The 72089-nt window shown below is 32.8% G+C and overlaps 5 protein-coding genes, 1 long non-coding RNA gene and 1 pseudogene across 7 annotated transcripts; 4 read left to right on the forward strand and 3 right to left on the reverse strand.

Annotated features, from left to right (window-relative positions):
* Positions 1–6311: 6311 nt before the first annotated feature.
* Positions 6312–8545, reverse strand: LOC132035359 (uncharacterized). The gene is made up of 6 exons (XR_009409225.1): positions 8461–8545; positions 7420–7482; positions 7206–7340; positions 6982–7086; positions 6749–6853; positions 6312–6665 (listed from the first exon to the last, which is right to left on the reverse strand). It is a non-coding gene; the product is annotated as an uncharacterized LOC132035359 (long non-coding RNA).
* A 5946-nt stretch (positions 8546–14491) lies between these two features.
* LOC132035360 (senescence-specific cysteine protease SAG39-like) lies at positions 14492–16127 on the forward strand. The gene is made up of 2 exons (XM_059425614.1): positions 14492–15273; positions 15366–16127. Exons 1-2 carry the CDS (start codon positions 14844–14846, stop codon positions 15953–15955), a joined length of 1020 nt encoding a protein of 339 aa, XP_059281597.1. The 5' UTR covers positions 14492–14843; the 3' UTR covers positions 15956–16127.
* Positions 16128–20134: 4007 nt separating this feature from the next.
* Positions 20135–27705, forward strand: LOC132033569 (phosphoglycerate mutase-like protein 1). 2 transcript variants are annotated; one of them, XM_059423577.1, is made up of 11 exons: positions 20135–20176; positions 21197–21242; positions 22371–22432; positions 22572–22679; positions 23039–23118; positions 23639–23801; positions 25471–25545; positions 25672–25760; positions 26325–26444; positions 27180–27224; positions 27298–27705. In XM_059423577.1, the coding sequence occupies exons 3-11, from the start codon at positions 22373–22375 to the stop codon at positions 27407–27409; spliced, it is 852 nt and encodes a 283-aa protein (XP_059279560.1). In that variant the 5' UTR covers positions 20135–20176; positions 21197–21242; positions 22371–22372; the 3' UTR covers positions 27410–27705. The 2 variants fall into 2 exon arrangements, with proteins under 2 accessions (XP_059279560.1, XP_059279559.1); XM_059423576.1 differs by lacking the exon at positions 20135–20176 and adding an exon at positions 20209–20335.
* A 2350-nt stretch (positions 27706–30055) lies between these two features.
* Positions 30056–32241, reverse strand: LOC132033571 (senescence-specific cysteine protease SAG39-like; annotated as a pseudogene).
* A 3239-nt stretch (positions 32242–35480) lies between these two features.
* LOC132033572 (uncharacterized) lies at positions 35481–37765 on the forward strand. Its single transcript, XM_059423578.1, has 2 exons — positions 35481–36362; positions 36969–37765. The coding sequence occupies exons 1-2, from the start codon at positions 35595–35597 to the stop codon at positions 37605–37607; spliced, it is 1407 nt and encodes a 468-aa protein (XP_059279561.1). The 5' UTR covers positions 35481–35594; the 3' UTR covers positions 37608–37765.
* Positions 37766–59914: 22149 nt separating this feature from the next.
* Positions 59915–65434, forward strand: LOC132033573 (CBL-interacting serine/threonine-protein kinase 8-like). Its single transcript, XM_059423580.1, has 14 exons — positions 59915–60356; positions 60942–61004; positions 61138–61209; positions 61310–61417; positions 61506–61580; positions 61682–61735; positions 61839–61964; positions 62130–62219; positions 63569–63691; positions 64215–64334; positions 64552–64671; positions 64770–64826; positions 64910–64984; positions 65076–65434. The coding sequence occupies exons 1-14, from the start codon at positions 60198–60200 to the stop codon at positions 65178–65180; spliced, it is 1347 nt and encodes a 448-aa protein (XP_059279563.1). The 5' UTR covers positions 59915–60197; the 3' UTR covers positions 65181–65434.
* A 923-nt stretch (positions 65435–66357) lies between these two features.
* LOC132033574 (putative pentatricopeptide repeat-containing protein At5g52630) lies at positions 66358–69679 on the reverse strand. The gene is made up of 3 exons (XM_059423581.1): positions 69470–69679; positions 68169–69102; positions 66358–67794 (listed from the first exon to the last, which is right to left on the reverse strand). Exons 1-3 carry the CDS (start codon positions 69560–69562, stop codon positions 66554–66556), a joined length of 2268 nt encoding a protein of 755 aa, XP_059279564.1. The 5' UTR covers positions 69563–69679; the 3' UTR covers positions 66358–66553.
* Positions 69680–72089: the final 2410 nt, after the last annotated feature.

Raw genomic sequence — 72089 nt, forward strand, 5'->3', positions numbered from 1 at the left:
CACATGAATTTCGTTCCTAAGAAGTTAGCCTTAAGTCTCAAGAGTCAAATCCGAAAATTCGAAATATCCAAACCGAACTTAAAATATCCAATCCAATCCGAACTTATTTGGATTGGATTTGGATTGTAATTTCTTCAATTCGAAAACCGAATATCCAAACCGAAAATTTCATATTCAATCCGATGGCGCGAACGCCTACCCCTAACTGCAAATTATCATTTGCACCATGTCCATGGTTCTATAACCACATTAGCATCATTTATTGTTTATCTAAATAAGAATTTTTCACTTTTTTCCGGAAAACCTTTTCACTTTTTTTGAAAATCAGTGTTTTGTCGGTCATGAAAATTCCAAATACAACTTGAAGTTGTATTTGGAATTTGGAAAACACTAAAAACCTTGTTTTCACTTTCATTACATTCAAACAACCAAATATTCTTTGCAAAAACTATAACCAAACACAACTCCATCTTCAACTCCAACTTCAAAATTCCAAATAAAGTGAATAATTTTTTGTTTTCATGGCCAAACGCCTACTCAATTACATTTATAATTGATTCCAATTTTTTCAATTATGAGACAACTAAAAATCATTACTAAATGATTTATGTTAGCAACAATAATCCAATGAAATGTTAAAGCGCCGCGTGGTGAAGCCACATCCCAAGTTTATCCAAAAATACCCTGCATGACCATAATAAATAGTAATTACGTATTACTCCACTTATCATGCATTGTTGATAGGATTAAAAAAATTATAGAACTGAATTAATCTGAATAAGATATTTTGTCATTTCCCCACAATTAATTATTGTAAAGGACCATATCACGATAAAGTAGTGTTGCAGTTGCATATTCCAGGTAGTTTCCTTTTTGAGGTTAATAGTCCAGCTATGTTTCAAAGATGATCTCTTAAAAAATGATAAAATGATCTTCTTCTTAAATTGTTTACTAGTATACGTACCCGCGCGATGCGCGGATAGTTTAAAGAAAAAATGAACGCAGAGATAATAGAAACAAATGTGTATGAACCATGTGTGATATATTGCAGATTTTATATTCTCATTTTTGTGGATCGACTAATATTTTTTATGATATATGTAGCTGCTACCGCTTTATTGGCGTTTAATTTTTGCCTATGCTATTAAGAGGATTCAAGTCTAGATAAATGTGTGTGTTGATGCTACTGTCGACTCAAAAGTTGTTACTTTGCCATCTTCCCGTCACCTTGAAGGATAAATGTCAATGTGTTAATTGAGAGCCATAATGTTCATCTAATTAGTACTCCCTCCATTTCAATATAATTGAATTTTTGGGGTGTGATAGACCCCTTAAAAAATCTAATTAATACCGTTAATGAAATGGTCATTTGGCTAAATTACCCTATGTGTTTCCCTAAATTTTTCGTAAAGATTGAAATAGTAAGTGTTGGGATATGAAAAAACTATTGAAAATAAGGATAACTTTGGAAATATTTAATTAATAACCTCTTAGATTTTGAACAATTCACTTATCTTGGACCAAATAAAAAGTTTTAAAAGTTCACTTAATTTGAAATGGAGAGAATAGTTGCAAAAATATTAGCTTGGTTATCATTTTTGGAAATGCAACTAAAGGTACAAGTACGAAAAAGTTGAAGATCAAAGAGTCAAAAAAAAATAGAGAAACATTACCAATATAGAGAAGTCTAAGATTCCCTTCTCTGTTCTTAAGTACATATAAACAGATTAAACATATATGAGCAAAGGGGGGATACAGAAGCTACTTAACTACTTGAAAGGTTACTTGATCATGTTTGCTCTAATCTCTTCTATATATGTAACTCAATCCATTTATACGACATTCAATGGAAATGTCCCGCGTAATGCGCGGAGAACAACAAAAGAGCATAAATGTTTAACCAACTATATTATGAAATGTTCGAAGCCTAACTCGATTTTAGACAAATATACAAATCAATGACAAGTGTTAACATATTTTACTCACAATCGGATGCATTCATTGCATTGGATGAAATGTGGCATTATTACAATGCTTTAACTTTATCATGTGGCTTTTTTCTAACACATCACTTGACTTAATAAGTTAATATCCGAGCTTACTAAGAGAAGATAAAAGAGGTTAAGAAATTTATTCCAACTCAATATCAAAATAGTATCAGTTTATGAACTGTTAGGAAACATAATTTTTTTAATTAGAAAAATAATGTATAGGATTTTAAGATCCAATTTATTCTTATCCTTCAAAGATAAGATTTTCTAGATAAGCCCTGCAAAAAATTGAATGGTATTATCATGAACAATTAACTTTTACAACTCTTAATACTTCCGAGGGTCAACGGAAATAACATCTCTACCTCCCAAGGTAGGGATAAGGTTTGTGTACACTCCACGTACCCTCTCCAGACCCCACTTTGTGGGATTTTATTGGGTACTTTGTTGTTCTTGTTATCAAGTTGCATTGAGTATGTTGACAAAAGGATAATTGTATATTAAAAGATTCATGTCTACTTCATGATTAAATATCTCATTTGTAGTACTCATGCTTTATCCTTCAACTGGGTTTATTGTTAGTGCATTATGTGTGCTCCTTCAATAATGATATGAATTTTCATGAAATTTACCAATTCCTGACCTTATATCCTTTGTCTCCCCCGGCAATTCTCTTTGAAACGCAAGTCTTGATGCTAATTCTTGCTATGACATGTTATTTTGTCTAACAATATACAATATAATTTTAGCATTTGAGCAAATGATAGGTTTATGGCCAAATAATATCTCCTGCATTGAAAAGAAAATATGCATAAGAGCCATGATCCAAATACAATCTCCAAAACATTTTTGGAGGGCATGATTTAGTTACTAAAGTGGAAGCAACTACGGTCCATATACTAATATATTTGTATGAATTATGTTTGCCATCCTTTTTTAATTTTGCTTTATTTCATTATTAAGTTTCGCAGAAATGTTTTAAGGATAAAATGATCAAATAGTTTCTCAACGACATATATATAATCTAGTGATAAGTGATTCTTAGTATTATTGAACATACGTAGTCTTAATAATATGCATCATTAATTTGGATCAACTATTTGTATAAATATTTGACCAATTACATAAAAAGATTCAAGAATTGTAACGGTGGATGCTGATACACCAGGTCACCCATGAACTTTATCTGTCCTATAAAAAAATAGGTGACCAAAAAAATTGAAGAAAACAATATAGTCATAAAGATCACAGCGACTCACCGAATTGAAAATTACTTCAAGAAACTCTTTGATTCTTTCAATGCAAGATTTCCTTTCAAGGCCTGTTATATAGAGAGCAAAGAGGAGAATTAAAAACATAAAAAATTTGAAGACCATCAATATGAACATTAAAACCCGACAAAAAAAATTCTATAGCTTTGTCAGGAAGTGAAAAATCCGTTCCTTACCTCAGAATTAGCCGACGATGACACTATGAAGCAGTTTTTTGCAGCCTTCAGCGATTGTTCCCCTTGATAAGTTTTCTCTAATATGCAGAGGACGAATACAAAAAACAAACCAAGGAAGAAAACTACAGGCCTACAAACAACAGAAAGTAAACCAATTGATCCAAATTCTTACCTTGTGATCCATAAAAATAATCCATAAAAATCGTACATTGCTTGTTATATCCTTTAAATGATGTTCCTTTAAATATAGTACTTAATTACGGTTGTAACTATCCTAGCACGTTCCATTTAAATATGATTTCGTGATCTTCCCATGAAATTTAAAGTATATTTTTTTCACATATATTTCTAAAATTTAAAATAAATCCTAATTTCTAATTATTAGGATCAACTGCTGAGATGTACTCAATTTAAATGGACAACAATCATTTTTTAATTATAAGGATACATGCCTTAAATTCCCCACAAGTAGGGTAAAAACCTTAAACAATTTAAAAGAAAACTGTAAAAAATTTAAGTAACTGTCAAAATTTAAGGGAAAAAACAGTCTTCTCTTTTTTTCTTTTCTTTTTCCCCTTCAGATTTTCATTTTCCTAAGTAGAATTTAAAAGAAAATGAATTGCAAATTTTTATTGTTTAACTTAAATTAAAATACATCAGTTTATTTAAAATTTATTTTTTAGTTTAAATAGTTCATGTAAAAAGTATGATAACTTCACAAAAAAAAGAGTCCTAAACGTACCTTAGATTATGGTGCATGATTTTAGGACTCAATATTTATCTTTTGACTTAAATTCAAATACATCAGTTTAATTAAAATTTATTTTTTAGTTTAAATAGTTAATGTAAAAAAGTTGATAACTTCTAAAAAAGAAAAAGAGTCCGAACAGTTTTAGGACTCCATCGTGATTCATGGAACAGTAGTTTCAACCGCACAGATGTTTCCTTGACAAAATATTTTAATTTAATTAATTTTAATTAACAATAACTACTAACTAATTAACCACTTTTTGTCCTAAAACTATCCTCTTTTTAATAATATATAGAAAAATCTTAATTTCTAATTATTAGGATCAACTGCTGAGATGTACTCAATTTAAATGGACAACAATCATTTTTTAATTATAAGGATACATGCCTTAAATTCCCCACAAGTAGGGTAAAAACCTTAAACAATTTAAAAGAAAACTGTAAAAAATTTAAGTAACTGTCAAAATTTAAGGGAAAAAACAGTCTTCTCTTTTTTCTTTTCTTTTTCCCCTTCAGATTTTCATTTTCCTAAGTAGAATTTAAAAGAAAATGAATTGCAAATTTTTATTGTTTAACTTAAATTAAAATACATCAGTTTATTTAAAATTTATTTTTTAGTTTAAATAGTTCATGTAAAAAGTATGATAACTTCACAAAAAAAAAAAGAGTCCTAAACGTACCTTAGATTATGGTGCATGATTTTAGGACTCAATATTTATCTTTTAACTTAAATTCAAATACATCAGTTTAATTAAAATTTATTTTTTAGTTTAAATAGCTAATGTAAAAAAGTTGATAACTTCTAAAAAAGAAAAAGAGTCCGAACAGTTTTAGGACTCCATTGTGATTCATGGAACAGTAGTTTCAACCGCACAGATGTTTCCTTGACAAAATATTTTAATTTAATTAATTTTAATTAACAATAACTACTAACTAATTAACCACTTTTTGTCCTAAAACTATCCTCTTTTTAATACTAAGATATCGTCTTGCTGCCGTTCTTGCATGATCGATATTAAAAGAATTAATTATTTATAATTGTTATCTTGTTTGTTTGAGAACATTAACCTAATTATTTTAATAAAATTAGAATTATAATTTTGCTTCGTATGCGATGATAGTAAAAATTAACCACATTGTTGTTTATATAAAACTAATAAAACTATTCATATGTCTTTATATACATTGTTATTATCATCAAAATATTAATTAATTACAATTTCCTCCTTAATTTATAACTTAACAAAAGTAAATTAGTATGATTTAATGTAAACACCGAGAATGAATAAACTTTTATTATTAAAGACCACTTAACAACCACATTAAATTATACATACTGCTGGAATTTCTTTAATCACCATAAAAAATTACTTGTCAACTGATTACTTTTTTGAGATCATATTATTAGTTCTAATTTTAGAGTACACTCGATCATAATATTTTAACAAAATATTGTTTTTTTGGTTTGAAGAAAATAAACATATCATACGGTACTTCAGTAATTTTGTTTAATTTGTTCCCTATTTTTCTTATTCCATGTTTCACTTCTTAATATCATTAATAATTATATTGTCAAACTGACTTTATATTAGCTTGTCACTTAACTTAAAATTTTTGTCCATTCCATTCTTTTTAATGTTGACTTTTTATTAGTTTCCAAATTGACTTATGGCTTTATTTGGCCAAACTTTGGGCCGGGATGCCAAAAACGCTTTTGAAAAAAATGGCCAAACACAATCTTTTTTTAATACTAACAAAATGATTCTCAAATATTTGGCCAAACACAAAAATGATAAACTCCAAAGTATCTTGTAGAATAAAATAAATTTATGCCTGTAGCCTGTGGGAGAATCTAACAATTTTACATTTCTCTAAAAACAAAAACAAAAAAAATTGCTTTAACTGCTATTTAAAAGCACTTTTTTTTTTTTTAATCAAAGCCCTCTATTTTCTGTTTAAATTTTTTCTTTCTTAAATGGAGAAAAGTAAAGTTACTTGATATCATTGTAATTTTGGAAGAAAATGCTGAAAGAAACTTAAGTATTCAGAATTTTAGAGCATATAAGGAATTGTATCCAATTTACTCTTTTTTCTTATGATTTATTAAATTAGGCTACGTGTACCAAAACAAAGGATACAACTTTGAAAATGCTAATATATATAAGGGAAAAGAGAGACATGTAATCGTAACAATCATGAAAGTTAGTATTTCAGAGAAAGAAAAATAGAAGCAAACAGAATAGCATAACACAAAATAAGCTTTATTTGTACAGTGCTCTTAAGATAGTGAATAATGCCGAAAAAATTCTTATACATTCGTAATACATTTAGTCATTCCTTGCCCAACTGATTTGGCAGAACTCTTATATACATTTAAGTTATCTGTCATACTTGTTCATTTTAGAAATATTCATTTCGCATTTGTGAGCTACTTGTATACATAATATCTATGGAAACTTTAGATTCCTTAATTACATCTGTGACAAAAGATAAATGTGTAATGTTAATTGTAAACAAAAACAAATAATAATAATAATAATAATAAAGCATGAAAATATACCTTGACAATTTTGTAAAACTCCTTTATATATTTCAGTCCTCCATTGTGCTTGTTTATTTTTCAAATATCCATTTCGCATTTGTGATATATTTGTATACATCATATCTATGGAAACATCAGATTCCTTAGTTACACATACGTGACAAAAGATAAACGTGTAATGTTAATTATAAACAAAAACAAAATAATAATAATAATAATAATAATAAAGTTAAATTATGTATGAAATATACCTTGACAATTTGGTAAAACTCCTTTGTATATTTCGGTCCTCCAATGTGCTTGTTTATTTTTCAAATATCCATTTCGCATTTGTGATATATTTGTATACATCATATCTATGGAAACATCAGATTCCTTAGTTACACATACGTGACAAAAGATAAACGTGTAATGTTAATTGTAAACAAAAACAAAATAATAATAATAATAAAGTTAAATTATGTATGAAATATACCTTGACAATTTGGCAAAACTCCTTTGTATATTTCTAAGCTCCATTGTGCTTGTTTATTTTTCAATTATCCATTTCGTATTTGTGAGATATTTGTATATATCATATCTATGGAACCTTCGTAATCCTTGGTTACATCTGTAACAAAAGATAAATGTAAAGTTAATTGTAAGTAAATAAATAATATAATAAAATTAAATCAAGCATAAAAATATACCTTGACAACTATCCAGAGAAATTTAATATGCATAACCTATAATATTTTATCCATTGTAGAAATCTGTATGACAAAAAAATTATATATTAAGATATAAGCGTACAAAAACTCTAAACAAATACTCATAAACATGTACGAAAGAGGACTTATTTTGATGTTATTAGCTTTTCACTTGACTTATCTTATTGCTCTTTATTTTCTGTTTATCAAAATTACAATGTAGATAAATATTATTATTTCTTACTCTTGAAATTTTATTTATTTGTAAACCTTTATTTTTTTCCGGAATTCTATTATTTAAAATTTTTAATGATAATAATTTTGATATTTTTTCTTTATTTTGTCTTTTAGATTAAGTCAGTTTTTTTCTCTAATTCTCCTATGTCTATATTTTTCTCTAATTCTCCTACGTCTATATTTTTTTCCACTACAATATTTTAATTAGGTTTCCCAGTAATTGTTTCACCTATGATCCAAAAAATGTTACGTATTATTGTGATTCCAAATTTGTTCAAAGTATAAATAGAGAAGCTTTTTTTTATTTTTATTTTATCATAAAATCTTTTAGTAATATTTTTAGTTAATTTTAGTTTAGTATTGTATGCAATAAGCAATTGTTTTGAATTTCCTATTTGTGAAACTTAATTATATTTTATAATTTTGTTTCGTTGGTTGACAATTTCTTATTTTTAATCTTTTATTTGTTTTCTACTTTATCTATTAAAAGTTCAGTTAAATGATCTTATTCATAGGATAACTTTTCTCGTGCCAATTTAAAATACTTTCTCAATTCAAGTTCAAATAAGTGTTATCCAAATATATGTATACAAAAAAATATTGATATATTTTTCATTTTTACCTAATTAAAGAGGGAAAGACATATTTAGGTTATCATGTTATGGAATATGTGATACACAGACCACAAACACTTTAATCTTCCATTGAAGCAAAAAGAGCAGCATAAGACCATCTAAACTTACTTTTGCTTTGCAAAATAATATTTCAATACTTAAGAAACGTAAGGCAAAGAAAAATTACTACCAAACTTTAATGGCAACATAGGCCATCTCTCTCACACCAACTGCAGGACTTAAAACTGCTTTGCAAAACTTAGTCTATACACCTTTTTTATTGTTTCCTAGATCAAACAAAAATTTGTAGGAGAACGTCAATAATTAAATAACAGGAAAAGTAAGAATTAAAGAGTTTTATGCCTCAAATCCTTACCTATATTTAGCCGTAAAGGAATATTTGAACATGCTTCAGAGATTGACTCAACAAAGCCAGCAAATAATCAACATCAACCTTGCAGTTTGTTGTTAAAAATAGAATGTGAGAATAATATCCCAAATAAAGAAGAAAAGAAGAAACTGAAATGTGAACTATGATTAAATAAACAGAGAATTCTGAGCAGGATTCATTTTTTTTTTTAAATCCTTCAGTGAATATGCTTTGTTCTCTCTGTGTATTGTGTTCATGTGTATCGTACATAAATGTTTTTGTGCACGTGATGGCTTATAGTTATTTGTGTGAGCATGGTGCAGATTAAGGGGGAAATGGGGAAGTGGGAGTTGGACGTGGGTTCATGGTGGGTTAGGATTAATTGTCTTTTTTGTTATTTCCCTAAAGTAAAGCTCGATATGAATTTTTTATAAAAAGTGTAAAAACAATAACTAATTATCCTGATTTGGTGGAACCAAATTGTTCTTGCGTTTCTCTTTTTCGCATTATTAACTTTACCACTCGGTAACTTCTCAATTTTTTTAAATTCAAATTCAAAACAATAATTAAAATAATTCAAAACAGTAAATAAAGTAATTCAAATTCAAAACAATAACTAAAGTAACTAATTAACTAACTTTTGTCCTAAGACTATCCTCTTTTTAATAATATATACATATAGATATAGAGCATTATTTACGGAAGAGCATTCATAACATTATTTAAACGAGAATTTAGGACTCCATTGTGATTCATGGAACAGTAGTTTCAACCGCACAGATGTTTCCTTGACAAAATATTTTAATTTAATTAATTTTAATTAACAATAACTACTAACTAATTATTAACTAATTAACCACTTTTTGTCCTAAAACTATCCTCTTTTTAATAATATATACATATAGATATAGAGCATTATTTACGGAAGAGCATTCATAACAGATTATTTAAACAGAATTTAGGACTCCATTGTGATTCATGGAACAGTAGTTTCAACCGCACAGATGTTTCCTTGACAAAATATTTTAATTTAATTAATTTTAATTAACAATAACTACTAACTAATTATTAACTAATTAACCACTTTTTGTCCTAAAACTATCCTCTTTTTAATAATATATAGATTACACTATTTCTTTTCCTAAGATTCGGGAGAGAAGTAAATGATTGATGCATCGTCAAGTAGTATCAATTGATAATTATTAGCACAATCATTCTGCATGACCCTAATGCAAAAGTAATTTACGTTTGTTACTAAGTACGGACGTACCTAATAAGGATATTGCTGGGCTATTTCCTAATTAAGCTAGCGTAATCAACTTTAGTTTTCAAATATATATATATTTTTTAAATAAATGCTGGAACTACACTGGGAATTAGATTAATACGTTAACCAGCCATTCTTTTTGGGTTAAAAATTGGTTGTATATATGTACAACTTAAAGGAAAAAAATTACATGAACGTGTGGCAAATTCGTTCCCAAAAACACAAAATGAAAAATTGCGAAAGAGAAAGGTCTAAAACTGTACTAACTAAGAAGTTGGTGGTATGGTTTTTGATCCCGGCAATTTGCAGGATTGCCCTTCGCTAGGGGTGGTCTTTAATTTTTTACCCCTCAAAATGACGGTCTTTAAATTTTGTCCTTCCTACAGTAAATTACTACATTTTTTTATTTTTTTTTTATTTTTTTTAATGAAATTTATGCTCAACCTACAACCTTGGATTATTAGGCGAAGGGCAAAACTTAAAGACCACTAATTTGAACGACAAAAATTAAAGACCACCCCAAATGAGGGACAATCTCCGCAAAAAAAAAGTTTTGATCCGATAGGTACTAGTTTTATAACTTAAATAGCAGTACAACACTTTCGAGATTGAAGCCCATCAAATAAAAGGGAAGTTACACATTTTTTCGCTCAACTAAAAAATATTACATTCACTAGTCAATATACATTATTATATACTAGTTATATATATATATATATATATATATATATATATATATATATATATATTATAAATTTGTCAGCTATTTTCTGAATAGATGGCTATTTAAGTTTAATTTTTCTTGTGAAAATGGCACCAAAACATGTAATGAAGGGACTATATTAATAGTTCAGGCTCTTCAATCCAAAGTCCATTATATTTCATTGGGCCCAAAATATGAGATTAACTCTAAAAACAAAGTTTCCGGGCCTCCTTTGTCGTTGGGCTCTCCATTTAGGGACATGTGACCGATGGCTGATATACGCGAATGTTCCTTTCCTCTATTTAGATTTTGTCCGTATTTTTAAAGACCGTGCAAATATAATTTTGGGGAATTGCAAATTTCAGACAACCTTAGGCTCGGGTTTAATGCTTGTTCATATATTTCTCAATCTTACAGATAAAAATATTTGATTTTCGTCTAACTTACAAAATTTTAGACTGTGATCAAACGTTTTCTCATAGGATTTTCAGTTTATTAAAAGAGATCTTTGATACAAAAGGTCCACAAGTTTCAAGAAAAAATAACATTTACTAAACAACAGTCTCAAAATGTGAAAACTAGTGAAAATTATTTACTACACCAAGAAAATGATTTATACTTGGTGAGAAGCAGACAGTAAGCAGAGATTGTGCGGAAGTATCAACGCACAGATTTACTATTTTGGCACGGTTTTCTTGTTATAATTCGTTTCATTTCTCTGACATATTAGAACAGACATAAGATATAACATTGGGAATTTTTTTTTCTTTCTGTAGCTTAAGGGGCAAACTGTTTATATCGTATTTTAAAAAAAGGCTAAACCTATCGATAGACACCTGTGGTCGTCCACTTCTTTCACTTGAACACCTCAAGTGTCCCTTGTTCCATTTAGACACTTGAGGTAGGGCTAGACTGTATTATTTAGACACTTTTTGTACAATTAGTCAAATATATAGAGTGAGTGTAACACACTCGCTAATGACGTGTATAAATGGCGAATTAAATGAAAACATGTGGCATATATACCAAAAATAATTATTAAAAAATAAAATATGAGTAGAAAAATTATTTTAAAACAGCCCCTCTCACCCACCCACCCTCTTTCTTCTTCTTCTTCTTCCCGATAAATTCCCACCCCAGCCCCTTCGACTCTTCCTCATCTCCATTGTTGAATCGAATTTGGCTAATATGTTCTCCATCTCCTTCCTTGAATAACTTTTCCCTAAAAATGGTGGGAGTAAATAACGAGATTGGTGAAAAGTTGGCCAAAATTAGTAGATATACACAAGAATCTTATGTTCTTTGTTCTCTTGTTAATGGAGATTTCAAAGATTCAAGTAAAGGGGAAAAGTTTTGGAGAAGGGCGAGACAAAGTGTAACACCCAAAGACCTTTAACCTATGCTTTGACCATGATCCTAGACTTAGAAAACCAGATAAAGAATGTGGGAATTTAAAATTTCCTCTTCAGTTGTAAGATGTTGGTTTACGTCCATGAGCCTATATTTCAAGTCGTAAATGGCGGTGCCAAAGATTTCTGAGCATTCTGGAATTTGACACTTAGAGGTTACATCATTAAATACGGACCGTATTTCAAAATACGGCCTGTATTTCAAAATTTATTTGGAATTTGGTAAAACTTCTTTGATGAAAGTTGTAGAGCTTTGAAATAACTTTCCAACGGTATATTATGGGGTCAAACGGACATCCGTAAAAGAGTTATGGCCATTTTATCAAGAGACACGGTGCAGAAGTCCCATACAGAATACGGACCGTATTTCAAAATACGGCCAGTATTTAACTGAGTGTAAAATTTAATTTTTTCAGAACAGTATATATTCGTCCATATCAGTTCAAATCATTATTTTTCATTCCTTCAAGCCCTAGAACGACCTCCTACCCTCTTCCATCATCAAGAACACCAAGGTAAGCCTACTCTAATTATTCCAACTCAAATCTAACATGTAATTTAATAATCTAATCAAGAAATCATTGTTCCTAATCTAGGGTTTTCAAGAAAACTCATCTCAAGGTTCAAGAATCAAGATTTAGGAAATCTTCTCCAAAACTCTAAGTCTTTAATTCAAGTTTTGGAGCAATTAAGGTATGTAGAACTTCCATCCACATGTGGGAATCTCTACGTTCTTCCCCATGCTGCGTTTCTTGATATCCATGAAGCTCAAATCCTAGGGCATTAAACCCAACATATTAGTGGCCCGTATTTATGTACATGAATTTTGTATCTATATTCGTTATTGTATTCCTAATATTCCATTACGGTTATTAGGAACCCTAGCTTAATCCATGAATCATGAATTCTTCCTCACGCGTGTTCTCAAGATGTTTATATGAAACTTTATGATTTTATCTAGCAAGTTACAAGCATGTTTTCAAGTCAATTATATATATATAATTATGAACTATTGTTATTACTCATGAATCAAGAACATGTTTGCAAGACTATGACAAGTTATCTTATGAAACCATATTACAAGATATTTCATGAAACCATGTTACAAGTTATTTCGTGAAATCATGAATACAAGTTATTTACAAGTTATTTCACGATAATCATGGGCTTCTTAGACAACTATATCATGTTCATGTTTTTGGGATTTGCTTAGTTAACCTAAGGCTCGATAGCTCCGAAACTACGTAGCCACCGTAGGATAAGGGTTGTCGAAGGAAGCAACACCTTCATTATGCAGTTTGATCCTTACATGCTTATTATTACTTAAATCTCATATCCCTAGCAAGGTGTGAGTGTTCTCTGGTAGGACGCAAGTACCGATCATGTTGTCGGTTATATACTATAGCATTCCCCACGTTACAAGCGATTTTATATACATGTATTTCCATTGATTTTTGTTTTCGACTTTACCCACGTTTCATGCTCATGTTCAAGTTACATTCGATTTCGACATGTCCTATACCTATCTTGTGCCATGTTCTTCATTTCAAAGTTTTACATACTAGTACTATTCACCATGTACTAACGTCCCTTTTGTTCGGGGCCCGCACTTCGACGGTGCGGATATTTGTTTCGAGCATACACACAACGATGGCAGATCGGCTGGGCGATTATCACTTTATTGGTGAGCCCCACTCCTCTCGGGGTTCACATGGAGTTTGCATTAGTATTCGCTATGGTAGTCCGTGGCCATGTCGCGGTAGTTAGTATTCGAGACATGTTTTAGAGGTTTCATAGATGTATGTTGGTTCACGAGTCGCTTGTGTTTTCGTAGCTTGCGTACTATTACGTTTTCATGATTTTTTCACGCTATGAGATAATTTCAAGACTTTATTCCGCAAATTACATTTTCGTGATTCATTTAAATTGCATCATATAGAGTATATTGTTTTGATGCCCATGTTGACAATCAAGCCATGAGGTTCGCTCGGACACATGCAAGCAAGACCCGAGTGCCGTGTTACGCCCAGGCCATGGTTCGGGGCGTGACACAAAGCGGGTCCCAAAAAACTAAAAAAATAACAGGATCATAGAATCTTAAGTTCTTCTTTTTCTTGTTAATGGAGATTTCTTCTAGAAGGTAGTGGTTTAAGGTGGAGGAAAGGTTGGAAGGAGAGAGAAGGAAGAATAAAAGATTAAAAATTGTAAAATTTAAGGTCTTCGCGCGCCTGTTTGCTGTGCAATTCACCCAAGTTGCCAGGTTAACAAGAAGTGTCTAAATGACACAGCCTAACCCTACCCCCACTGCCTAAATGGAACGAGGAAACTTGAGGTGTTCCAAGTGAAAGAAGTGGACGACGCGGTGCCGGTGATGGGGGTTTTGCCTTAAAAAGAAATATATATTTGGGTTATCCTTTCCCCTCACATTACAGACCAAGAGAGTAGTAATTTGAAATAGGATAGGCTAATGATCAATTACTCAATTTCTAAATCATAAAACCGTGCCATGCTAAGTTAATTATGCAGCTTTCTTGGTGCCTATAGTTCCAAGACAGTAAAAGAAAATGTTTATTAGAAAGTTTTATTGGATTATATCATTGGCAGATAGCAAAGCGACGTGCATCTTCATTGTATTTGTCACAATCATTGTTAAATTGCCGAGATTTCCTAGGAGTTCAATTGAGAATTAGAACTTTGTGTTACCATAACAGAACAAGACTTCACTACTATAAATTCATTGCTCCCTCTAAGTAATATTTCATCCACAACATTCAAATACAAATATATTAGAATCAATAAAAAGATATATATCAGGTCGTGAAAAATGGCATTGACATTCAATTGGAAGCTTGGGTTTGCAGTTCTACTAGTGTTGTCAATGTGTGCTTCTCAAGCCACATCTCGAGACTTGTACGAAGCCTCGATGGTCCAGAAACACGAGCAATGGATGGATAGCGTTGGACGGGTGTACAAAGATGATGCAGAGAAGGCAAAAAGATTCAAAATATTCAAGGACAATGTTGAGTACATTGAATTTGTCAACAAGGCTGGGACTCGACCTTACAAATTAGGCATTAACGAATTTGCTGATTTAACAAATAAAGAATTTACAGCCAGTCGCAATGGATACAAAATGTCTTCTCATCAATCGTTGTCAATCACATCATTTAAGTACGAAAATGTGACTGCTCCAGCTACCATGGATTGGAGTACAAAAGGTGCGGTTACTGGAATTAAAGACCAAGGGGATTGTGGTAAGCTAAAACAAATTAGACATGTTTATAAATCATAATCTTATTTTAATGAATTTGCAACGCTATAATGTTATCGTCTAACAATAATGCAGCATGTTGCTGGGCATTTTCCGCGGTTGCTGCTACAGAAGGAATCAATAAAATTAAGACCGGTAATTTGATCTCTTTATCAGAACAAGAACTGGTGGATTGTGACACAGGTTCGGATATGGGATGTGACGGAGGTTATATTTATGATGCTTTTGAGTTCATTATCAAGAACCAGGGGCTTACTACTGAATCCAATTACCCATACGAGGGAATCGATGGTACTTGCAAAATAAGCAAAGAGTCCGATCATGCAGCCAAGATCACAGGTTATGAAGACGTTCCATATAACAGTGAATCAGCTTTGCTAAAAGCAGTTGCAAATCAACCAGTATCCGTGGCAATTGATGCTAGTGGATCAGATTTTCACTTCTATTCGAGCGGTGTTTTTACTGGAGAATGTGGAACTACGTTGGATCATGCTGTTACGGCAGTTGGTTATGGGGAGAGTAATGATGGTACTAAATATTGGTTAGTGAAGAATTCCTGGGGAACGAGTTGGGGCGAGAATGGTTACATAAGAATGCAAAGAGACGTCGATGCTGAGGAAGGACTTTGTGGAATTGCTATGCAAGCTTCTTATCCAAATGCTTAATTAAATGGCCTAAAAGTCTACTAACAATAGAGTCTGATGTATGTTACAAAGACTATTATTTGCTGTTGATTATTCTGTAAAGTTCATTGATGTTCACCTAATAATAACATAGTCATATGTATGCTACAAACTCTGCAGTTTGTACATTTTAAGTGTTGAATAAAAGCTAATTTGAATGTAAAAAGATTGGCATCATGAAGTTCTGTTTTATAGTTGCCTGTTAAACTTGCATTTCCATATTATATTGTATCATGGTAGTATGAGATACTTCACGCGAATTGCCTAATTGATATATGATCTCAGGTTATCTTTTTTTTTTTTTTTTTTTTTTTTTCCCCTTCAAGGTTTTGTTCAAAGTAAGACATCAAATAGTTTCTCTGTCATTCAGATTCAAATTGGTTTCTAAACCCAAAAAAAATCTTAATCGTATTGCTAGAGTAAACATGACATTCAATTTGGACCCCGTGACGCATTTTAATCAAATCCCTCTTAAACTATATCTCATCCTAATTACCCCGTGATTTGACTTTTTATAATTATTACCCCCTCAAACAATAATTGGTCCTAGTTCTTTTCTATAATTCAAGTGAATTTAAATGAGGTTTAGCGCATGAGAATGTAAAATAATAACCACATCATATTAATGTGATGTGTAAAAATATCTAAAATACTATTTTCTTTTATATTTACCATTCCAACGGTTACTTCCTTATCTCCTTTCACATATCTTCTCTATACCTACATTAAAATACAACTACCAATTTTTCCTTCTTTTCCCATTTTTTCTTTTGAGGTGTAATGATTATGAAAAAGCCAAGTACATGGAATAATTAGGACCTATTATTATTTGAGATCGTAACAATTATAGAAAAGCCGAGTGCAAGGGGTAATTAGGATCAAGTATAGTTCAAGGGATCTGAATGAAACGCATCAAATTCAGGGACAGTCCCGTTTGTTTATACAAAATTTTCACTTTTTTTTCAAGAAAAGAAAAAAAAAAGGTTAATACAACCAGAGGTTGATCTAGGATTTGAAGGCAGGTGCCATAATTTTCTTTAATGTACATCTTGTTAGGAACGTGTATTTGGGTCGGGTCCGTCTTTTTTGAGTTTATTCGGTTCAACTTAATAGGCCTTTTTTTATTTGCAAATATGAAATTACATCTCAAAAATCAAGAAACGAACATAATTAGCATCTTAAACAAGGAATCACACCCATTAAGTAAAATCAACATTTTCACCAAGGAACTTACATCTTTTATGTATATTAAAAAATGAACTTGCACAAGTAACATAACATCTTCAATAAGGGAATTACACCAATCAAAATAAGAAAAACAATAGAAAAACTCTTCAATAGGTAAATTACACCCTATAAGTAAATGTAGAATTAGATAACTACAAGTTCTCAAAATAAATCATAAATTTCATGTTTTTGCTAAGCAATGCTTACGATATTTCCATCACAATTTAAGTAATAAAGTGATTTAAATTGAATTTAACAATTATAGAAATGCACGAATTTTTATAACTCTTCGTCCATTTTTATTTATCCACTATACTAAAATAGATGTCTACTTTTAAATGTAAGTTGTATAGTTTGAAAACCCAAGACATAATTTACACCTATTTTACCCTTATTATTAAGTACTCAAATTCATTTCTCATTTTATTTATTGCTTATTAAGAGTGTCCCAAGTCAAATATAGACAAGTAAACACGGACGGAGGGAATAATCAACAAAAGAAATTATAAGAAGATTGACTTTTGATCTCAATCCAAAATTCTCATTCAGACCCAAGTTTTTCGATATAAACTCACATATTTGAGATTAAGAGAAATGCTTAATTTAAGGGATTTTGAACTTTCTATTTTGTGTGTTCTCGCTAGAGATCACAAATAAAATAATAGAATAGAAGAAAGACAATATAAATAATAAAAAGATAAATAGAAAATTGGGAGAGCCGAAAAGGAAAATGACCGGTACAAATGAACTAAAAAGCACAAAGAAAAACGGAGTTAAAACGTTCAAGATAGATTTAAATTTTTGTCTACGTACCATGGTACCTTTGTCTAATTTATGCATTTTAGGGATGACAAGATCAAATATTTAATCTAATTTAAGCAAATTGAAACATAGGTATATAAAAAATTGATCAATCTAGGGAGTGCCATGCTACCTCCACCCTAAAGGGTGGATCCGCCCCCGAATATAACGTTTGGTTATACATTAAACTGACTTTTAAAATTTTATTGAAGGTAAGTTTCACGTTTGAAAAAAAATGATTTTGATCAGATTTTCATGTAATTTTTCTATTAAGTTATAAATGTTTTTTCAAGTTGAACACATGTCTAAGTACAATTCAATTTTTAAATACTTTCTTTTTAACTTTTTTTTCCAAACACTGCTTCTTTCAAATATCACATCTTATCCAAAAATAAATCCAGTTTACTTGCGACCCATCGTAAATCAAGTAATGAGATAGCCATAAAAAAATGAAATTTTTACTTGGTATAACTTTTTCTAAGAGGTAATTATTGATAATAACTATCTTTTTTGTTTATATTTAGTAGCATACATGATTTTGAATTACCATTTGTAATACACCAAAATACATAAAGTTGGAAATTAGGTAAAAATAGAGTTTATATGTGCATGAGGCTTTCACCCCCGCCTAGGTTCGAACTGGTCAACAACATTTCTTTTTGGTTCCGTCAAATACATATGACGAAAATACACTCAAAATACAATGAAGAAGTTAGAAAAAATATGTAAGAAAAGTAATGTCAAATGCTATGTTACGGTTCGAACCCAAGGTGGAAAGAGAGTTTCGTTCAAATACACGCGAATACATAAAATACACAGCTTTTACTTAAAAATAAGCTATGAATTATAGTTTGGAAAATGATAGCTATTAAAGGTAGCACGTGATGCAGTTGACAAGTTGCCACTTGGTCGTGGACCAGCCACTCAAATAGCATCAGCATCAGAATAACTCACAACTAGCAACGTGCTAAGGTTAGAAGCACAATACTTTTCCGTCTCAAATTATGTGTCGTTTTTCTTTTTACACATTCTTAAGAAAAAATATTAATTAAGAGTGTTTTATGACTATTTTATCTATATTTACTTTATTTATGTTTTATCTTCCGATAATTTGGGTGTTTATAGTCTTCAAAAAACTATTACTATTAAAGGTAAAATGAAAAAAATAATTAATTTTTTCTTGAACTTTAAAATAATAAATAATGTCAGACATCTATTTTTCGAAATCACGAAAAATAATTTAAGACGGAGGGATTAATAGATTTTCTTGAATTTTCATCTCTTGATGTCAGGATGTTGTGCTCTAGTGAATTTGAGCATATAATCCAAAAATTTAAGGGTATAATTTGGAGTAATTCAAGACCATTTATCCTTTTAGAAATCCTTAGACAAGGACGAGAGATAATATATTGCTCCATCTGTTTACTGAAACTTATCCTTTATGGATTTTACACTCTCCGTAAGAGATAACAAATGAAGTATATATTTTTACATATATCTATGATTATTAGCATTTTCAAAAGTTTTGAGGAATGAGTAGTTAATATTAAGGTAAAATAATAGAAAAAAGAGATTACTTTCTCTTGATATGCTAAAATGGACAGGTAAAAGTGAAAATTTATTTTTAGTGTAATGAACAGGAAGAGTATTTTTTCCACTCTGACGATCTGAGGGGGCTAAATTAGGCTTAACAAGCTAATGAGCGAACCTGAAATAATGTTAGTGACTCGATTGCCTGAATTTAGAGAAACATAAAGAAGGCCCGAGCATAGAACACGACCAAGGAAAGTAATTATGCAAATGGAATCACCAAAGTTTGATTCTGATACCATTTAAAAAAAATCTAGACATCCAACACAAAATGTTAAGACAATGAGTGGTGGAGCTCATGATAAGCTCCTTTAGGCTTATACAACGAGAAACAAGTGTAAATCCAACATATAGTTGACTCTCTATCTCAATTTATATCATACACTTTTATTTTTAATTTATCCCTAAATGAATCATACATTTTTATAGTTAAAAATAATTTAACTTAAAACTTTCTGTCAGACAAATACCTATCACTTGTCTAACGGGAAAATATACCACTATTGCCAAAATGACTCATCTCAATTTAATAAAAGAAGTTGGGGCCACTAGTGCAATCATTTTGAGTGCAATCACTAAATAGAGGTATGTAATTCGTTAATAAGCTTATGTACCATTTTGGCATTTGGGTGATTTGTTTAATAATAAAAAAAAAAAATGGAGAAGATTTTTATCACAACACCCATTTTATTGGACTCTGTTATATGCCAACGTCCCCTCTTCTCTCTGTCTCTTTCCCCTCCGGTAAAATCACTCTCTCTTTCTGACATATTGTTATATTTTGGATTTAATCTCAACCTGATTAACTCTTATTATTTGTTAATTTTTCATTTATGTTGTTGTGAGATATTCATTTTATTTTGTTTTCTTTTAATTCTCATTTTTCTTTTCCATTTGAGTATTTGTTTTGTATTTTGCATTTTCCTTAGAATTTTCCTCTTGTAATAACTCACATTTATAGTTTCGTTTGCTCGATTGATGATAAAAGCCTAAAAGGAGTCCGATGAATAGATTAGTATCTACCAAAGTAAAAAAGTAAAATAAAAAAATAGAAAGCAAAGTTGTGTTGTGCGATATGAAGAAAGGAGTCATTTGATTATCCAAAAGAAATGCAATTTTTCTTTTGGAATTTTATTTTTTAAATCCTCGCCTTTTTGAACTTTTGGTAGTTTTCTAGAAAGCTACTCCTGATTCGACATGTCTTTGTTATGTGTATCTTCACTTTTTTGAGATTTCAACCAAATAGGCTTTCTACATATGCATAGTTTAAAACAACAATTTTTATCAGCGGTTGCGAAGAACGAAACTTACTCTTTCTGTCCCAATTTATGTGGCACCATTTGACTTGACACGGACTTTAAGAAAGAAAGGAAGACTTTTGAAATTTGTGATCCAAAATAGCCTTAGATATTTGTGTGGCTGTAAATAATCTATTAGAAGTTGAATTGTTTCTAAATATAGAAAGTCAGAGGGACTACATGTTTACATTGGCTTTATTACTGTTTGAATTGATAGCCTTGTTTTTTGGTCAGCATTACTCCTGGTCATGATTACTTCAACTTGCCCCAATTAGTAACTTATTTATCGTGTGGTTACTAAATGCAGTTTCAACATACTCGGTGCAGTGTTAAAGCAACTTATAGTCATTCAGGTGAGGAAATAAAAAAACATCAAACTTGTTGTGTATTTGTGAAATACTGCTGCTTGATACTGCTCCCTCTGTTTTAGTTTGTTTGTCTTACTTTCTTTTTTAGTCTGTTTCAAAAAGAATGTCACTTTCCTTTTATTGACAACTCTTTCGTTCCAACTTTCCACATGACATGTTTAAGACGACAAGATTAAAGGGCATTTTGGTACGTTCGACATATCTTTAATTTAAGACCTCAAGATTCAAAAGTCTTTCTTTACTTTCTTAAACTCTGTGCAAGTCAAAACCAGGCAAACAAATTGAAACGGAGGGAGTAGTAATTTTGGAGGATGAAAAGATCCCGTCCAAAAATGGTTGGACACCTTGATTTCCATACATAAATGTATCAATGTATCTAGAAGTCTAGAAGAACAAGTCTATTAATGGCTCATTTGCCTTAGCTACGTGAATGAGTGAAATTTAAGAAATTGTGCCAGCTACTTGCCACATGACTGCAAAATGTTTATATGTTGCAAATGAATCTCATGGCATAAGTTGTTTATGATTGGTTTGGGGAAACCAGGCTTGGCCATTGATCTCCTCCTTAGGGAAACAACTCAAAAAGAAATAGCATGTATGAATGGTTTTCTGTATATTGCCGATGTTTCATATTGGCAAAAAAAAGTGCAGGGAAAGTTTAAGTTGCTACAGGAAGATTTTTCCTTGTCAATAGCTCCCACATCTCTTTCATCTCACCAGACTGGTGGTTACTGTTTCAGTCTCGTGTTTAAAATTTGTGAAGTTTAGTTATGTTTCCTTATGATGTGTTCTTTTGCTTTGAATTAACGGAACACCGGTCATGCTTTTGTAATGCTTGCTTTCACATATATCACTCTGAGATCTTGTTATTTTCTTGGGGAATTGTTGATCACTCCCTTTGTCTCCTGTTTCTCTCTGTCTTTTATTTGATATAGATGTTACTTCGCAGGGGAATGTCACACCTTTCTATACTCTTCTTTTTGAATATTGGGTCGTGCATGTTTTTTAATCTGAAACATGTAGATGTTGTTCTTTTGGTAGTTTTTTTGTTCATTCCATCTCAGTGTGTGCTATTTCAATAATCGTAAAAATCGATCATGCTTGCACATGCAGCTATGGACGTCTCTGGAGGTCAAAGTGTGTATCCTTTACACCGTTGCAAAACTATACATCTGGTTTGTCACTGGTCTTTCCTGTCTTAGCTAAGTGTGCAAATTTGCTGTGAAGATATTCAAAGAATAATTTTGATCCTTCCTAGTTAAGATTTTTTGGTACTGATAAGAGTTTTGGACTATATTGACTCCAACAATGTAGGTGAGGCATGCTCAGGGGATTCACAATGTGGAAGGAGAAAAGGACCACAGTGCCTACCGATCTCCACACCTTTTTGATGCACACCTTACTCCTCTTGGCTGGCAGCAGGTGATAAATAGTTAGACATGGCTACCTTTCTGTCTAATTGCTAACAGAAAATATTTGCTTGGACAAATATTTATAGATAAGGAATGTGTCTAGTAGTAGGTGTCTTTTAGGTGAGAATCGTCTTTCTTTCCAAAGACAATGGGGGACTTCAAGAAACTGCATTTTGTTGAAGTCTTTCCCACTGTCCTTTTCCTGGCTTATGAATCTTTAATTTAGAAGTGTTATCCATAATAGAGTCCGACTACAACGACTGAATTGATTATCTTCATGCATAAGGATAGAAACAGTCACTTGACCATTTTTTCTGCCAAGGAACTTAGGTTTTGTGATTTCGAAAATCTCATTTGGTACTATTTCAGGTAGACAATCTACGGAAACATGTTCACGCGTCTGGAATTTCTAAGAAGGTGGAACTAGTTGTCACTTCTCCTCTATTGAGGTACACACTATGTTTTATATCTTGGTATCGATAATCGGTGACATCTTTGTTTTTCTTCTCATACGTTATGAAAGTTTCATCTCATTTTTTGGATCATGTGCGCAATCTTATGCTTTTGAGGTGGCTCTGGTGATGGATGTTTAAAGCATCACTGAATTTCTTGAATAATCATTCTTTTGTTGAACTTTACATAATGATATTATATGTCTTGAGCCTAGTGAGACCAGAGCTGGGCTGTTTCTAGGTTATTTGGCTTACATGAGAAATACAATTCTTTTTTGCATGCGTATCCCAGCATTATTCTATGAGATCATTTCCCTTATATTTTTTTAAGTGATAACATTTCTGGCGAGAGGGAGTAGTTGGGGTTTTTCAGGACAGTCGAAGGTAGCAGGTCATTTTATTTTAAGAGGTCTGCCTGCGTATGACGACTTAGATCATGCTTTCTCTATCTGTTCTGGATTTGATAGCTGCAATTATCTATTTTCTAACCTGCAACTTTGGTGGTCTTGCATTGTAGGTGTATGCAAACAGCAGTTGGAGTTTTTGGTGGAGAAGGATACACAGATGGAATAGATGTTCCCCCACTCATGGTGACAGATGCAGGAAACAGTAACCATCCAGCAATTTCAAGTTTAAATTGCCCTCCCTTCATTGCGGTGGAGGGTTGTCGTGAACACTTGGTAATGTCATCCTAGTTACCTGACATAAGACTGTCAGTCTTCTTTATCCTTTTTCTGCCTTTGTATTTGTTTCTTCTATCTTTTCTTTCATGCAGATGAATGAATCTAATGATCTCACGAGTGTTTCCTCCTAAAAGCTACCTCCCTTCCACGATTGTTTTCCAGTCTTTAATGTTGATTTAAGTTTGTGCTTTCTTCTTGTCAAAAACTGATTTGTTTTTTGGTCTCTCTTACACACACTCACTCGCACACTATCTCTCTATCTGTCTTTCTTTGTTTTTTGCATACAGTGTTTGTAATCATGAATATAATCTTTTTTTCCTTCAAGATCTGGAAATTTTGTTTTGGTGCCTAGAGATTGCAAACACGAGTACCATTTGTTGGCAGGAAAAGCATAACTCCTTTGCTTCTATTTTCTTTCTTTAGCATGACAATTTTTCTTTGGGAGGTAGAGGAGTTTGGGATGCAGATTGACTGTGTTTATGCAGTTCTTTGGTATCAACAAAGTCTGAAATGTCTAGAGACTAGAAGTACCAAATTGTTACGAAAACGTTTTCTTATAAAAAGTTCATCAAGAATTGATAAACCTCGTGTTTCTGTTGTGGATTTTGGAACAAAAATTATGCAGTTCTGTCATAGTGTTAATTCATCTGTAATAATGCATTTCAATTATGTGAAATGATTTAAAAAAAGTTGAAGTATTTGAGCTGTCTCTTGGCGTGAGAGTCCTCCGTGGTGTCTTGCTAATTGTTACTGAAGACTAGTATTGACATTCAAAATTACCTCACATAGAGGGGATATATAGAAGCGAAAAAGAGGTGGTTAATATGACGAAAGATTATGGCAATGAGTTGCTTTAGTGCTGCCTTTTCTTTTAGGGGTATATTTCCTTGTAAAGCATCTTGGTAAGCTTGGTATCATCGATTGACAACTTATCTTCTTCGTTTCTTTTATTCACATCGATGTTTGTGACCCTTTTCATTTGGTATACTCTTACAACTTGTTAGCCTTCATAAATCCCTGATTAATTTGTCTAGATCAAGATTGATATATATTTCATCATACTCAATAGCGATGTCAATAGCTAGATTAATACGTTAATCATATCTCATCATGTTCATGCTTACCCATTGGTTTTGTGATGACTAAATATCAGAAAAGGAACTACCTGAAGTTTATCCTGTCAATAATTGATGCAAAATAAGGGAAAGCCCTATTGCATATACATTGCTTGGCATTTGATGAGGATGCGGCATGGTCATTCTCTTGAGTTACTTTGAACAACTTGGTGGCTTGTTTCCCTTATGTTCCACTTAGTCTTCGACCTCTATTCCATTTAGGTTGACCTTTGAATAGAACGTTATACTAATAGGTGGAGAAGTGTTTTAACTACTAGTTTGAAATTTGATTTTAGTGTAATAGTGTGTTGGTAAGATGTCAAATAAAGTTTAGAATGATCTAAAGTAATTTTCTTATATTAGTTTGAATTGTTGAAGGGGGGGAATTTTTTCCATTTAAGCAAGAGGTCAACTCTTTTGGGGATGGACCAAAAAGGAAAGGCCCGGTGTTGTTGGGATGAACGGAGGTTATTATAAAAGAATTGTAGAAATTCACTTTTCTAATGTTAGCATACGAGAAGTTTATCTGTTTTATGTGTTGCAAAATGCAGGGAGTTCATTGGTGTGATAAGAGGAGAAGCATTAGCGAATACAAGCCTCTATTCCCTGCAGTTGATTTTTCCTTGGCAAGTATTTTGGCTCTAGTATATTTGGAAAATACTCAGGCTAGCTATAGTTTTTTGGAATGATTTGCCTGCTGCAGCATACTTAAGAGTTTTCTCGTTGAACAAGGTTCACGTTGATTTTTCCAGATTGAATCTGATGATGACGTTCTCTGGGTGCCTGATATTAGAGAGTTAAATGAAGACGTTGCTTCCAGAGGAATGGAGTTCTTCAAGTGGTAAGTGTTGGTATGTCATAAAGAATGCAAGAATGATCTTAGTGATCTTCAGATCTTTGTGTCCATATTTGAGTTTTTATGACAAATCTAAGTGAACAAGACAAGTGCAGTAAGGTGTCGGTATGTCCAGGAATTCAACTACCTGGGAGTAGTTTCACTAATGCTGTTAACAATCAGTAATATCATGCCTAGGTCAGTATGAAGTTAAGAGGGTTTTCTGGAACCAGTTATTGATGCTGGTCAAGCTTGCTTCTTTGAATTTACTAGTCGCTAGCATCTCTGTTAACTCCTTCCTTTGGCTTCTTGATGTCATATATTTGGATAGATGATATCAGTATTGTTTCGCATAATTTGCAAACACTGCTTCAGTTTACCCGGGAGTGTGTGATTTTGTTAAAGAATTTATCTTGAATAAGATTACAAATAATTTTCTCTCAAATAAGGCTATAAGGAAAATTGATCTACTGGAAGTGTCACTGTTCAATCAAGGTTTCCTGAAACAGATTCCAATGTCTTGTTTGCCATCATATGTTCCCCCTAACAAATTTATTGTGGTACCTACAGGCTGTGGACACGGAAGGAGAAGGAGATTGCTATTGTGACACACAGTGGATTCTTGACCCATACACTCAGTGCATTTGGTAATGATTGTCATCCAGATGTGAAGAATGAGATAGGCAGACGGTAAGTTCTCAACTCGATGGTGAACCAATATGCTGGAAATTGGTTTAATCACATTCGAACTTCAATTCTTGAACTAACATCAAATAAGTCAATACATGTTAGATGCCTGATGGAACTCTAAACTATTGCCCAACGACGACAAACATAGGGAAATACGTATAAGGACTGAACTTGACTGCAATTTTATCTCTCTGGTCTGCCTTATGCATCCAGATATAAAAGGGCCATCTTTCTACTAATTGACGCCTCTGTCTCGCAAGGACATGTAGTAAGTCATAGAATCTGGTTGTTAATCAATTTCGTCTTATTGACTACGGCGGTTATCTTCATGCTACTCATTAATTTCCTTCCTGTAGCTTAATACGGATCAGCATCATTTCCTCCCATCTCCCTTTCCTGTGACTTCCTTTGTTGAATGTTTAAGAGAGGTAGACACATGCATATATCTATATCTGGGGGTTTTGTTTTGCCCTAAAATAGCACAAGTTTCAACTGGTTTGGTAGAATAGCTAAAAGGTGTATTTGTTTCCTTTGGGGTTTTGATTTTCCCTACAATAACTCAAGCGTCAACCCATTATATCAGCTTTTGATAGGGCAGCTAAAATTATGTTTGCAGTTGACTCTCCATTTTGAGACACAGCACATTGTTTCAGCATTTTCCTTGTGATGAATTATTATACTGAAAGGTGGTAACTGCTTTAATCTTTTGATGATGTTCTCATACCTCATTTGCAGATACGAGAACTGTGAACTTCGGTCCATGGTTATCGTTGACAGAAGGTTTGTGTTTCTAAAACTTCTGACCAATCTATCTCCATATTTTTGGATTGTTGCTGACTTTGCCACTCTGCAGCATGATTGGATCAGATTCTTCAGCAACTGATTATCCAGGAAAAATTCCAAGTGGAGTAGATGCGCCAAGTGACAATACATGTATTGATCATCCAGATGGATTGCCACACTGATGATATTCCAAGCAACGGCCATAAAAAATGTTTGAGTTTGGGTTGCTTTAGGATTCTGTCAAAGTAATGTATTGGATCATCTCATTTGGAGCAAATTGTGGCTGACTCCAAATATATCATATTCTTGAACAAAGTAGACTAATCCAAATTTATTGGTAAGGTACAAGCAACAGTTTCGATGCCTTACAATTAGTAGCAAGTATTTGTTGTAGTAGTCCAATCACATTTCATACACATACGATATAAGTCATCTTTTTTCGCAATTGAGAAGTACTGGGGTTTCAGACTTTCAGGTATTCATGCTCCCAGTTACCGTCTGGTGGAGATTTTGCAATCCATCTAGTACTGTTCACTCTTTGCATTTTTACCTTCCTATGGTTGAAATCTGATTATATGACTGTGAAGTGTAAACTCCAGCCTGCAAGAATGTAAACTATTCCTTTTTTATATGCTGGTTAACAATGTAAATGTTGCCGGCGCTTCCCAAAATGATTGTCTATGTAGTAAATTACGAATTGGTACTTATGCTGGTTCGCCTAACTGATATTGTAGAACTTTCCAAAGAATTTTTTTAATGTGTGTCTCACACAACACATTAGTTGTGTGAAGCTTCTTTTTGTGAGATAAAACGGTGGGCCTAGAATTTGTTTATCTTGCTTTGGTAGCGAGTTATCTGGTTCTGTTGGCAATAAATATGGAGTTGATATTTCCGAAAATGATTTGGTGTGATGCCGGATAAAAACGGATGTTTAAAACGAAACCCCTATTTTGGGGTACTCTTTAATTTTTGTCCCTCAAATCGCTGGTCCTTAATTTTTGTCCTTCGGCACTTTAAGTAATAAAAAAGTGGTCAAAAATACTCATGACATCTTGTTTGCAAGGCAGTGTTTCATACAAATTATGCCTATTCGGGAAAAGTTATATAGAAAGTAGAAACTATGCTTTTTCCGACGTAGTTCTGTAGAAATTAAGTTATCCTACAGAATTATGCCGGTCAAGGCATAGTTTCTATGGAAATGCATAAAAATTATGCTTTTTGGCATAGTCATGAAGAAATTATGACTGACATGTAACTTTGCCCGAATAGGCATAGTTTCTACGAAACTTTGCCTTGCGATTTTTTTCTTTTTTTTAAACTCTGCTGGGGTTCGAACCCAAAATCTCTCGTTTCATAGACCAGCGAATAAGGGCACTTTTGCCCACAAATTTTTACTAAATGGGAAGGAGGGATAAAAATTAAAGACCAGTCCATAGAAGGACAATCCGCTCAAAAACTTGAAACGAAATATTGATTGACTACTTGAAAAAATGAATCCATATATCCTAGATATAAGTAGTCGTCCTCAGGAGTCCTCTTGGGCTGCGTTTCTTGAAAGCAATAATATCGGTGGTACGTTATCGCGTCTAATCTTTTTGTTTCTTATTGGAGAGGATTTGTTTTGGTAGTAGTTAGCACACTTGCAAACAAATACGTAGCTCAGAAATGCACATCACTTTAATGTTGAAAGTTCTGAATATTCGAATTTTATCAACCCCTTCTATAATGTCCTAATCCTGGACCCCTCTCTCCCTCTCTCACACCCTCAAAAAAAATAAAAAAAATAAAAATAAAAAGCGAACAAGTCAATCAGCTTGTCGACAACCGTAAAACTTCTTTTTTGTGTGACTAATTACTTCATATTTTAAGTTTTCCTTGTAATCTGTGCTCTAAATTTCACTGCAAATCAAGTTAGTCCTAGCTTGTTTCTTAGGAATTAACTTAATGTGTGACTAGTCACAGGAATTGCTGGATTTGCAAAGAAATAGTCCCACGTGATTGAAAAATTAAAAAAAATTACATATAAGGTGTAGATATACTCTTAATGATTTGAGGTTTTTTGAGAGGAAACATTGTGCATTCTTGGTCCAAAACAGATTGATGTAGGACACAATTGGGCAAGGTTCAATTCTTAGGCGTGTTAGTTAACCAACTCTTAAAGCCTCAGCTAAATGATAGGTTATGAATCAATTTGACATCACTTGGGATCTTTTGGCTAATCAATTTGACATCACTTGGATCTTTTGGCTAAGTATATTTAAGGTCTGCATATTAACACCTTGCAATTGAAGGTGAATTATTTCATCATTTGACGTTGATAAAGACATCATGCTGGTCGAACCAATCAATTCATGTCATCTAACTTACTTGAATAATAGAAACAAAAAGCTTAGTAAATAGAGAGCTATGAATTAAATAAGAACTTCTCCACTTCTTTTCACCTGTTTGAGCTTATTTTTCCTTATATATAAGACATTTTGGCTATAGTTCTAATTTTTTTCCTTTGTTCAGCAATGACAATAGAAGAAAGAAAGTAAATCTAGACCACCATTTAATCAGCTACCAATTACTTGAAAATTAACTAGTTCTAGCATAGCATTGCACACACATAACAGGCAATAACAAGACAGAATCTCATGACTCGTATTACCAATCTTTATATACACAAGCTTTTGTTGAATCCTTAAAAATGTACAAACTGCGAGTCTGTAACATACATAAAAGACTCTAGAGAGAGATAAATCACATAAATTATGATAATGATGAACATCATTAATCTTTACGGAACAATCAACAACAAATGTCCCCTAAATTTCTCATCCATTAAATTAAGCAGATGGATAAGAAGCTTGCATAGCAATTCCACATATTCCTTCCTCTGCATCAACGTCTCTTTGCAGTCGTATGTATCCATTCTCACCCCAACTCGCTCCCCATGAATTCTTCACTAACCAATATTTAGTACCACCATGATCCAACTCAGTTCCACATTCTCTAGTGAAAACACCACTCGAATAAAATTGAAAATCTGAACCGCTAGCATCAATTGCCACGGATATTGGTTGATTAGCAACTGCTTTTAGCAAAGCGGATTCACTGTTAGCTGGAACGTCTGCATAACCTCTGATCTTAGCTGCATGGTTGGCCTGTTTGCCAGTGTTGCAAGAACCATCGGTTCCCTTGTACAGGTAATTGGATTCAGTAGTAAGCCTATGCTTCTTGATGATGAATTTAAAAGCATAATCCATAAGTCCTCCTTCACATCCCATATCCGAACTTGTGTCACAGTCCACCAGTTCTTGCTCAGATAAAGAGATCAAATTATCGGTCTTAATTTGATTGATTCCTTCTGTAGCAGCAACTGCAGAAAATGCCCAACAACATCCTGCATTATTATTAGGTAATAAAATTTTAGTGTTACAAATTAAATTCATTAAAATGAGATTATGAAACATGATTTTAATTTGTTTTAACTTACCCTTGGTCTTTAATTTCAGTAACCGCTCCCTTGGTTCTCCAATCCATGGTAGAAAGTCACATTTTCATACTTAAATGATGTGATTTTTGACAACTTTTGATAAGAAGACATTTTGTTCCCATTGCGACTGGCTCTGAATTCTTCATTTGTCAAATCAGCAAATTCGTTAATGCTCAATTTGTAAGGTTGAGTCCCAGCGTTGTTGACAAATTCAATGTAGTCAACATTGTCCTTGGAATTTTTGACCTAAATAATAGTGTGCATTATTTCAAACAATTAACAAGAATAATACAATATTTTAAAAATTTACAGAAATAGAATAAACGTAGTTGTGAATAACGTTTTGCGTAGTATTTTATTAAAAAATTTAACGGAAAAAGTTAGGACGGACGGAATAATGAAAACATAAAATGTAATTGTGAGTAACGTTTTACAATTATTTCGTTACTGGGAGTTACAACTCTCTGATTCTATTAATTACTCTCTGCTAAAGTTAAACTTGTGGGTCCAAGTGATTTTCATTTCTCTCACTCCTTTTTTCTCCTATTTCTCTCTCTCTTTTATTTCTTTCTAACAAACTACACCAAAAATGATACACAACGAAAGAAATTTGCACAATTAAAGTGAAGATTTAAGTTCCATAGAAGTCCCTCACTCGTTTTCCTTTTCCTAACCACACAGTAATTCTTATTTCCTTCTTCAACCGAAAAAAAAAGGTTTCTTTAATACACATACTTGTGTCACTAAAGTTTATTTATTTAAATTTTATTTTCATTTTTTGAAATATCAATCTCTTTGTAATTAATAATACTTTTACAATCAAAGATGATATTTAAAATTGCTTTGTAATTATATTATGATAAACAAATATCTTTGCATACTTTTTTGAAACATGTAAGGACAATAATGCACTTTGGCCACAAGGAATAAATGTTTATTTAAATTGAATGGTCGTCAATTTTATCTTTTATCGTAGGAAATTGTGTAGAAACTATAATATACATTGTAGTATAGGAGATTTCTCACCTTTTTAAGAAAATAAGCATAGAAAAAAGGTGTAAGTAAAATGAAAATCATCTTGGACCTACAAATTGTACTTTAACAGAGAGTAATTAATAGAATAAAAGAGTCGTAACTCCCAGAATTTAAATACTTTGTAAAACGTTACTTTTTATATTCAAGTTATATTTTCGTTATTCCGTCTGTCCTAACTTTTTTTAGTTAAAATATTTTAATAAAATATTACCTAAAACGTTACTTACAGCTACGTTTATTCTATTTCTGTAAATTTTAAAAGTATTGTATTATTCTTGTTAATTGTTTTAAATTATGTATTATTTTGGTCAAAAAATTTTGAACATTTTTGTCTTCTCTGTATCATCTTTGTACACCCGTCCAAAGCGACTCATCCATTGCTCGTGCTTCTGGACCATATTCGAGGATTCGTACAAATCTCGAGATGTAGCTTGAGAAGCATACATTGACAACACTAGTAGAGCTGGAAAAAGCAAACTTCCAATTAAATGTCAATGCCATTTTTTGTCACTAGCTGATATCTTTCTCTATTGATTCTAATATATTTGTTTTTGAATGTGTGGATGAAATATTACTTAGAGGGAGCAATGAATTTATAGTACTACTGAGTCTTGTTCTGTTATGGTAACAAAAGTTCTAATTTTCAATTGAATTCCTTGGAAATCCCGGCAAGTTAAAAATGATTCTTGACAAATACAATGAAGATAAATTCCGGGCACGCTGCTCTGCTTCTGTAAATGATATAATCTTATAAAACTTTCTATTACATATTTCTTTTAACTATAGTCTTGGAAACTAATAAAGCTCCTTTATTGTCCCATTGTATCCACTTTTATGATATAACAATGGAATAATTGATCATTACGCTGTCCTATTTTGCAGATTAATTCTCTTTAGTCTTTAATGTGATAGAGAAATGGGTACTAAAATATGAAGCGATCACAATAGTACTCTGCCCCTTAAGCTAAAGAAACAATTAACTTTTCACATAACGATATATCTCATCTTTGTTCTATTGTTTCTAGAAAATGAAAGGAAATATGGCAAAAGCAACAGAGCCAGAATATAAATCAGTGTGTTTTGATCATTGATTCATTGTCTGTGCTTGTGTTTTTAAGCATTGTCGCTGTACAAAACAAACCAAGTAACTAATATGGTTTATTATTTAACCAGCTCCAAGACGGGCAAGACGTGATCAGGTATGATTCAGTTTCTCTTGTTTATTACTAGGTTCTTCTTTATTTTTCCCCTTAGAGAGTAATACAATAGTTTCCTTGAAGCCTTTCAAAATTATCAACAGAAGCAACTACTCTCCTAACCCAACAATCACAGTGACTGCACATGGATAGTGGTATTACATTAATTGGATATGGCACAACCAATGATGATCCCAACTAGTATTGCCTTACAAACAAACACATGGCGCATCCACTAAAGTTGGTCTTTTCAAATTGCTACCTATGCAAATGCAACCCAATTATGTACTCCTAATGGTTCACTTTGCTACTTTAATGCTTGCATATAATCTGCTTAGATGTTAGATTTAATGTGCTATTTCCTTTAGCATAGACACTAGCTCAAATGCTACTGGCCAGTTTGAACACAACAAAAATGTACTCCTTCTCTCCCAAAATAAGTGTTACTTTTCCCTTTTAAAAAATCAGTTTGACTAATTTTTGAAGCTAAATTGACTTAATGTTCTAAAATGTAAATTTAAATTTCAAAAGCTATATATAAAAAAAAGTATCACAAGTTGCATCTGAATGAGGAAAACATATATTTAAAATTGTTAACGAAAATTCATTAATTTGAATTTCAAGAAGTGACAAGAACAAGGGGAGTAATACTTTTTAGTTTTAACATGTCCCATCAAAATAAAAAGTTATATTCATAAAGAATTAATCAAAAGTAACTAAGCTAATCTCATAATGAATGAGTCTACTCCAATTTCAACCGCTACAATATTAAAATATTGTAAGCGAACCCAATTAGCTCATAAAATCAAAAAAAGAAAACAAAAAACAAAGTGGGGGCATAAGAGTGGAAACACCACCATAATTAGTCTCACAATTGAAACATTTGACAAGTCACTAAAGGCCATTACCTCTGGCCCCCCACCATGAAAACGAGAAATATGTTGCATAATGCAATTCAATATGGCACCATCATTATTATCAATTGCCAAATTTTCCAAATTATCTAGCTTCATTTTCTATAGTATTTTTACAAGGACAAGGATAAATTATCTTTCTATAAATCCAATCAACAAAAAAAATCAAATTATATCCAGAAAGCAAAGGACAACTGTCCCTTATATTTGCTGCTGAATCACCATATTTCACCCACCCGTGCTGCTCCTTTTTATCCACTTCCACTTATTACTTAGTGTTCTCTCTCCGGACCCTACTAAATTCCACCATAGATTAACTATTTAATTCTTTGTAGCTATTGAAAATTCTCGAAAAATCCAAAAATGTCCTAAAACTAACGTTTTAAATATAAAAAACCTAAGACAAACTTTATCCATGTAGCCTAACAGTTATTAAAGATTTAAAGTAGGAACTTCAAACACAAAAAAAAAAAAGGTTCGATCTGATAATGAATGTGTTGGGTTAATTCTACTCTCTGTCTGGATTGAACAGTAACACTTCGTGGTTGTACTAATGAAAAATTCAACTTTCACATATTCAAGTTAGATCTAACATGTAGTACAATTTTTTATTTATTTGTTACTTTACTATATTAGGAAGAGGAATTAAAGGCTGGGAAATCAATCCACACAAACAAAGCAATAAATCATGTGGCTAAACAGTTTGGCCGTAATTTTGGTTGTCTTTCAAGATTTTTCCTTGATAAACCAATTTTTCATTCCAAACTTGATAAAAAAAACCTCATAAAACATCAATTTTTTTTCAAATACAATAAATATTCAAAAACAAATTTAATTGTACTAACGGTTATTAAAGTAGCAACTTTAAACACAAAAGGTTCGATCTGATAATGAATGTGTTGGGTTAATTCCACTCTTTGTCTGGATTGAACAATAACACTTCGTGGTTGTACTAATGAAAAATTCAACTTTCATATATTCAAGTTAGATCTAACATGTAGTACAATTTTTTTTATTTGTTACTTTACTATATTAGGAAGAGGAAATTAAAGGCTGGGAAATCAATCTTCACCAACAGAGCAAAACTTCACGTGGCTAACCTATTTGGCCATAATTTTGGTTGTCTTTTTGCAAGATTTTCCTTCAAAAACCTCAATTTTTCATTCCAAACTTGAAAATAAAAATCCCTCAGAAAACATCAAATTTTTTCAAATAAAATACTTGTCCAAACACAATTTTGATTCTCAAATTATATTTTTAACTTAATTTTAGATTCTATTTTGTTAGTATCACTCAGTTCATGTCCAATCATAATTTTAAATTCTATTTTTCAAATATCACTCAATTCATGTCGATACACTTCCTAAAATTCCTCTAGTAATTTTATTGCTCTAAATACGTATAATTATTTTGTTATACTATATATTTTTTCTTTCAATAAAATGATTTGCCAGGCACCAATTCTTTCTTTCACACCTCATCAATAGCTGCCTTCTTATTCCAACAAAAAACAATAGCCCCATATGGACCCACCTGAAATACAATGTCCCCACATTTGGGACCCACCTGAACTCCTCAACTCAACTCAATGAAATCCGCCCCCCTTGTATTTCTCTGCCCTTTTTTCTTACCTTAAACCTCTGCTTTTTCAAGCTCTCATCATGGCTTCTCAACATTCTTCCATTTCTTTATAGCACTGCAAAAATCCCCCCCAAAATTCTCAAAAAAAAAAAAAAATTGAAAAATGGAGAACTACTCTAATTATTCATACCCAGATTCAGTAAATTCATCCCCACGTTCCCGTGAAATTGACAGTGAAAACGCTTCATGGGATGATCAACCACCTAATTCAAATTACAAAGTCAAATTCATGTGTAGTTATGGTGGTAAAATCCACCCTAGACCTCATGATAATCAACTCGCTTACATCAACGGTGAAACTAAAATCCTGTCCGTTGATCGTACCATAAGATTTTCAAATCTTGTTAGTAAACTTTCCTCTATAACTGACTATGATGTTTGCTTTAAGTATCAGTTACCTGGTGAGGATCTTGATGCTTTAATATCAGTAACAAATGAAGAGGATCTGGAACATATGATGTTAGAATACGACAGGTTATATCGCGGTTCTGCTAAACCTGCGAGACTAAGGTTGTTTTTATTCCCGTTGAGTAATACTACTACTCCAGGGACAAGTACTTTTGGTTCTAGTGACTCGAAAACTGATCAGAGTCAATGGTTTGTTGATGCTTTGAATTCTGTTCAGTTACAGAATAATTTGGATGTGACTAATTCACCGACATCTGTTTCTTCAGCGCCAGCGAGTAATCCTGATTTTTTGTTTGGTTTGGATAAAGGACAAGTTCAGCAAAATCCTCCGGTGAAGTTACAAGACCCAACTCCGGCACCACCGGTGGTGCCGGAGGTTTTTGCTAAGGATTTTCATGCTGGATTGGAAGACCGGCATATCATCGGAGATACTGGAATAACGCCGGCGGATTATCAGAGACAGGTGAGAGGGTTTGTCTGAATTTATCCTGAATTTTTGTATCTTATTTGAATTTTAGATAATTGTATTTCATTTGAAAAAAAGAATTTGGTGGAGAAAGCTCTAGACACAAAGTTTAACAAATAAAGGGCCTTCGATTATTTTTAAATATAAAAATATATCATTCTTTTTGGGATATACTAAGAAAAGTATTAGTTTTCCTAGTACGTAGCTCATTTGATCAAACCATATTACTTCATCTCCCAATTTACGTGACACCTTTCAGATTTCGCGGTTGAAATAAGTCTTCTTTGGCGTAATTTTTTCATATATCTTTTACATATTTTGAATTGTCACTTGTTGTGACTTAGAATACTTTTTATGTATTTTTCAAATATGTAAAAGGTAATTTCAAACAACTTAAAAGATTCCCGTATCGAATCCAAGATCAAAATTAAACGGTTTAACTTTTGAAATTCGAACTGTGACTTATAAATTGGAATAGATGGAGTGAGTATTATGATTGTTTTAGTATTAATTTCTTTATTGTCTGATTAATCGTCGTTTAAGGTTTGTAATTGTTATTGTTAGCTTCCGCATGACGCATTGCTATTTCCATCCCAACAACAGGTTCATGAAATGCAAAGGTTGCAGCAACATATTACTAACCAAGAACAACAAGCTATGTACAACAGAAAGGTTGAAGAATCTATTCCTAGAATGTATCCCGGAGAATACTATCAGCAAAAAGCTCCACCACCGCAACAGGCAGTGCCGGTAACAAATCCGGCAAACTTCTGGCCGGAACGTCATATGACTAGTGGACCATACCCTGCATCAGCTGTCCAAACTGATCAACAACCTGTATATATAGTTCAAACACCCGCTGGAGTTTATCAAACTCCAGCGGGTATGCGACCGGTGACTAACCAAGTCACCGGTCAGGCTTATTATGGCATGCCACGCGTGGTACCGGAGGTTTACCGGGAACAGCCGGTGTATGGTGGAGTTGCTCCACAACCAACAATTCAACAGCAAAAGATGGGAGGAGCTTACAACAACAACAACATACCCAGTGTTATTCAACGAGGGGGGTCTGGGGAGCAAACATATACACAAGTTGGGTATGATAGTGTAGGGAGACAGGTGTATTATACTGCACAGGCAGGTGTTATGCAACAGCAAGTGCAGCATCCAGTTGCGGCGGTGGATGGGAGGCAGAGTGGTGGGGCGTCGAATCAAGAAGGTAGAATTGTTGGCAAGCCTTGAATCTTTATCCTTAATTTGTTTCTTGTTTGTAAGTTCATTTTTAAGTGAAAATAGGATTATGTGAACTTTGCGGCGGGCTATGGTTGTGTGTGTAGTATTTTTTGGAAATGTTTTATGTAATGTTTCGTGGGATATGCAAGTTAAAGATTTTCTCTTAACTGGTGTTGATTAAGCACAAATCTAAACCAAGTTCAAGAAATCAAACATTGCTAATGTGACACACTAATTGTTAATTGATCTTAAAAGAACACAGACATCCTTATAAACATAATATGTTATTATGTAAAGAGTTCGTTACTACTTTAATATCTCAGCCAGACACTTTACTCTGCATTTAGGTTTCATTGAAATAATTCGAGGCATATTTTGAACTCTACATAGTTACTCCTAAAGAATGACATAAAATTGTGTACAAGTAAATGAGTAAACATGATTTCGTTCAGTTCAATTGTTGTAATATGGTGTTATAAGTGTCGAGTATATGGATAAAGTCTCGTGATACCAGTGAGGGTCGTAGTGGAGTGGTAATATTTTTTGTTCTTGTCGAAGTTTTGGGGTTCAAATCTATGCAGGTGCGAGTCGCACTTTATTAGAGAGTGTTTACCCTCCAATGTGGGATTTTCAGCACATATTCAGGTTTCATAGGATATCTATGCAGGTACTGGACATAAAGTGGAAACAAAAACTGGAAGGAAAAAAACTCTCGTGATAGTTGATAAGAAAGAGTTGCATATAAAATGTGAAAATTTGTCTAAAGTTAATCCAAAAATGAGCAGCACATCACGTTATGTTTAGATTAATTTTGAGTGGACTTAATATTAGACTAGTATCCCTATAAGACAATAAGACCAAACAAGTTTGGCTTAGGCCGTATTGATAAAACTGTATTTGCAATTCAGACTCCTGTTTTCCTTTTCCTGTGAAAGCTGAGTCTTGGCGTAGATTTAAAGCACTTCTTCAACCTTTGTCTGATTCTACTAAATTTTCAAAGAAGCATCTATAAGAGTTCTGTTTGTCAAAAGCTTTATTATTGAAGAAGTAACAATCGATTAGTCAGTGATTCAGTAGCTATCGTGGGTTTTTGTTACTTTTCTTCCTTGCCATACCAAGGAAAGAAATAAAAGGATACCAAATAACTAGTTCAGTGGAGAACATTATTCCAAAAAGATAATATGATTGTGATCTAAAAACGACATCCTTCAAGAATTGCAGCTTTTTCTTCAATATGAACTTTCGTTACCCCGTAGGTCACTATCGTAATTTGAACTCTTATCGTTAACACTTTATCTAACATTATTTTCTTTTTATTTTATTAAAACGGTACATTTTTATATTCTTGTAATAAAGAAGTTTTATAATCACAAATACATTATGACATATTTAAAACTACAGAATATGAACGGTAGGTCTAATTGCCGGTGTTACCTCATCACGCTCAAAACTTCTCTGACACAAGTTCTAATTATTGCGTTGCGATCTATTTCGGGCTTTGCTTGCGCTATTTGCACTAGTGATTGGGATGAGACTTCATTGCGGCATTGGGTAAGGAGTCGGAGGAAATTAAGGTGCAATCACTTTGTCATCTTTTTTGTGCAAAGAGGTAAACAAAATGGCATCCATACAAATTTCAAAAGTCTTATAACTACACAATATTTTAAGATTAAAATATTTATTTTTTTAAATTCTGTATTGAATCAAACTAGTTCAGGCAAACTCATAATTTAGGAGTAACGGTTATTCTACGTGAAATAAATGTAGAACTCATGGTAATCTGGAATTTACAGAGGCAGGGCACCATTTTCCAATGGCAACTCTTTTGAGGTGCATTTGCAATTCAACGTGTAGTGAGTTTTGAACAACCACTTGTGATTAAAACAAGTGCCATCGTAAAAATCCAAACAGAACGTCAGCTTAATTGATGCCTAATTCAAGAGACTGCTTCATGTTGAAGCAATACAGAGTATTTCAGTAAAGCAATCATTTTAGTATTGTGGTATTTGCTACTCCAATATTCTGAAAGGCCGTTTTGGTTGACTAACCAATATCAAAATGACGATAGTCACCTATTATTTAACCCCTTATGACAACGCTGACGATTTTTATTCTGCTTCTTTTTAATTTGGCCTATTTATCATACATCACTTTCATCTGACTGGCCTAAATAACACCATTTTTCTTCAACATGTGATTAAGGTTTAGAATAATATGGCGAATGTAGGATCTATGTAAGCATTATTTTGTTGTCGGAAGATTTTCTTTATACTTTATTAAACTCCTCTTTTGTGCTGGTGTTCGCTGATCGATCAATTGTTTCCTCAACTTAACCCTTTTTAAAAGTGTATGATGAAGGGAAACTAAAATAGACGCTTTCCTAACTAAAGTTTCTCCTAGAAGAAGAATTGACTATTATTCATGATGTATAAAGTCGATTAATCCTTACGCTAGGCAGAGTTTTGATATAACTAACTACTCCTATCAAGTAGAAGAAATTTCTAACTCTATGGAATGGCTACAAGAAAAATATGCTACGGTATGTTTCAAAATTACTACTACTATACAATATTAGGCAATCTAGTAATTTCAATATAGTAATTATAATAATTTATTTATTTGTCATTATATAATTATACTGTGATTTTTAATACCATGTTTGACTTCACATGAGTAATTTATCTTCACATTCTTTTATTTTAAATGAAAGTTAATTATAGAAAAATAAATAATTCTTTACATGAACATTAAATAAGTTTTAATGTTTGACAAATATATGTATATAAGAAATATTAAAAAAGCAAAAAGAAAGCATTTGAAAAGTTAAACTGTGTAATTATACTCACTTATATCCAAGTTCATCTGCAAAAACAGACCCTTATTATTTTCTTTAACTTGCACAATATTATTAAACTTAGAAATTCTATCAAATCAACCATTTTTTATTTAAGTTAATATCTTTAGAATTTAGATACAGTGATATATAGTCTGTATAACCGACAATCTTGGCTCCTATTTATTTTGGGATACATTTGCATCCTTACTATTCTATTCACATGTGTCTTCTACGATTCCCCAGCTTAAAGGGTACTTGTTTATTTCTGTCATGCGTGATGCATACCAATAATCCACTCTTTGAGATTTAAATGAATAAACAAAGATGCCCAACTCTTCTTTCTTTTGTACCTTTCATTTTTCAATCCTAATCGATACTTCTTAGCATAATAAATAATGACGAAACTATTTATATGCCGGCGACGTTAAAACTTGACACATGTATATATAATACGTCTCTTGCTATGAAAATGAAATTTCAGTAACAGTATGTCAGCATCACTACTTGATAATAGTAGTACTTAATTTGAATGAATTGTCGCCATCTTTTTCTTGTTTTAGTTTTTGTCCTGTTATGATTATGAATAGACATGTCCAATTAGTATCTCTATTTTTTTCTGAAGAAGCTTGCAATTCCATACTAAAGTAGCTTATAGGAGTAAGTAGTTTAAGCAAATAGTTCATGCAACTGTTTGCTGCAATATGATTTCCTAAAAATTTAAAAAGATGTGTGTAAGCAGGCAGCTTAATTATTATACACACAACTTTTCGAAAAACTTTGCAGTAGCTTGTGAAAAAGCTAGCCTTGCAACAGCTTCTTATATATTATAAATAAAGAGCTAAATCAATCCAATTTACATCAATTTGAAGAGATACTAAATCTCTCTTTCTTTAGATTTTCTCTACCTCCCTTGTCTTGTGTTTTACATATTCATCCTTTTCTTTGTAAAAAAGTACAGAAAAGTTGATAGGAACTACAAATTGTCTTTGCCCTGTTGCAATTTTTTTTGTTAATATCTTCACTTGCAAATTAGATCATCGAATGTCTCGTTTAAAAGGTTTTAATAGAAAATCTGATCAAACTCCAATTGCCACTATGAGGAGTCAACAGTATGTGTTAAATCAAAGTTGCAAATTGCGAAAAGAACACATTGTCATACCGTAAATGTGACACCGACATTTGTATGACAAGGTAATTATTATTGCAACTCTTTCAACTTGTCCTGTGTTTGAACAAATATTGTGGTTTAGTCCGTTAACAAGACGAGATTCGAAATGAGTGAAATTCGGGAGACTGGTGAAGATTTCCACTCTCAAAAACATCGCTGGGCTCAATTTGAATTAAACACAATAAACAGCATTGGCTGATGCAGGTGGGGTCATTTGCACCATTGCCTTCACCGCTTTTTTTCTTTAAGCTGCAACTTTTACCAAAATTGCCTTTAAGGCGCAGGTCTTTTGCCCAAACTTTATCTTATAAGGTTCAAACTTAAGGTAGAGTTTGAATCCAAAACTCTACCTTGCGAATTTATTTTTAATTTTTTATTGAGCAGGGGTTCGAACCCAGAACCCATAGGCAAAGGCCAAAAATTAAAGACCAAACAATTTCAGGGCCAAAAATTAAAGACCAGTGCCTTTGAATGCCATTCCGCGTAGAAAAATGATGCGGGTCATAGATATAATATTGGGCCTGTTATGTTGCAGTCTTCCTTGGACTATTGCTGTAATGGGCCCTAAATCCAGCTAATATGAACAACTGAATTCTAATGGGTCATTTGCACTTTCACTGCTATTTTGTGCTAGTCTTTAATTTTTCCTCCCCAAGCCAAATAATTTTTTCGCATGACATAAGTTTATATTTTCGCATCATAATATCTCACAAGTTATGCCCGCTAGGCATAAGTTCAATTTTTAAAGGCAAAAATTAAAGACCAGCTCATTTAAATGGCCAGAATTAAAGACCAGCCCATTTCTTCAATTCTAATATACCTACGTTTGTGAGTCTAATAGACATAGAATGTGCAGAAATATTGATAAAAGTCTCAACCGTTTCAGTGACCATTGTTAAAACTATTTTTCTGTCCTAATCTCTTGCTATTACTTAAAATTATCACTTGGTCAAATTAGTTCCTGTACGAAGCTCACGCTATCTTATTTTTTAGCATTACAATCTCATCTTTTATTTTCTTAAAATAGTATCGCCAAAATATTATGTCACTATCAATTTTTACCTATTTATTTTCAATGAAAACTTATTTACTTCTTAAAATTGGGCACCCTAAGTCGAGAGTTGCCAAATTTGTAGTATACTAAATATAGGGGCACTATAGTTTGCCAATAGCGGGTAGTGGGTACGTGCACCTTCACGGAATTCAACTTGAAATATATGGTTAATATATCAGACTCATTATTAATAGAATATATACTGTGATACTCTACATTTCTTAAAGTGTTGAATCTGTCCCTAATCAGAAACCTTGAACTCATTAGAGTCAACTATTCTTTTGAAAATTGTCCCTTCGTTGATCCAATATATACGGTATGTTCCTACAAGTATTATTATTTTTGCAGGGCCACAAAGTGGATTAATTTTGAGGGCAGTGGTTAGTTGACAGCTTGACTTAATGCATTCAGCTTGACTTAATGCATTCTCTAATATTTGATACTGTTCTTTTGAAAATTGTCCCTTCGTTGATCCAACATGGTATGTTCCTACAAGTATTAATTGGCAGGGCCACAAAGTTGATTAATTTTGAGGGCAGAAGTTAGTTGACAGCTTGACTTAATGCATTCAGCTTGACTTAATGCATTCTCTAATATTTGATACTGTTATTTTCAGCCATGCACCCTAAGAAAGAAGACATTTGCTTGTAAAATATTTTTGTTCAAGATAGATAGGCAATGTTGCAAAAGTGCATTTTGAGAACAATTTTTTTTTGTTGTTACATAAACTTTTCAACACCGGACAATATTTTCTTTGTTGTTACATAAACTTTTCAACATCGGCTGCTATTGCAAAAAGTACTTTTTGTAACAACAGTCAATACTATAACAACAAAAAAAAAGTTCATTTTTAAAAGATTCATCATATATGCCAATAATAAAACTAAGTTATTGCCAAATATTGAATTTTTCCAACTATATTATTTTTATTGCCAAAAGAGCTATTGCTATTTCTATACTTTCTTATAGTGATGGGACTTTAGTACTATTATTATTTGTGGTGATAGTAGCATAATTGTGGCGTATTCTTATGGATGTTAAGGTGAAGAAATTCAACAATTAATATAATAAAGTTTGGTGTTGAAGTCACTTATTATTGTCAATCTTATCTTAGACTTAATAATATTGTTTTATGCAACATGATTGCACTTCAACATCCTTTCTAATATTGCATAAGTTTAATAATTTCCTGTAGATACTTCAATCTTTTTGTACATGAACTCGCTGAAATGTCGCATTCATCTTGGATGACTTAATAATATTGTTTACAATTATCCCATGTTTCATGTTCGAAAGATCTTTTTTCCTTAACGCTTAGTTTAATTTCGCCCAATAGTTTACTAGATTTTCTTGCATCGTGACAGTTGGAAACTTAAGTCTTTAATTAACACCTCGATGTGTATTGATTTGACATTTAAAAGAGGTAGAAATAAATATATGGACGATGATGAACTTATGAGAGACGGATCCAAAATTTGAAATTTGAGACCTTAAGTTAATACATTCAATAACAAATGAGCTGCAATCAAATATTTATATAAATACTTAATAAATTTGTAAATAATGCATGAATAAAAGTTAATGAATTCTCGTGAACCGATAACTTTTGTGTAAACTTGTAGACATTATTACAAATTTTACTCTCTTAATTATCTTTGGAAACTCACGAAGTAAGGGGAAAAAAAGGGTACGGTGCCATCAAAAGATGATGGGATGATAGAGATCCCTACTTTCGAAATTGAATCCAAACCCTGCAAACGATGAATCTTTTGGCAAGAAGCGTTTTAAACACTTTAAATTATTTATGTTTTTTTAAAGGAGTAGTGAGTGGAGTGGTTAATCAACACATGGCATCCACAATGTCAACATGTAAATGCACAAAGTAACAAAATTGGATAAGCAAAAAATTCATGGTGTGATCGAGCTTTATGCTCAACTTTTTTCGCCTAGTTGCCTTATTATTATTACACACATAAATTAATCTATGGACACCAATTAGAGCTTTGCCTCCATCTTTCTGAAATGATATTAAATTACATATTGCTACTGGCTGCGCTTTTTATATTGGTGTTGTTGTCTGATAGTTTACTACTTATCACTTTACAGTTTTTAATTTATAATTTTACTATACCTCAATCTTGATAAGAGAAGCACTACAACCTATGTAGACCTATCCTATCCACATAAACAATTTCGACATTATAATTCTCACATAACTAGTAAATGAACCAAAAGACTAAAACAAGTTTGGATAAGTTTTTGGATTATTGTTTTCAAATTGTCAATTTAATATTTGCGTAAATTTCACGATGATCTAAATCATAAAACTAATAAATCATCCAACGTTAGAAATCACTACTTAAGATAAAATTGTCAAATAAACCTTGTCACGCTATCAAGACATATTTAAATTCAGCATTTGTTTGCTTCCAAATTGTCTCAAAGGATTGAGCTGATAAGAATTAGGGCTCACCTATGAGGGTCATGGCATGGGATGGATAGAGTCCCTTAACCCTTAATCAGAAGTCTTCGGTCCGAGCCATGAGTATGGAAAAAAATCATGTTAGGGAAGGCTTCCCCCTTAAACGGTTCGAGCCATGGGAATGAAAAAAATCCTGTTATGGAGGGTTTCCCCATTAAATAGACCTTACGCGGCACAGATCCGAATTAGTCGGGGCTCCAATGCAGATTCCGGATACAATATATAGGAGAATGTTTTTACTTGTATGGCCCTTAGGCGTGCTTTTGCCTCTCTTGGCGACAAGGTACCCGAGGAACTTTCCCTAGGACACCCCCCCAAGGCACAAATTATGGGTTAACGTTTTATGTTTATGATTCGCTTGACATAGGGTTGTTGGATGCCAATCACGACTAAGGTAATTTGAGTCTTGACAAAAATGGCGTAAGAGCCTATGTTTGATGTGCCGTAGGCGTAGATCGATATGGGCTTCTTGTGTTGATTTTGACGATACTTACTTAAAAAATTTATATTATGTGTAGTTTAGTAATAATTTTTGGCGCCAGTTCGATAAATTCCGTCCAATTTTCATTTATGCCAAACGTGGGGAAATTTTACACAGTATTTCTTTGTTGCAAAATAATTTTATGACTTTACGGTAATAGGTTCTTAGATTATTCATGAAATTATCGTACTAGTATGCATAAGACAATTGTATTTATATGGAGGAGAGAATTCTAGGAAATTATTTGATATTTATAAATTCTTTATTCGGGTAGGAAAGGCGAATCAGATATCTGTCAAGCAGCCCCATATTTTGGATACATAAGTTATAAAATAAACGGAAAAGGGACAAAATTACCCCTGAACTTTCATAAATAGTTTATTTATATCCTTCGTTATACCATTGTAGGTAATGTGCCTTATCATTATACTTATGGGCAAATATACCCTTGAACTTTCAGAAATAGTTTATTTATACCCTTCGTTATCTTATTGGTCAATTGTCGCTTCTTACCGTTATACTATGGGCCAAATATACTCTTGAGTTACACAGTCGGCCACGTGTCACAATCAAAATGGCCCAACCCACTTTCTCCTATAATTACACCCAAATTAAATTAATCACCGGATGTGACCCGTCACTTTATTTCACCCAACACATTTTGTTTATTTCAAACCCAAATAAAGTACTCGTACTCATTTTGTTTATTTCATTACAGGTTTCGTTTCTATAAAACATGGTAGTATACAAAATGAAAACCCAAATAAAAATTGTCACCCCATTAATAGGATCGTTACAGTAACAAAAGGAAATTTATCCTTTCTTCATAGAAATGAAAACAATGCAAAGAACTCAGGCAGAGGCGAAGAGAAAAGAAACAGAAAAACCATTCTACCCCATGAAATCCATCATGGAATAGTCGAGCTTTGTTCCTCTCGACTTAATTCATCAATGGACCACCAACCAAGTAGCTCGCTTATTGAAAATACCAACACCTACTAGCCATCACTTAATTGCGGTTCATGGATCACCATTCATGTATGACGATTAAAACTAAAAAGTCATCGTGTTATCCATAATTTTATGATCCTTCATTTTGGGTTTTCATTTTGTATACTATCATGTTTTACAGAAACAAAACTTGTAATGAAATAAACAAAATGGGTACGGGTACTTTTTTTGGGTTTGAAATAAACAAAACGGATTGGGTGAAATAAAGTGACGGGTCGGATCCGGTGATTAATTTAATCTGGGTGTAATTATAGGGGGGAAATGGGCAGGCGGGTGATTGTGACACGTGGCATACCATGTAACTTAAGGGTATATTTGGCCCATAAAGATAATGATAAGCACACAATAATAGATAACGAAAGGTATAAATAAACTATTTCCGAAAGTTGTGACATGTATTTGGCCCATAGTATAACGGTAAGGGCACAATTGGCCCAATAATATAACGAAGGGTATAAATAAACTATTTCTGAAAGTGCAGGGGTAATTTTGGTCCTTTTCTGTAAAATAAATGATTCCAACTGTGGAAATCCTATGTTGGCAACCTGCTCCTTTGGCTTCGTTTGCTTTCTAGTACGGAACTTACTACTAATATTATTAGAAAACTTAGCTTGTAAAACTTGTTAATAAATACAAGTGATGTACTCTAAATTTAATGAGATAATACTCAAAATACCCCCCAACGTTTGACCAAAAAATCCCAACTACACACCTAACGTTTTGCGGGGTCTATTACCCGTAACAAATTTTTTTCGGTATCAAAATACCCATTTTTTTGTATGTGGCGATAAATATTAAATGGCGGTTGTCCACACGCGCGCACGTGCCACGTGTTTAATTTTGCCCCATTTTTTTTATTAATTTCCCTCCTTCCTATCCATCTACTCTTCTTCTTCTTCAAAAAAAAAAAATCTCTCAATTTTCCATATTAAGGATAAAACCCATACCCAATTCTCCTTCATCTTCATCAACATTATCATCTTCATTAGGAGTTGAAAAAAAAATCACACCAACTTTTCTAATCCAAACAAACCCAAATGTGAAAGGAAGCTCCTTTTCATCCATTAATTTGATTAAACATCAAGAAAGAGAAACCCATTTGGTGTTCCAACTGTCCAAATTCTTAGGATTTTCTCCCAAATCAACTCAAAGAATTAGTGCTTAAACAACTCCAACCAAGGAACAAGTAGCAACTCTATGTTGGCTTTAACAAGATTAGATTTTTCATCCTTTTTTTTTTCAGATTTTTCCTTTTTCTTTCTTGATTTTCATTTTTTTCTTGATTTTCGTTTATGGTGGAAAGTTGTTCTTACTTGTTCGGAATCATATGTGGATTTTCTTCATTTTTCGTTTATAATGATATTATTTTGACTTGGATATTAAATAGCTTGTAAATCTACTTGTCATATGTGGCGGCTTATAAATACAAGTGATGTACTCATTTTGCTACCGCGAAAAAATTTGTCCGGGGGGGTAAATTTAATAGTTATTTTAATTATCCCCTAAATTTAATAGTTAATGCAGGATATCTTCAGTTTTAAAATAATGAATACTACGTAATCCATAACCACTGCAAATTCGCAACTCCTATTATATAATAAAAGCAATGAATACATAATTCAACAAATGTCAAAACCTTAAAGAGGAAGGAAAAAAAAAAGTCACTCTGTCACCTGGTAATTAAATAGAAATTGAGAGATATCTCAAAATTAATCTGGAAGCAATGATAACTTATAAACTTTTGGCCTCTCCAGCTCCCAAAAGCTTAGACAAGAAGTTGGAGAAAACTTGAACAAGTTATTGTCTATGTTCTTACAAAATTCTAAAAATCAAATATATATTAATAGTATTGTGAAGATATATCACAAATATGAGAAGTTATCACCACATAAAGTGCTCTCTTTTTTTTCTTTAGGAAGATATATGCGGGAGCGAAACAATCAACCTATTAATATTATTGTGTTTGTTCTTACAAAATTTTGAAAATCAAATATATATTAATAGTATTGTGGAGATATATCACAAATCTGAGAAGTTATCAGCACATAAAGTACTCTCTTTTTTTCTTTAGGAAGATATATGTAGGAGCGAAACAATCAACCTATTAATATTAGAAGATCCAATAGATTCTTCAATGTATTATTCTGGGTCCAATGGAATTCATAGACATAGAAAAAAGCACTTCTGTACATGCCAAATCATGAATTAGTAACTGTTTCCCATTTTCAAAGAAAAATCTCAATTGTGTCGAACTTTTCATTTTTTGAATAGTTACGGAATCTCCATATGAAAAGGACCAAATCTTATTACATGGTATTTACATGAGGTTCCTCTTTAAGAAAGTCGCTAAAAGCTATCAAACAAAGAATTTTTTTTCGATCATATTTAGATTGTTACTACAAATAATTAAGGAATTCATATTTTCATTCCACAACGCTGAATAGAAATTTGAGAATACATGTCTGAACTAATGTATGATCAAGAGAAAGGTCGGACAACTACCAAAGTACTATGTGCTATAATGATAAATGTATCTTTTGTCTTTAATCTGAATTTTCGAACTTCCAATCTTAAAAGCAAAGTCCCCTTGGCTCTTTGATAGAGAACACCAAACCATATTACAATAGTGAATTTTGAACAAGAAAAAAGAACGAAAAAAAGGGGGACAAAATTTTGTATGTACTTCCTCTTTTAGGGTGCATAACAAACAACAAGCATGTTGATTGGTGACACAAGATAAAGGACACTTGTCCCTCTCTCAAATAGAGGTCATAATAATGAGAAGGTTCATCTTAGGACAAGGAAATTATGCATTTTCAATTATTCAGCTCGCTGTCCAATTTTGTTGCCATAGCAAGAAGGATCCTGTAAGGACAAGGAAATTTCCTTTTTCAAATTATTCATCTTATTTTCCAATATTCGTCTTGGACCGATTAAATTCGGATTTGTACCGTAAATTCTCACATTGCGGGTAAAGCACTCTCTAATAAAAGTGATTCTGTACCCAGGAGGACTCGAACCCACGTACTCTGATTAAGGATGAAGAAGTACTTATCACTCTACCACAACTTTTATCAGTAATTTATTGTTAATTTTACTACACACTGTATTGTCTAAAGATTTACATTTTTAGAGATGAAATACCTTCTTTGTTTATTTATCTTTACAGCGTGCCCCTTTTTGCATATGGTATGATTTTCTTTAAAGCAAACACATACAGAATTATTTTTGTTACACGGTATCGATTAAAGTAGTTTTGATATGATGTAATTTGTATTTAGCTAATTAAATTAAAAAAGACTTTTAAATAGTAATTAGTACTTTTGAGAAAAAAACTAATATTTTTTTTAGTTTCCGCTACTCCGCAAAATAATTATTCTCCAAAATTTGGCAAAACACTCCACTTTTCAAAATAAACATTTTGACCTCTCAAACGCCTGGCCAAGCAAGCTATTAGTTAAAGGAGACACTCTAACTCAAAACTTACCTATCTCCTGATTTTATGTTGCATATTACGGTATTTAAAAGTTCAAATAATTAGAGGGAAACACTTTTATTAAAATGATTTGTGTCTACAACGTTTATATATGTTCACTTATTTTCTTTTTGGATGTTCCTTTTTTTTTTTTTTTTTTTTTTTTTTGTTGTGCAAGCTCCACGGCTACATCTACAAGAATATCAATTTTGTCAAGAGTTGGAAAATTAAACTCTTTTTGACCAAAAAATGATTAAATTAAAAACCCAATACTGCTGAGAAGGGGCGGCCTCAATTTAGCACGACCATTTTTTTTTTTTTCTTTTGTGTTTTTCATCCGATGTTCAATATCCGGACAAACTCGTATATATGAAGATTGAGAATCAAGAATCAACAGAGAAGACACGACAATTAAAAAAAAGAGAACATTAAGAGAATGATGACCAATATATTTTTGGTGCTTCAAGTAGATATATAGTTCATGTCGTAAAATGCTATAGTTTAATCTATAGTATTACAAGTTTCAATTTTAGTGATCACAGTCTATGGCTAATTGCCAAATTCATCCTACTTTGGAGTAATGCATTAGACATAAAATTTCTGCTTCTAGCGGATTTAAGCTGGATTGCTTATGAACGAGTTTTAATTTCTGTTTAGTTTATTTTTCTTTGTTGTACAGTACCAAAGAAATGCATATTCCTTTTGTATTATCGACAAGTGAAAAAAGAAAACCAAATGAATTGAAGTTAAGTAAAGCAAAATTATGGTGAGGTTGTCAAATCTTTCATTTCTTCTATTGACATATAACATGGTCAAGATTGCATGATTTTTAACATCTTCCCAACTCTTACTATATTTATTGACATAATATATTTTCTTTCAAGTTTTAACTAAAGAATAATTCCCATTTTATATAGGATTTCAACAGAATGTCTTAGTCCCGGACAGCTGAAATATTTGATAAACCATCATGTAAATCAACTTGGTAATGATCGCCGTTTTCTTAAACTAAGAATACGCATATATTGCTAAACGTAGAATATATATATATATACTGTAGAAAAACCATTGTTTTGAGAATTTTCGTTATAATATTACGGTATTTAATACATATCTTTTAAAAAATTGATATTTTGATATAGTACTCGATATTTATCAAAATATCGTATCATACTAACCTATATATATATATATATATTATATTATCATATGATAATTAGTTAATTATTAATCTAAATAAATTAATAAAAGGCCCAAGATTCTTAGACAAAAAGCTTCTTGTCCTTACTATTTTTTTTTTTGCGTTCCGCTGCGAGTACTAAATATAGACAGAGAACTTAATTACTTTAACTTAATTACATAAAGTCATATATATTACAAACAATACTTGACAATCTTTATTCGTTTCAAGCATGAAAATGTTCTTATCATTGTTAGCGTGGTTACCAACTTACCACACTACACGTACTAAATCAGACTTAAAAATATCGGACCATAAAAAACTAATTTGGTATGATAATAATAATAATAAAACTTTTTTTAAAAATTGAAATTTAAAATTATAGCCGAGGGTCTACCGGAAACAATCTATCTATCTTCCAAGGTAGGGTTAAGGTCTGCGTACACTCCACCCTCTCCAGACCCCACTTGTGAAATTACACGGTTATGTATTTATTGTTGTTGAAAATCAAAATAGGGAACCAAAGTTTTCAACACCATATCATTAATACTCCTATCCTAAACCATCGTTGTCCTCCGCCGTTCTAGACCAACCCTAAAGTCTTCTTGGATTTTAGAAGATTTGAAATGGGAAGCCATTGGGAAATATTAAAGAATGCTACAGATCTAAAAATAATTAAAAAGTTTATCTTATGCATATCAGAAGTAGAGATTTGAGTTCAAATTTATTCTTCTTTCAGTTTTCACAATTTTACTTTGAAAGTACATCATGTTAAACTCTTTGGATGGCACTAGTCTCACTATTTCCCATTTAGATGTACAAGTTAATCTACATTTCTACATATACAGGAGCCAAGAGTTGGACGACCGAGGGTATTTTAGTAATTTTAGTCAAGATCAAGAGCCAAGCTGCAACTAATTCATCTCTTATGTGGTCCCCACATTTGCACCTTCACATTGACACACTCTCTTTTAATGGACTATGCCAATGTAGGCAATTCCTAATAATAAACAAGGATAAAAAAGAAACCAAGAAAACAGAAGTAATTAAATCATAAATGACTTTAAATTGAGAATTAAAAATGCATTACTTGATAATTACATAATGACTTTAGTACATGCATATGCACCCAACTTTAATATCCAACATACAGTAAAATTAAACTAACTACATAATAGGTCAAACTTGTCTCAATATCTATCCTAAACACCTAAACTATGATAGCCTCTACAACAAATTGGGCACCGGCTATCATCACTCTACAACAAATTGGGCACCGGCTATCATCACTCAACATTCATTGACTGATGCAATCATGGTGATACATGTGGCCGCAAGGATGTACTCGTGGGGGGTACTCCTATGACAAAGGCTTCTAAACATATACTACATTTTTTACTACCTCCATTCCCGGGAAATGGAATCAAGTTAAATTGGTTAATAATGACATCCGGGTAACCGGATGCCTCCGCATTTGTATTTCTTCAGGTCGGCGATGTCAATCAAGACAACATGTGCAAATAATAAATACAAGTATATTTAAAATAGATTTATTATTTAAGTATGAAAAGTTTTGAAAGTATATTTAATAAAAATAAATTTTGTGTGCATCGCACGTACATCATGTGCGTCAAAAGTGTATTCCGTCGTTACACGTGCATTCCATGGGTCACATATGCATTCCATGCGTCACATGTGCATCCCGTGACAATTAGTAAAAGCTTTCTAAAAATCACATACATATTGCTTAAACCTGTGCATGAGGTATTTAAAATTAAAACGAAGATAATCCTAAAGGTATGTCAGCAATAAATGCATAATGAAATAAGATAAGAAAAGTTTGCTTATTGACCAAAATATCATTCAAATATTGAACGACTTTATTATTTAGGTGTGAAACTTACTAGTGATCACAAGTATTCATTACGTGGATAAATTAGATCGCTTAGAATATGTCATCTTCTTTAACTATACGAATTAGTCTCAATAAATCGCAAAACCTCAAACATATTCCCAATGAGGATGACGTGTGGAACTTTCACTGCAACTGAAGAGGCTCACACCTTCCACCAAACTAACCTATCAATTTATCCTGAATCGAGGTTGATTTCTTTGCAATGGGAAATGCAGTTGAAATAGAGATTCACTTGAAAAGAGAGCAGTACTACAAGAAAGCTAATTAAAAACAAGGCAAAATACATCGAATCACACTTAAACTATACCCAAAAAGTCGAATTCACACTCCAACTAATCGGGCGACCTATTTACCCCCTATTCTTCTTTAAACTGGAATTAATACCACCTTATGAGGTATAAAACCACTCTCATGGTGTGAGGTGCTCCACACGCGCGCCACGTCAGCGCCATGTCAGCCCACGTCAACGCCATGTCAACCCACGTCAGAAATACAATATATTTATACTTTTTACTTTTTTTTTTAATTCACACTTGTTTTTTTTATTCATAAAATTAAAGTAAAAAATGATTTTTAAATTTTAATTAAAAAAACTGATTTTTCATCTTCTTTTTCAGTTCACCACCCGCCCCCGCGCCCCACTCCTCCGCCCCACCCCTCTACTCCTCCACCTTCACGCCAAACTGATTTTTCATCTTCTTTTTCATTTCACCACCCGCCCCCCACTCCTCCGCCCCACCCCTCTACTCCTCCACCTTCACGCCACCCCCACCTCCAAACCCTTCTTCATTTCGGCCTTGCCGACGCCACCCCCCACCTCCCAGACCCCCCTTCTTCTTCTTCTTCATTTTTTTCATCCGAGCCATTATCTTCCAAACCAATTTTGACTAACGAATCACCAACAAACAAAAATTTCAGATTCAAAATTGGTAACCCAACTACATTTTCGATTACCCATTTTAGATTCAACACTTTTGACTACCCATTTCAGATTTAAGAATTTGAAATGGTTTCAACTTGTGAAAATAATTTGTAATTTATTGGTAATTATTTTTTGCATAATAATTCTAAGAGAAAGAAGATTAGAATGAGAGATATGAATATGGTAGAAGATTGACCGGAAAAAATGGAAGTTTGCCTAGGAAATTTTTCTAGATAAATTTTCCGGCTACATTTGTTGATGTTGTCCCTTTATAAAAGATGAAAGGTGATCTCCTTCAGAAAAGAGGGATTTTGTGGTTTTCATGGGCCATAGCAGTGGGTTGATCCTGTGTGGTGTGATGGAATCAGCAAAAATGGAGTTAATGTGGTGAAGAAGCATTGCACAGATAAAAAGGAAAGGCAAAAGAAAGTAGCAGAGGAACAAAAAAAGAGCAACAAAAGATAAGAGGGCCCACAAATAATTAAGTGCAATTAGTTATGGGACATCCCATTAAAAATAGACACGTGTATAATTTAATCAATTTTTAATATGTTGTTTTTATTTTCACTCGCGCTTAAAAAGATAAAAAAAAATTCCTCTGCCACGTCACGGATAGGGAGTTTAAAGAAGAATAGGGGTAAATAGGTCGCCCGATTAGTTGGAGTGTGAACTTGACTTTTTGGGTATAGTTTAAGTGTGATTTGATGTATTTTGCCTAAAAACAATGACCTATATGTGGTTAACTTATATATGTAATGGCAGTTGAGTTCACGCGCAAACTATTTTTCAAAATTTGAATGAAAAGTGTCTAGTAGGAATACTTTATCATATATTCAGGTGCTCAATTGAAACAAGTTGTAGTTCGGATTTCTAGATTAAATTTGTTGGCAAGTTTAAGGGGCTATCAATGTATTAAGCCTTTAAATATTGTTTGAGGAAAAGAGAGAGAGAGAGTGGCAGGTGAGAAATTGGACTTGTAACTGTTGTGGTAAAGATTAATCATTTGTCCTTCAAAGTTAGTTTCTCGACGCGAATTTGAATTACTTGAGTCAATTTCTCGACGTAATTTGATTAGTTGAGTCAATTTCTTGACGCAATTTGGATTAGCTGAATCCAAAAACAGGTATGAACATCGGGTAAAAACAAAAACAAAAAATTAATAAGTAATACATTCAAAATAAATCCAAATAAATAGAGATATTATTAAAGTAAATATTTTATTTATTAATCATGAATGTTACGTGTCTTTAATATTTAATAAAATTAGATTTTATGTGCGTTGCACGCGCATCATGTGCGACAAATGTGCATTATGTGTGTTCCACGTGTATTCCATGTGTCACATGTGATCTCATGACAATTAGTAAAAACTTTCTAAAAATGACATATATATTGCTAAAATATTCTTAAAATATTAAACGATTTTTATACCCTTAACCTCCGCATTTCTATTTCTGCAAGTCGGCGATGCCGAGCAAGACAACATGTGCGAATAATAAATACAAGTATGCTACGTAATAGTACTAAATCACCAACAATTTTGTGCCATGTTGGCCTTTTTAGCGCTGCCCAACTTGCAGTAACCTGAACTTGAGTCGTACTGCAATATGGGAAAGCCAAAAGTAGAATACGTGTTTGTATGCCAAAAGAACAAATATGTTACATTTTGAAGTCATTTCAGAAAAAAATGCAACTCATTTCAAAATTGGGGATAAACTCAAGACATACTAAATGATTTAAATTTTAAAGACCAGTCCATGTCTAGTTACCCAAAAAAAAAAAAGAAGAAGGAAGCCAAGGAAAACTTACTAGTGGTTACACGGGCATTCCGGATGCTCAATTGAAACAAGTTGTAGTTCAGATGTCTAAATGAAATTTGTTGGCAAGTTTAAGGGGCTATAATATATTAAGTCTTTAAATATTCTTTGAGAAAAGAAAAAGAAGAAGAAGAGAATGGCAGGTGAGAAATTGGACTTGTAACTGTTGTAGTGATGATTACTCATTTATCCTTCAAAGTCAGTTTCTCGACGCCAATTTGAATTAGCTGAGTCAATTTCTCGCCGCGAATTTAAATTAGTTGAGTCAATTTCTCGATAAAATTTGAATTAGTTGAGTCAATTTCTTGACGCAATTTGGATCAGCTGAATCCAAAAACAGGTATGAACATCGAGTAAAAACAAAAACAAAAAATGAATAAGTAATACATTCAAAATAAATCCAAATAAAGAGAGATATTATTAAAGTAAATATTTTATTTATTAATCATAAATGTTACATGTCTTAGACACACATGAAAAATATTACACCTTGTTCAATATCCTATTTAGCTATTTTTGCCCCTTTTTTTCCGCATCTTTTTATGTTTAGATTTTCAATGGCGAAAATTCACTCAACCAAATAATTTAACAAAAATAGTTATAACATTAAAGTAAAAGTATATTATAATTATGATTCAGTGATATATATATATATATATATATATATATATATATATATAAACGTCTTGCATTGATTGAATTGGTGTAAATACTTGCGAGTAAACTTTTACTGTTTTTAACCATTGCATTTATCTTTTTTCACTTTTCTGATGACTCCCTTGATATCCACTCAAATAGTCAAATAAAGAAAATTAAAACTGAATTCTTTAAATTTTTTGTAATTACATAGACCGATTGGATGGCCGTTTCAAAGAAGTTTTCAAAACTCCATATGTTTTTTATTACATGCATAAAAAGATTGGAAAAGAATAATTTATGTGGGGTCAACAGTATTTTCACTCAACTACTGTTGACCTGAATAAATTATTAGAATTTTCATATATTTAATTTAAAGGTTTTATCAATTGTATATTTTCCTTAGTGTTTACTGTTTAGAGTTAAGAAGCAAACATGTCTCCGTAGGTATGAAGTTATTCATTATTTTGTGTTTTCAATGTTGATGTAGCAAGAGTTATTATGATTGAATTTTATATAAATGTTGGTTGACCAAAATATCCTTCAAATATTGAACGACTTTTATACTTTTAACCTCCACATTTCTATTCTGCAGGTCGGCGATGCCGAGCAAGACAATACATGCGGATAATAAAACAAATACGATACATAATAGTACTAAACCGCCATCAACTTCGTGCCATGTTGGCCTTTTTAGTGCCACCCAACTTGTAGTAGCCTGAACTTGAGCCGTACTGCAATATGGGAAAGCCAAAAATAGCAATACATGTTTGTATGCCAAAAGAACAAGTTGGTTACATTCTGAAGTCATTTCAGAAAAAATGCAAGTCATTTCAAAATTGGAGATAAATTCAAGACATAGTAAATGATTTAAATTTTAAAGACAAGTCCATATATAGTTACCACAAAAAAAGGAAATTGAGGAAAACTTACTAGTGTTAGTACCCCAAAATAGATTGATTATTTAAATGTGAAAGTTTTGAAAGCATATTTAATGAAATTAGATATTGTGTGCGACGCATCATGTGCGTCAAACATGTAATCCGTGCGTTACACGTGCGATTCATGTGTCACATGTGCATCCTGTGATAATTAGTAAAAGCTTTCTAAAAATAACATATATATTGCTAATACCTGTGCACGAGGTATTTAAATTAAAATGAACATAAGCCTAAAGGCCCGTCTGCAATAAATTCATAATGCAATAAGATAAGAAAAATTTGGTTGACTAAGCTTATTATTTTATATAAATGTTGGTTGACCAAAACATCCTTAAAATATTGAATGACTTTTATACCCTTAACCTCCGCATTTCTATTTCTGCAGGTCGGCGATGCCGAGCAAGTCAACACGTGCGAATAATAAATACAAATACTATACATAATAGTACTAAACCGCCAACAACTTCGTGCCATGTTGGCTTTTTTAGCGCCGGGCAACTTGCAGTAGCTTGAACTTGAGTCGTACTACAATATGGGAAAGCCAAAAATAGCAATATCTGTTTGTATGCCAAAAGAACGAATTGGTTACATTTTGAAGTCATTTAAAAAAAAAATGCAACTCATTTCAAAACTGGGGATAAACTCAAGACATAATAAATTATTTAAATTTTTAAAGACAAGTCCATGTCTAGTTACCCCCCCAAAAAAAAAGGAAGCTGAGGAAAACTTACCAATGTTAGTACGCCAAAATAGATAGATTTTTTGAGTGTGAAAAGTTTTGAAAGTACATTTAATAAAATTAGATTTTGTGTGCGTCGCACGCCCATCATGTGCGCCAAACGTGCATTTCGTGCGTTATATGTGCATTCCTTGCGTCACATGTGCATCCCATGACATTTTCTAAAATCACATATATATTGCTAAAACCTGTGCGGGAGGTATTTAAAATTAAAATGAAGATAAGCCTAAAGGCAAGTCTGCAATAAATTCCTAATGCAATAAGATAAGAAAAATTGGTTGACTAAGCTTGTTATTTATATAAATGTTGGTTGATCAAAATATTCTTCAACTATTAAACGACTTTTATACCCTTAATAAGTTCTAGTCCTGTTTCTTTTGGATATACTTCTTAAAACTAAAAACCTAAAACTCGAAACCTAAATGCACGTTAATAATACTCTCTTTTGGACATAATTCTATTACTTCTAGGAACTAATTATTTTATTACGTAGATCTTTTCTTCAATAACTAGATGAGGAACTTATTCTATTTAAGTTAGAAAATTACATCTATTAAAGTACACTTCTTGCACTATGTTTTGTTAGTTTAAAGAATTTTAATACCATCTTCTGAAGTGTCTTCCACGAGCATTGCAACCTACTATCAAGCTAAGTATACTATAATAGCAAAGACACTACAATCACCATAGAATTCTTCCCATAAAGACGTTATATATCAAATATCGAGATAAATCAATAATTATGAATATATTTAATCAGTATATATTTATTAAAATAAAATATATTTTAAAAGCTCAATAATTATCTAACGAATTCCAAAATTACGACGATAAGGAAAAAATAATGGAGTATTCTTTTTTACAAATTTTGTAATAATTAACCAAGTTATACATGATGGTAAAAGAACAAGGACATGTAGGTAATTTATATATATGTTTATGTTAGAAATTGTTAGGAATATGATAAGATATTAAGTTTAGGGATAAGATATTAAGTTTAGGTATACATTTCTTTGATTTTAAATAATTAACACTTACACAGATATACTTTCTAATGGTAAAAAATATCAAATGACATTTTTCACATAGGTAAAAATATAAAGGATATACAAAAACAACATTTAAATGGAAAGTATACGATCAAAGGGATAACGTGTGAGGTACATTCATAGAGACTAGTTAATCAAAAAAAGTTGATAGTCATGCTTGAGTGAAATTAAAGAATATACTGATATTGTTTTTAGCTAATAAATTTAATACTATGTGGATATAAATAACTAAATAAGACATATAGGGACTTATGTGGGGGTACAAATACAATTTCTATCTTTACAGAATTAGCTATTTCTCAAAGTAGGGTAATGTCTGATACACTCTTTCCAGACCCCACCCGATGAGATTATTATGGATATGTTATTGTTGTTGCGCTGACTTAGCTACTTGAATTATTTCCTTTATTTTTATTTTATAACAGAAAATGCATTTCTTAACAATACTATTAACAAATTTTAGGACAAAATATTATACTCACTGCCCAAAAACTAGTTAGAAAAAAAAAAAAGAGATGCCATTCTCCACAAAAAAACCCACTAAAAATCTCTCCTTTTCAACAAATTTCCTTCTCTTACTAATCTGTCATTCCTACTTTACCAAAAACAATAAAACCACTTCCAACTTTAATCCCCATTCTATAACTCCCTTTTCATATTCAACTCCTTCACAGTTAGATATTCCAAGAATTCCCATCCGTTTTGCTTTACATTCTTTACTTTAGACTTTAGTTAAATAAAGCCAAAATCTTGTTCATCATCCTAATATACTTTCTTGAAAAACCAGAGCACAAAAAAGCAAAAAAAGGGGTTGAAGAAATTAGGAACAAGAACAAGAAAAGTATCGATTTTTGTTGTTGTTGTTGTTGTTGTTTGTTGTTGTTGTTGTAAAGATGGTGATAAGGAAAGTAGGGAAATATGAAGTTGGAAGGACAATTGGTGAAGGAACATTTGCTAAGGTTAAATTTGCTCAAAATACTGAGACAGGTGAAAGTGTTGCTATGAAAGTACTTGATCGAAGTACTATCATTAAACACAAGATGGTTGACCAGGTCTGTTTTTTTTCTTCCTATAATGAAGTAAATTTATCATCTTGTTAAATGCTTTCTTGATTATTTGTAGGGCTTTTGATGTTACTGAATTTATGGAATAAGTTTTAGATTAGTAAATGGAATAAGTTGACTTTCTTTCGCTTTTAATTCAATTTGTGAAGGTACTTGAAATTGTAGTTAATTGTTTAGTAAAGCATCTGAGAGGATACTGTTAGAGATAAGAGTGGATTCTATTGAAAAATGGAATATACTTTTAGCAACTTAATGAAGATCTCTAATTCTCTATATGGTAGCCAATCAAGTCTGAAGAATATATCTGTGAAATGTAGGTTAATGATGCTATCTGAACTCTGATCAACAGATTCAAGTAAGTTTATAGAACATTTTTGACAATGTGTACAAATTACTGCTAGATAATAGTCCTACTTTAGTAGAATCAATTTCTAAGGCATCTCTTCTGTATATAGATTCGAGTCGTGTAAACTTGTGTTTGTGGTACACAGTTATATCAACAGTTTTTCTGTTAGACTATAATTGATTTTTTTTAATTCTCTTATAAGAGCTTTCTGCATTTTAATCTTGCAGATAAAGCGGGAGATATCCATAATGAAGCTTGTTAGACATCCATATGTAGTTCGATTACACGAGGTATGTGCCAAAACAAGTGCCGATGACTTTCAGTTTCCTGAAATTTGTTGCCTGTTTCACTTTTAGAGTACTCGTATTGGGGAGATTTTTTACGTTGATGTGCGCTGCTAAACTAAATAAATTTTTCTGTCAGGTTATAGCAACTCGGACAAAGATCTATATTATCTTGGAATTTATTACAGGCGGTGAACTCTTTGATAAAATTGTAAGTCATCCCTTAAAATGGATTAAGGACGAACGTAGATTATTTTAATTTTATCTGAAGGTATACTTTCCTTTGAATGATCTCTGGTGTGCATTTGTAGGTCCACCATGGACGATTAAGTGAAGCTGAGTCTCGTAGATACTTTCAACAATTGATTGATGGAGTTGATTATTGTCACATCAAGGGAGTCTATCATAGAGATCTAAAGGTACTTGTTAACAAAAAGTAAAATCAGAGAGCAATAAGTTATTACGCATTTAAATGGAAATCTTACTGCCATTTTCGACATTGCTCAGCCTGAAAATCTTCTGCTAGATTCCCAAGGAAATCTGAAAATATCAGATTTTGGACTTAGTGCATCGCCTGGCGAAGTAAGATCCCTGAAAACTCTACTTTTTTTCTCTATTAACAGAAAACGACAATATTGGCATAAGTCTTTATGCTGCTAACTGTGTTGATGATGTTCTAATAGGGAGTCAATATTCTTAAGACAACATGTGGAACCCCCAATTATGTTGCACCAGAGGTTAGGCAGCTTTCACTATAGTAGTCTTGGTTCTTTGGTTCATCTTACTTTTATAATGGATTGAGATTTCCCTTTTTGTCCTTGCTATTGGACCTTTTTATAGGTTCTTAGTCACAAAGGTTATGACGGTGCTGTGGCAGATATCTGGTCCTGTGGTGTTATCCTTTATGTTCTGATGGCAGGTTATCTCCCCTTTGATGAGGTTGATCTCACTACACTGTACGCAAAGGTAGCTTTGCCTTTTCATGGTTGTGTAAATAACTTACATAGAATTCCTTAATTTCAGAGCAGTTTGATAGGGTACTCATGCTGACAATTCACATTTCATCACGGTAAAAGAGATTATTGTGTAGTAACGTTTTAATTACCAACAAGTATGTTATTATTTCTGCAGATTGAGAAAGCCGAATTCTCCTGCCCGTCTTGGTTTCCTGTCGGAGCAAAATCTCTGATACATCGAATTTTAGACCCAAATCCTCAAACAGTAAGTACTTGATCAGATAATGTACTCGTATCAAATTGCGCTCCTTAAACATTTTTTATTTTGGAAACTTATCCGTCACAAAGCAATTTAGCAATTAAACTTGTACAAGGTTGCTACTTATCCTTTCTGCATAGTATTTATTAACAAACATGTCAAATACGGAAGCAAGAAAAGTCCTTTTCCTTTTCTCCTCTCTTCTTCCCCCTCACACAAATTAAACCATATTTGCTACCTCTGGCACTCTCTTCACCACTTTTTTTCTAGGTACAAGTCAAAGTTCATTAATATAGAGCTAGCCGGTGTCTAAAATATGTATCAGATGTCTATGTGGCTTAAAGCAAGTCATGCACTGGAAAATAATAAAAATTGCCACTTGTCTATACTATTCTCCATTAATGCTTCTTCTTTTTATTTTAATTCTCCTCCATCTCCTTGGCCTCTCATCTAAACCTTACTGTTCTTTTTTATGGTTCATGTTACGGGTCTACTGTTTCCTGTCTTTCCAATCAGAAAGTAGAGCGAAAATGAATGGAAGAAGTTTAGCAGAAAAATAGAAGAATAATAAAAACAAATATGCAGGTTCTAAGGAGGGAAGTAGAAGAGGAAGTGAACGAACGAAAGAAAAAAGAAAAAAAGAGCAAAGAAGAAACTTGCTGCTATTTGTGCTGCTTTGTTGCTCTACATATTTGTTACGTTTCTTGTGTCACCGACTCCCTGTGCTGAAATTTCAGTTTTTTGTGATGATCCCCATTGTTGTGGACCGGAGCAGCAATCCAGAAAATTCTTCCTTGTGGATTTTCCCTTTCATTCTTCTTCTTTGCACCGTCATTATTGCTGACAGTATCCAAGAGTTTGAACTATTCTTATGTTCATTAAACCTTTTTCCGTACTTTCTTCCTTTGTCTAATTTTTCTGTTTTGATCTTACATTTCCTTCCCATCTTAGTACTAAAATATTAATAAACATAGAACAACTCAGGAAGACAAGAGGGGAAAGAGAAGATGGAGGAAAACTGTTAGGATAGTAGCCAGCAATTGCTGAATGGAAAGGAAAAATTTAAAAAGGAAATGCTAAGTTGCAACTTTTAGATAGTTCTGTGGTAAGATGCTACATCTTTTTTATGGCTTCTTGAGCTATTTATTCTTTAAAGTAATGTTATACTCTCTGTTACATGAATTCATGCTACTATTGGGTTTCTTTTGGAGTGTAGTAGCTGTGTTGAGGTTTAAGGCGTTATACAATAATATTGATCATGAAGATAAATTGGTATTTTACAAAAAGTAACATACTTTTACGGTGGCTTATTACTTTGCATGTCCTATATTTTGATATTCTGCTATTTTGTGCAGCGTATTCGGATTGAAGAGGTTCGTAATGATGAGTGGTTTAGAAAAAATTATATTCCTGTAAAAGCTATGGAGTATGAAGATGTCAATTTAGATGATATTAATGCAGCTTTTGATGATACTGAGGTTGGTAACCCTTTCAATTGCTGCTTTTACTATATAAAACATTTTGCTGTTGAATTGAGATTTTAAGTGAACTCTTGCCAAGGTTTGTTTGCTTGCTGGGCAAGCTGGTAATTAGCTTGCTGAAGCATCAGGTTGTACTGGTTTATTGCTCAAGTTGAATGTCCTGTTATCATTAACTTGAGAATGTAATGTTGAGTAAAAAATCATATTGGGGCTATCACTTGGATTTAGATGATGGAAATAGTTTTGGAAAGGTGCGTTCAGTATAAGTTTTTGCATTACTCAGAATCTCTCCGGACTTTTTCTTTGGAGAAACAGAGGATATGGACCAAAAAATGAAAGAAATTTCAATTTGGTAGGGATTTTAGGTACGGTGAAAAATACTTCCATGGAGGTTCTAGTTATTGACTGTTAATTTATTTTCATTTGCTCCACCTCCACCCCGACCCCACCCCACCCCCAACCGCTTTATTTTTTCCTCTTTCATTTCCCTCTTTATATGGCATGTTATAATGTTTTACAGGAGGAAGCAACCAAGGAGCAATGTGACAATGCGGATGGTGGGCCGCTGGCTCTAAATGCCTTTGACCTTATTATTCTCTCTCAAGGATTGAACTTATCCGTATTGTTTGACCGCGGGCAGGTATAAGTTCTGATACTAATACCAATTTGACCATTCACGACGTGGGTCTGGTTGTTTCTCTCGTTCATTTGTCAACTAGTTGTGACTTAGAGCAAAGAACAAGAGGCACATCTTGCTTCTGATTATCAATTTCCCCCGTATCCTTGTCAGTTGCTTATTATTATTAAGGTGCTAGTCATCAACTTAGATAATTGAAATGTGGATGCTGGATTTACAGGATTCAATGAGGCATCATCAAACACGCTTTCTTACGCAGAAACCAGCAAAAGTTGTTTTATCAAGTATGGAAGTTGTGGCCCAGTCCATGGGTTTCAAGACCCATATCCGCAATTTTAAGGTAGATCAATACCTTTTGTTATTATTAATGGGGCTTCTCGAGCAATTTTCTTGGAGAATTCCTAAGGTTAGTCTTCTTTTTTGCCTGTATGTTCTCAGATGAGGGTAGAAGGTCTCTCCGCGAACAAGACTTCACATTTCTCTGTAATTCTGGAGGCAAGTTTACATCTTTCCAAAGTTGTTTTAATTTGTGTGTCACCCTTTTTGTGCTAGCTGAATATTTATTACTTATTCAACAGGTTTTTGAAGTTGCTCCTACATTTTTCATGGTAGACGTTCAGAAAGCAGCCGGTGATGCTAGTGAATTCCTCAAGGTTAGTTCTGTCTCATACATATACATGATCCATAACTCTCTTTGCCCGTCATAAATATGCAAGTGCTTACATTACATATACTGTTTTACAGTTTTACAAGAACTTTTATGGCAATCTTGAGGATATAATCTGGAGGCCACCAGATGAATCATGCAACAAATCAAGTGTTACAAAAACAAGGAGTAGAAAGAGATGATATTTTAGCGTTAAGGAATCTGTCTGTACTTTGTGTTTGTATATTTACAGTTTCTTGAACCCAATAGGCTGTCAGTACCCTCTTTTATAGTCGAGCCAAGTGAGGGCTAAAGCTTCCACGCTTTCCCCAGGTTTTGTATCAATTATGTGACAATTTATCATCTTAGAGCAGAGAGTAAACATAACAAATACTACATACGTTTAGAGAAGAGTTTGTCAAGTTGATAGTAATATTTTACCAGCTTCTGTGAACAATTCCAATTTCAGCAACCATACAGTGCCGTATTTCTTAGCAAACAATAGAATTTTCTCGTTTCATGAAATTTATGTGAACAGCTAAGGCCATTGTTGTTAAAGCCATGTTATGCCCAACACTTGAGCTTTAGCAACTATGTCATTTTCCGAAAAATGTTTTCCGACATACCAAACAAACTTGTTTTTTCTCTTTCTTTTCCAAAGGAGGGAGGAAGGGAAAGATATGGCCCTGCATAGGATGAAGGAAAAAGGAAATAGTGATAGTGACCCTCTTTTGGCTCTTTAAGCTATAAATGTAGAGATCAGGTTGAAGAGTGAAAGCGTAGAAGTGGTATGAAGTTGCTTGAATCTAGTGCTTGAGAGGTTGTGCAATGGTCTTTTCAAGCAAGATGTTCTTCTTACCGGTTTTTATCTTAATTAAAAATGTAGTAGATAGAAGAAACTATTCATAAGGAATTTCTCACATAACTCTATGAAAACCTTCTTTAATGTTCTAGCATCTGCAATCATTAAGGTGAAAACAGTCCACACCCTTTTTACAATCGCGATTAACTTACGGTCAAAATATCAAGTTTAGTATTTCAATTTACTGGATTGGCCAACCCCAATATGTTTAGGATTTAGATATTAGCTGTTAATTGTTACTGTTTGTACTGTTTGGCGCCACAAATTTAGCATGAATCAGTCAAATTTCCCAGGGAAAGTAAATTAACCAAGATCCAAGAACAAAAGGGAGGGTCCTCAAGGTGTTAAAATTTCAATTAAATTTGTTCTTTTGATGGATGCTCTTACCTTGAGCTGTCTGTTTACAGTTTTTAGGTCTTTCCTCATTTCTCAATTGCATTGATTATCTTTTCAAGAACATCACTAACTTGACAAAAAGAAATAGAACAAAACTCAAACCTTTGTCTCCAAAAAGATGGTATGAGAAACCTTGAGTATAACTGATATAGCAATTGGAATCTACAGAAGTACAGAACTCAGTATAAGGCACTATTTATTTTTCTGATTTTCTTTTCATATGCAAGCTACATGACCTAAATTCAGTAGATCAGTCGATGAAGAACGCGCAGGAAATTATGATAATCAATGAAGGTAACTCAAGGCCGTGAGAAAGAATTAAACAAGACTACCAAAATCTCCACAAGAACAATGTCCATTCACAAATTTGTGAAGCCTTTTACTATCTCTAATGAGGATTTTTCTTGAAGTTAGCTGTGAGATGAATTTCATAAAGCTGTGGCAATCTCTACACATGCTAATACTCTTAATAACTCGAATAGGTGCAGCACTTGGTGTGCTCAACAAAGCATACGCAACAGCCAACTTTTCACTGTGACGACCTCTAGGAAAAGCTCCTTCATCGTCTTCTTCATTTCTCAGCTCCAAAGTTGTCTGTAACTCAAATCCCATCGTACTTGCTTTGTCATGTAAATCACTTAAAAAATCGTCGATATTTTCATATGGAGGATTCAACCGATCACCTGTTCTAAACGAATGAACTTTTTCCCTGATGCTAATCCAGCTCCAATCTTTTAGCTTTCCGATTTTTTCATCTTTCATTAACTTTCTCACCCTGGAAACATCCTTCCACCTCTCAGCCGACATGTACATGTTTAACAACAAGAAGTACGCCTCAGAATTTTTTGGATTCAGGTTTAGTAGTTGTTCAGCAGCATAAAAACCTAGCTCTAATTTCCCATGGCTTCTACATCCTGCTATTAGAAGTGACCATATAAACTCGTTAGGCTCAAAATCCATCTTCTTGACGAAATCAAATGCTTCATCTATCCTACCTAACCTCACAAACATATCAATCAAGCACGCATAATGGTCCATTATGGGCTTAATTTTATACTCTTTTTTCATCATGTCAAAGTACGACAATGCCTCTTCAACCAGTCCGGCAAGGCTACATGCTGACAGCACTGCAACAAATGTAACCTTGTTCGGTCTAACTCCTACGAACCTCATATCCTCAAAGAGCTGCAATGCTTGTTTAGAGTAGCCATGTTGTGCGAAGGCCGTAATCATAGACGTCCAAGATATCAAAGTTCGTGTAGACATCTCCACAAAAGCCTTACTTGCCCTGTCAATGCTTCCACATTTATTATACATGTTAACGAGGGCAGTTCCAACTACGACATCAGACAAAAACCCGGACTTAATAACCTGAGCATGAATTTGCTCCCCCTGTTCCAAAGCAACCAAACTACTACATACAGTTAACACGCTCGAGAAGGTAAATAAATCAGGCTTCAACCCTGAACGATGCAGTCTCAAATAAGTGTTTAGTGCCTCAAAACCGCTGGAATGTGAAGCCATACCGTACTCTCCAAGATCCATCATTTGAGCGAGACCTGCAATTAGGGGTGGCAAAATTAGCTCATGAAAACATGACCTATCCAACCCGCCCAAATTTGGACGGGTTATTGACCCCCTCATTTATCATCTTAGCCCTAAAAAATTGGGCTGATATGTAGCCCAAATTGACCCATGAGAAATCTTGTCAAAATATGTTCAAAAAGACATTTTTTTATTTCCTATATAAAAAATAGTTGTAGTAGGTACTAAAAAATTATAAAAGAATGGACAAAGAAATTAAACTTGGTATGAATTGGGCGGGACGGGTTATGACCCGTTTTTTAGCCCATTCCAGGCAAACCATTTTCAGCCCAAGTAACTTTGTTGACCCGCCCAAATTCAGCCCAACCCGCCCATTTGACACCCCTACCTGCAATCATCGCGTTCCACGTAACCAAGCTAATCATCTCCATTCCATCAAACAGCTTCTTCGCCTCTATAATCCATCCGCTTTTCAAGTATAAATACATGATTGAATTCGTTACTCGTAAATTAGAACCGTACCCGAGTTTAATGCTCAAAGAATGAATTTGTGATCCTATCTTTAAAGCCTCCATTATGCAACACAAACTTATCACGCTTGTGAACGTGAACTCATTAGGCTCCACGTTCGCACAAAGCATATCAACAAACAGGCTTAATCCCATTGCAGAATCCCCGTTATCTCCACAGGCAGATATAGCTGTCGTCCACGAAATAACATTCTTATCAGAAATCATCCGAAACGCTTTAACTGAAGAATCCAAATTTCCACTCTTGGAATACAAGCTACAAAGAGCGTTCCCAATGCTCGTATCGTCCTCAATTTCGTACTTCACAACGTACGCGTGAATCTGTTTTCCTAACTCAAAATGACCCAACAAAGAGCACGCGTTGAACGCAACACCTAACGTATAATTCGTAGGAAATCCACCCGCTTCCAGCATTTCTTGGAACACCTTAATAGCAACCTCAGGCTGCCCATTGTGAACATATCCAGACATTAATGATGTCCAAGTAACAACATTTCTTTTAGGCAAATTATCGAACAGCTTACGTGCACTTCCCATTGTCCCACATTTCGCGTAAACATTAACAAGAAATGTCATGAGAAACAAGTCCTCATGGATACCCATTTTGATTATATGACCATGTATTGCTTCAGCTTCCGCAAAAGAATTCTTCTTAATACATTCTTGCAATAATGGAACATAAAAAGCCGATTCCACTTTTTCACTACCTTCATTGATCAATGAAAGTGCCTCTTTGAATTCAACATTGAATGCCTCCATAGCTTTATCCGAATTTATTGGACTATGATTTTTCTATCAAAAATTAAACCACAAAACATGAATTATTCAATATAACTTGAAAAAATAGTAGTACTTCCTCTGTCCGAATTTATGTGATACAGTTCAGATTTTTAAAATCAAACTTCTTTATTTTAACTGTGAATTCAGATATACAATCTTTTAAGTTTTTAAAAAAATATTTACATATTAGTTTAAGTCACAATAATTAATAATTTAAAATATTTAAAGAACATACGAATAAGTCACGGTCAAAGATTTTCTTGTTTGATTTTAAAAAAAATTTGAACTGTATCACGTAAATTAGAACCGAGGGAGTAAACCCAAGTGAGGATAGTCAAATTCAATGAAATAAACTATAATTAAGAAGCAAAGAACTAACCTTTTCAAAAGGCAAAGAAGTTACTGTATTTTTCTTGAAATCATTTTCAAGCTTAATGGTATTGCCCACAACAACTGAAGGCAGAGAAGCCATGAATTTTGGTGGGCATAAACTTGGGAAATGTTACTTCATTGTTCTTTGTTTATTTATCTGAAATTAAAAAGAGGGACAAAAAAAATGTTATCTTTATTCTTTTGATGTGTTTGGATGAAATTGAACTGAAAATCCTATTTATGAGAACAAGGAGAGATTGATTTCAGTTGTGTTACGTGGACCCCACTAACAAGTTGAAATTGTGATGTGAAAATGGATTGGGATGTTAATCTTAGAGGGAAGTTGTATTTTACTTCTATTTTTTACGTAAAATTGAGTTAAAATTTCATTAGTAAAATGAAAAAAAAGAAGAAGAAGAAGAAGAAGAAGATAGAATTCCAAACATCTCTTTTTTGAGAAGGTAAGGTAATATAATTATATCCTCCATCCTAGATGTATTAACATTTTGGATTCTAATTAACGAGGTATGCGGGAGTGGCCTCGGTGGAAGACTATGCCATTGACCGCTCGTCCCACAAGGCGATTTTAATCGAAAAAAGACCAGTCACAAGCTAACATGATTTACCTCTTTTCAACTGATTGACTAATTTCTCTTTTCTGATATGCTTTTCCTTTAATCCTAATGATTGATGACAAATGTGGCCTTTTCTAATATATATCAAAAGGTGAAGAACGAGGTGGAATCAATAGACGTGATTGAAATCTACGTATCTTGAAGAAATTGCACGAATTTCCCTTTAAATGGACGGATCTTTAATTTTTGCTCTTCATGATTTATGACTGGTCTTTTCTAATATATATCAAAAGGTAAACAGAGGTGGAATCAATAGACGTGATTGAAATCTACTTATCTTGAAGAAATTGCACGAATTTCCCTTTAAATGGACGGATCTTTAATTTTTGCTCTTCATATGGGCTGGTCTTTAGTTTTTATCCTTTAGTAATCCAATTTATGAGAAATATTCTTTAAGAACAAAGTCATACAAATACATAAATTTATGTCTCACAAAAAAGTTATTTGTTACGAGAAGCAAAAATTAAAGTCCGGCATTTATGCAAGCATTCTCATTAGTTGGTTTGCACAATTATTATTATCGACCTGAGATAAATTAGAAGTATAATGGGAGCGAATAAAAATTGGTTGAGTTGGGCAAAGGAAAATGGGTTAAGTTAATAAATAGGTGATTATTTGCACTTTTGTCCCTATTTTGTGTTGATTTTTAATTTTTGCCCCTCAAAGCTAACAATTTTTTTTAGGGGCATAAGTTTATATTTTTACATCATAATATTCGATAAGTGGTGCCCCGCATGACTTTTATCCTTAAAATAATTTATGCCTCACTAGACATAATCAAGTGCTAAAGGATAAAAACCAAAGACCAGCCCATTTGAAGGGAGAAAATTAAAGACCAAAGCTGGTCATGTATTTTCTGTCCGTAACACTTCTCCAGTCCTGCAAATAAACATATTAAACAGAATGAACATATAATTTTTTCTATGAACAGATTTTAGAAGGTTTCTATTTTTTACACCAGTACTTGTTACCAGTACTTCAGACGATGCACATAATACTATGGAAATATATAGTTTTACACGTGGATCCCGGACTTTCTGCATCAATAAGGACCGCATCAGTGTTTGTGGCCATCAGATAAATTAAAATTAAATTAAATATCAGATATATATATAAGAGTTAATTATATAAACTACAACTAATTTACATATTACAAATATGCAACTTAAAGCTAAAAATAAAGGAGATTATCCATATGAATAAAAAAAAAGCTAAAAATAAGGAGAACTCATATATTAGTGATAACATAATTAAATGCTTATGAAAACACAATAATTTCTTACCTAAAAAGTTTTTCCTGTTTTGGTGTAGAAGGGGTTAATTGCATGAATTAAAAAGCATAAATAAAACATTGTTCGTGGGCATCACCCAAAATGTTAATATTATAAGATGAAATTGATCTAGTGTGGATAGTTCCTCCAATGTCTGCCCAAAAACAACAGTTGCATACATCGGAGGAACTATAAAAAGCATTGCATCACCAAAAAAATTCCTTTTGCTAGTGCATGAGTTCTGCTCCTGGTACACGTTTTACTGTAATATTTTTCATGAAAGACCTGCATTCAAGAATTAAGGGATCATAACTATCATGAACTTGTTTCATCATATTGATTACCTCTATAGAGTCTCATTCAACCTCCAAAGGAACTAGACAAGGGCTAGCTTCAGTCCCTGCAATAAGCAAGTTAGCTCAGCAAGAGTATCAGTTGTTTTAGGCAGTCCTTAGTGAAGTCTATGACCCAATCCCCACTACTATTTCTGATGATAACACCAATGCCTCCCACCCCAGTTTTACCCAAGTAAGAGTCATCAGGGTTAAGTTTGTAGGAACTCCTGTTGGAAGATTCCCATTTGATGTGAATGGTACTCCTAATGAAATATGTTATACAAACTTAAATACTAATTCCTACTATTATTCGGCCACAAATATTTTGTTATCATCTTTTCAATTACACTTACCAATTTAACAGATACATTTTTAGTATTTTGGCC

Source organism: Lycium ferocissimum, chromosome 10, assembly GCF_029784015.1.
Source record: "Lycium ferocissimum isolate CSIRO_LF1 chromosome 10, AGI_CSIRO_Lferr_CH_V1, whole genome shotgun sequence".
In the NCBI taxonomy this organism is placed as follows: Eukaryota; Viridiplantae; Streptophyta; class Magnoliopsida; order Solanales; family Solanaceae; genus Lycium; species Lycium ferocissimum.

Excerpts from the sequence above, each read along its gene's own strand:
- LOC132035360 (XM_059425614.1), top strand. The coding sequence starts at position 14,844 with ATGGCATTGACATTCAATTGGAAGCTTGGGTTTGCAGTTCTACTAGTG. Across the intron at positions 15,274-15,365 it reads TAAAGACCAAGGGGATTGTG|CATGTTGCTGGGCATTTTCC; the intron begins GTAAGCTAAAAC and ends ACAATAATGCAG.
- LOC132033574 (XM_059423581.1), bottom strand. The coding sequence starts at position 69,562 with ATGGCTTCTCTGCCTTCAGTTGTTGTGGGCAATACCATTAAGCTTGAA. Across the intron at positions 69,103-69,469 it reads CTTCTTTGCCTTTTGAAAAG|AAAAATCATAGTCCAATAAA; the intron begins GTTAGTTCTTTG and ends AATTTTTGATAG. Across the intron at positions 67,795-68,168 it reads GTGGAACGCGATGATTGCAG|GTCTCGCTCAAATGATGGAT; the intron begins GTAGGGGTGTCA and ends CCCTAATTGCAG.
- LOC132033573 (XM_059423580.1), top strand. The coding sequence starts at position 60,198 with ATGGTGATAAGGAAAGTAGGGAAATATGAAGTTGGAAGGACAATTGGT. Across the intron at positions 61,736-61,838 it reads CCAATTATGTTGCACCAGAG|GTTCTTAGTCACAAAGGTTA; the intron begins GTTAGGCAGCTT and ends ACCTTTTTATAG. Across the intron at positions 64,827-64,909 it reads ATTTCTCTGTAATTCTGGAG|GTTTTTGAAGTTGCTCCTAC; the intron begins GCAAGTTTACAT and ends CTTATTCAACAG.
- LOC132033569 (XM_059423576.1), top strand. The coding sequence starts at position 20,249 with ATGGAGAAGATTTTTATCACAACACCCATTTTATTGGACTCTGTTATA. Across the intron at positions 22,433-22,571 it reads GTTGCAAAACTATACATCTG|GTGAGGCATGCTCAGGGGAT; the intron begins GTTTGTCACTGG and ends CCAACAATGTAG. Across the intron at positions 25,761-26,324 it reads GGAATGGAGTTCTTCAAGTG|GCTGTGGACACGGAAGGAGA; the intron begins GTAAGTGTTGGT and ends TGGTACCTACAG.
- LOC132033572 (XM_059423578.1), top strand. The coding sequence starts at position 35,595 with ATGGAGAACTACTCTAATTATTCATACCCAGATTCAGTAAATTCATCC. Across the intron at positions 36,363-36,968 it reads CGGCGGATTATCAGAGACAG|GTTCATGAAATGCAAAGGTT; the intron begins GTGAGAGGGTTT and ends TCCCAACAACAG.